This window comes from Panicum virgatum, chromosome 8K (assembly GCF_016808335.1).
Source record: "Panicum virgatum strain AP13 chromosome 8K, P.virgatum_v5, whole genome shotgun sequence".
NCBI lineage: Eukaryota > Viridiplantae > Streptophyta > Magnoliopsida > Poales > Poaceae > Panicum > Panicum virgatum.
Window position 1 is genome coordinate 3,614,260 of NC_053143.1, and position 60,948 is coordinate 3,675,207.

The 60,948-nt window shown below is 43.4% G+C and overlaps 3 protein-coding genes, 1 long non-coding RNA gene and 3 pseudogenes across 12 annotated transcripts; 4 read left to right on the forward strand and 3 right to left on the reverse strand.

The window, feature by feature from the left end:
* LOC120646514 overlaps window positions 1-26 on the forward strand; it is a 1,026-nt pseudogene extending 1,000 nt beyond the window's left edge.
* Window positions 27-23,085: 23,059 nt separating this feature from the next.
* LOC120646515 lies at window positions 23,086-26,411 on the forward strand (annotated as a pseudogene).
* A 6,762-nt stretch (window positions 26,412-33,173) lies between these two features.
* On the forward strand, window positions 33,174-35,071 carry LOC120643573 (annotated as a pseudogene).
* Window positions 33,877-41,171, forward strand: LOC120643574 (protein Rf1, mitochondrial-like). 8 transcript variants are annotated; one of them, XM_039919972.1, is made up of 6 exons: window positions 33,877-35,872; window positions 37,341-38,484; window positions 38,741-38,852; window positions 39,735-39,804; window positions 39,930-40,033; window positions 40,219-41,171. In XM_039919972.1, the coding sequence occupies exons 1-2, from the start codon at window positions 35,054-35,056 to the stop codon at window positions 37,446-37,448; spliced, it is 927 nt and encodes a 308-aa protein (XP_039775906.1). In that variant the 5' UTR covers window positions 33,877-35,053; the 3' UTR covers window positions 37,449-38,484; window positions 38,741-38,852; window positions 39,735-39,804; window positions 39,930-40,033; window positions 40,219-41,171. The 8 variants fall into 8 exon arrangements, with proteins under 8 accessions (XP_039775906.1, XP_039775901.1, XP_039775902.1 ...); XM_039919967.1 differs by having other exon boundaries at window positions 37,341-37,821; window positions 38,185-38,484; window positions 39,930-40,976; XM_039919968.1 differs by having other exon boundaries at window positions 37,341-37,821; window positions 38,248-38,484; window positions 39,930-40,976.
* LOC120643577 lies at window positions 40,170-43,267 on the reverse strand. The gene is made up of 2 exons (XR_005663055.1): window positions 40,573-43,267; window positions 40,170-40,481 (listed from the first exon to the last, which is right to left on the reverse strand). It is a non-coding gene; the product is annotated as an uncharacterized LOC120643577 (long non-coding RNA).
* A 2,310-nt stretch (window positions 43,268-45,577) lies between these two features.
* On the reverse strand, window positions 45,578-51,108 carry LOC120643572 (tetracycline resistance protein, class H-like). 2 transcript variants are annotated; one of them, XM_039919965.1, is made up of 14 exons: window positions 50,781-51,108; window positions 50,493-50,604; window positions 50,261-50,373; window positions 49,577-49,699; window positions 49,300-49,475; window positions 47,358-47,433; window positions 47,192-47,278; window positions 47,005-47,085; window positions 46,866-46,898; window positions 46,674-46,727; window positions 46,449-46,490; window positions 46,266-46,344; window positions 46,081-46,151; window positions 45,578-45,971 (listed from the first exon to the last, which is right to left on the reverse strand). In XM_039919965.1, exons 1-14 carry the CDS (start codon window positions 50,973-50,975, stop codon window positions 45,843-45,845), a joined length of 1,371 nt encoding a protein of 456 aa, XP_039775899.1. In that variant the 5' UTR covers window positions 50,976-51,108; the 3' UTR covers window positions 45,578-45,842. The 2 variants fall into 2 exon arrangements, with proteins under 2 accessions (XP_039775899.1, XP_039775898.1); XM_039919964.1 differs by having other exon boundaries at window positions 46,674-46,898.
* A 3,471-nt stretch (window positions 51,109-54,579) lies between these two features.
* LOC120643576 (hippocampus abundant transcript-like protein 1) lies at window positions 54,580-60,094 on the reverse strand. Its single transcript, XM_039919974.1, has 14 exons — window positions 59,759-60,094; window positions 58,752-58,863; window positions 58,458-58,571; window positions 58,058-58,179; window positions 57,109-57,284; window positions 56,557-56,632; window positions 56,361-56,447; window positions 56,176-56,256; window positions 56,042-56,074; window positions 55,852-55,905; window positions 55,623-55,664; window positions 55,440-55,518; window positions 55,264-55,334; window positions 54,580-55,140 (listed from the first exon to the last, which is right to left on the reverse strand). Exons 1-14 carry the CDS (start codon window positions 59,957-59,959, stop codon window positions 55,024-55,026), a joined length of 1,365 nt encoding a protein of 454 aa, XP_039775908.1. The 5' UTR covers window positions 59,960-60,094; the 3' UTR covers window positions 54,580-55,023.
* Window positions 60,095-60,948: the final 854 nt, after the last annotated feature.

Here is a 60,948-nt window from a genome sequence, read left to right on the forward strand (position 1 = left end):
AAGCTCTAATTTACTTGCCATATTAATTATGCGGTCTCCGTTATTTATAGAAATGCCATCATGATAGTGGTCTGTAGTATCAGGCTCCGTTATTTTGCTGTGCTCATAACAAAAATCCATTTAGTCCCTTTAGTCCCTTTACATATAATCTTTCCCTCATTAATGACATATTCATAGTGCTCACGCTCTTGCCGCAAGACATTGGATAAATGTTAGAGCTTGGAACCAAGTGGGAGGTTTTATATCAAGAAAATAATAAGTTTGCTAAAAAGAAATTCCTTTTGCTGTGCTTGAATATGTGAAGTATTTTAAAGTCAACATACTTCCATTAATGACCATGGTTCATGGTTTAAGTTAATAATAGTATGGACAGTAGCAGAACAATTAATGCTCGAACTTATTCATGTTTAGAATAATTATAATTTAGTCCTGAGGCTGCACCACATGCAGTTCATATATCATATATGAACTAATTTTATAGTAATAGCAATAATATTCAATACATGTTTTGATTTGAAGAACATATTTCTTACAAGTCAAACTTGAGGAAAAAGATGATGTTGCAGTACAGAGATAGTTGAGCAATCATTAGTTTCTGACAGATACTTTGAGGAAGGGTATGTGGCATGAGTTCTAAATAAACATAGGAAGCAATTGTGCAACATTTCTTACCAGACCAAGATACTTAATGCATTGCTTCCTCGATCAGCTTTGCTCTTGGAAACTCTGGAGGGTCTATATCGTTCCCCTCTCCAGCGTAAAGCATATACATGACAATCACTCACTTAAATTATCATGCACTGAAACTGAACTGAATTCCTGGTATAAACAGAGATTCTGCCCTTAACTAAAATATCGGGTATGAGCAGAAATTCAGATATGCACATCCAACTCCCATCTTTCATGCAAATGGCACTGCTTTAGTCAAGAACAGAATCTGCCAATGTAACAAAATCTGGCTTTCACACCAGACATCGTAGTAGAAGTGCAGGTTGTGTCCAGATTTATGCCGTGGCTCGATCTATACAAGAACAAATGAATATTGCTACAAAGCGCTGCATCTGAGTGTATGAAACAATAGTATTATCACTCTATGAGGAGATGGACATGACTTGTCTGACGTCAATGGTGGACACTTCTATGATCACTGTTCACACATGACTGGAACTTTTGGGTTAACTGACACTGAAAGTAGCATCTTTACACACACACACACACACACACTAGTCGATGCCATTCCATTAAAAATCTTGAGAAGCGGAAACATTCAATAAATTACACTGGGTTTGGGTTGTAATAGGAGAGCTCTCGACGCACCCCAAGCCTGACATAGCAAAGACATTGAAATGGACCTGATAACTGATAATCTCTCCTTCAATCAAGATGAAATGTTTTACCTCTCATGGGGAAAAAATGGAAAACATGATTTATCCCCCTCAGCTTGCAGCACTGGTGTTGACGTGTTGTGCTCCATCTGCACTTCTATGGACCAGAAGAGAGAACATAACACAAGAATGTACTGGTTATTCATTTAAATATGTGCCTATCCTTTCCTAAAAAAAATTCCACACAAAAATGGACCAACCACTGCTTCATGAAGCTTGCCTTCTTTGATACACACGCATAAACTCTGATCTCTTTATTGCAGCAGTGCTATTGGCGAGAGAACAATGCCAAATAATCACATCTGCTGAATTGGCCATGCATGTTTCACCCATTCAGAGTATTCACCTTTCCATCAGGTCATGAATTGTGAGCACGGGATGCGTGGGTCGAGGCCTCGTGATCCTCGCTGGAAGTGATGGCATTCATTTTTCTTCTTCGTTCGCGTTTCAAATGAAGAAGACTAAACCTTAGTCTTTTAGTTTTTTTTTCTTTGTTTTAAAGTTTGGTTTCTTGTATTTTTATCCCCTCATTTGAGGTTTGTAGTCTAAGAACTCTTGCGTTCATTTTGAATGTATATATCCACCATGTGGATATTAATTGTAGACCGATTTTATCCTTTGCCTAAAAAAATGTGGGAGGAAGGGCCCATGGGGGAAGAGATACAGAGCCACCTTCGCCTGTGGCCATGCCGCACCGGAATATTGCCGCGAAGGGTGATGAATTGGAATTTTTATTTTTTTAATATGATTTTTATGGTAATTTTGGATTAATACTCCTATGAGGAACTCCAGAATTAGATCTGTATCGTCTGCCCAGCGGACGAAATTTAAATTTCGTCCGCCCAGCCGACGAAATTTGCCGATTTCGTCTTCCAAACGGACAGAATACAAAAATTTCATCCTCTAGATGGACGAAAATATATTTCATCCAACCATTAGACGAAATATATATTTTCGTCCATGCATTAGTTCGTTGTGCATGACGAAATTGTAATTGTGCATGACAAAATTGTAATTTCATCTAATTTTTAGGCGAAAATAGATTTCGTCTACCCGGTGGACGAACTCTCAATTTTCATCCACCGGGTAGACAAAATCTATAATTTTCGTCTACCCAGCACGCAAAATTTAGTTTGCTTTATTTTTTTCAATTTAGACCTTTTTGTTGTTGTTTTGAACATTTGTCGCCGTAGAGTTATTGTTTTTGCATACAACTTTTCGACTTATAGGTAGGTTGATCATGCGGACGATAAACATTTTGGATAGTTTTTTTTTATTTTGTACTCTTTATTTTGTAGGGTTTTTACTTTCTGCATCCTGAAGTTCATATTTTTTCAGTTGGAACTTGAATAGGTTGGTTATGTTTTCTCAAAAAAAACAAATGTATCCTTTGTAGTGCTCCACAAAACTGGTGGACGAAATCTCAATTTTCATCCGCCGCACCCTGCTGCTGCACCCACCCGCCGAGAGGAATGGATGAGAGAGAGGGAGCGGTGAGAGAGGGACGTGTAAGAGAAGACAGGATAACGGGTGTAGTGGGTGCACGAAATCAACAAAATTTGGACGGGATAACGGGTGTAGTGGGTGGACGAAATCAACAAAATTTGGACGGAATAACGGGTGTAGTAATGGGTGGACAAAATCAACAAAATTTGCACTGATTTCGTCCAACCGTAAGACAAAATTAGATTTCGTCAACGCATTGGATGAAATATTGTGGCCCACGTTCAAATCGATCGATTGGTCAGAAGACAAATTTAAATTTAGTCTACAGTAGATGAAATTACCTAATTTCGTTTGCTAGATGGATGAAATTTAAATTTCGTCTACAGGGTAGACGAAATTACCTAATTCAGGTCTGGTTCTGGAATTCCTCTTATCCAGGGTATTAATCCATATTTATCATAAAAATAATATTTTAAAAAATAAAAATTCAATGAATTGTGGGCGCCGCGGTCCGTCCTCCGGTACTCGCTGCACGAATCAAAGGAGTGTGGAGCTTATTGGTGCTAGGGCTTGAGCTAGGGTTGGACGGATGATGGCCGTTCGGTGCTAGGGAGGACGACGGACAGGCGGGCGGGGAGGAGCGAAGGTGGAGGAGAATAAGAATAATCACGAACTGATAAAGGTAAAATATTGAGGGGGTAATATGAAAATATTTGGATCAAGATTAATAATCACGGTCAAATTTGGGGCTCGATGAAAATATTTAGAGGGTAATATGCAAATATTCAAGAAATGGGTGTCAAGGCTAAAAAAATATCAAACTCAGCTCAATCAGGTGACGTGGACTAATAATTAAAATATATTAGCCTATCAACCCGTGCCCCACACAAGCTAATTAGAATTCATATAAAAAATAAAGATTATAGCTAATAACTATAATTATATCTCACGCTCTCTTCCTTTTATTAAATATTCTAAAATATACTCTAAAAAATACATATTATCATTATCTTGTTGCAATAGATTTCATTTTGCATAACGCCTCTGTATGCGTTTGATATATATTTAATTGAACCATTTGTTGGTGAATTAGTATTCTTATCTCTTTTATCGTACATGAATACATGGTGACACATGGTATATTTATAATTTTATAGTGGTGAATTTAAATATTTTGTAATACAGTAATATAATTTAGATTCAGATTTAGCGGTTACTTTAAATTTTAATAATGATATAACTGGATAATTTATATGCAAATTTAGAGGATTATTTGCATTATTTTTATAATGACATTTGGGGGTAATTTACATGATGATTAGGGGGGTTACTTTAGATTTCTTTTATTGTGGTAGAGGTGGGTAATTTAGATATATATTTAAAGGGTTACTTTAGTCTATTTTTATAATGATAGAGGTGGGTAATTTATTAAGAAAGATAAGAAATCCAACGACTATTATGATTATAGTTGTTGGATTGATGGTTGGATGTTTCTTATTTTTTGAGAATTTTTAAATTTTCTCTTTTTTTAATTGTCCACCTAGGATCTAGGTGGCTTTACATGGATACTTAAAAGAAGTCTCTATAATTAGTAATAGTAAGATGACCAACGAAAGAAAATCAAGTAACAATGTTTTAGGATCTGTGTATTTGGATTGCAGTAGAATGGAATCGGCCATAACCAGAGCCCCAATCTGTTGACACAGAATCGCGCCAACACACTCGAATGCGCTAGAACGCACAATGACAGTCAAAACGATCAACACAGCCAAAACCCTGGGCGGACCGGTTTGAACGGTTTCGCCGACCGGTCTGACCGGTGCAAGCAGGGAGCTCGCGAATACCTAGAACAGCGAGCTCGGGAGGGACCCCGTCGAAGCTCGTCAACGTAGGGTTGCTCTGAGGTCAGCAGACCACTCAGAATGTCTTGAAACGCCGTCGAGACGAAGGAAGAAAGCAATCTAGGGTTGGAAAAGGCTAGGGTTTGAGAGATAAAAAGTAATGCGGTTTTTGTATTGATTCGATTGGGAATACCCTCAATCGGTCGTGGCCCTTCACATATATATATCTTATAACAAATTCATCAAAGGAAGAAATAACATTGAGGCACTTGTCAAGATATGCATTTAAATATCCATTGTATCATTAGCATACCTTGAATACTTGTTGCACCACCAAAAGTGAATCACCAAAGGCTTTAACATGTTTCACGCCCATAAATTGCAGAAATTCCAAGCCAAATAAGACCGCTTCATACTCAACTTGTTTATTTGTGCAATCCTCTTTTGATCGGTTTGAGAACTCAAAAATACCACCACTTGGAGAAATCAAGACAGCACCAATTCCTTGATCATCATCACAAACCGATCTATCGAAATATAATTTCCATGGTGTGCAAGTAACATAGCCGACTTACAAATCATGCTTATCATTAATCCGATGCTCAACAATGAAATCTGGTACAATTTGGCCTCTCATAGATTTCAAGGATTCACAAGCCAAATCATATTCAATTAAAGCATAAGCCCACTCGTCGATTCTATCATTTAAAATCATCTTTTGTAACATGCGCTTGAGCACATCTGTTTGACATACTACTATGCAAGTACTAGATAGTAGATAATGCCTCAATTTGGTACAAGCATAATAGAGAGACAAGCATAACTTCTCAGTAAAAGTATACCTTGTCTCCGCATCAATAAGTCGTCGGCTTATATAAGTGATGACATACTCCTTGTCTTCGGTTCTTGAGTCAAAACAGCCCCAACGACATTATCTTCAACAGCCACATAAAGCCTGAAAGGAACCCCTCTCCTAGGTGCCTTGAGCACAGGTGTTGAAGACAAATAAACCTTGAACTTTTCAAAAGCCTCTTGCTGTTCTGCCCCCCAAGTAAATTCGGTTTCATTCTTTAACCGAAGGATAGGAGTAAAAGCATCGATCTTACCAGACAAGTTAGATATAAATCTTCTCAAGAAATTCACCTTGCCCAAGAACTTCTTCAAGTCTTTCTCACAGGTAGGAGCCTCAACATGCTTCATTACTAACAGTTTGCCAATTTTCTAGCTCGAATTGAAAAAATTATAATTCGGCTTTTATCTACTGATGTTACAATTTTCAACCAGCTCAAGACAAATACATAATCAAAGTCTTGAGAGCCCCTTGCAAACTGATCTGTTGCATAGAAACTTCATGAGGTAAATTATCATTTGCCAATATTTTACCCCCCGAGCACTTAAATGTCGTTGAGCCCCATATCGTTGTGTTTTTGGTGTAGTCTCATGTTCCACTAGCTCCTCATTGCCTTGTACCGAGAATGCTAGCGGTGTTTCTCCATCGCAAAGAGCCAAAACAGGCAATTCCAATTCGGCTTTCTGTTCTGCTGCAACCTCAACCGATCTGACCGGTTGCTCCGGGCGGTCAGACCGGTCGCTTGTACCGGTCAGACCGGTCGCCTGAGGCGGTTCGACCAATCATGCTGGCTGGTCAACTCCTTTGACTCTCCATACCTTTCCCTGAGGGACCATAGGTCTGTAGTTGTTGAATTGTTTATCCCTCAGCCTCTTGAACTCTTGGTCCTTCTTCTCCTGAGCACGTAGGCGCTGCAACTTTCGTCTTTGAGTACGAGTCAACCCTGGAGGACACCACCTTGGTTGAAAGTACTTTGATATTGAATTACTGCTGCTGTCCTCATGATCATTATCCATGATCGGCCTCTGGATAGGAGGATTGACCGATTTACCAAAAACCATCGGTCTTGTACCCGCATCATTGACAACCACTTTGATATTGCCGATATGCAGAACATCATTGGCTTTAGTTTTCTCTGGATCAATAGTGGGTTGTACCTCTTCTTTCTTCTCCTTGACACGTTAAACCTGTCTCGGAGAATGAGCTTTGCCCGGCCTCTAATGAGGCCGCTCTGACCGGTCAGTGGCGACCGGTCTGACCGGTGCTGGCTGCCGCCTCTGACCTGATTGGTTGGATCTCAATCAGTCATGCACTGGTCATGCAACCTTGCCGAACATAGGCCTTCTGTGATCCTCCTCCTTGTGGTGAGATGGTGGGTATAGCATCGGATAACAATATATCCAAATTCCTTCATGCCCCCATGTAGGATAAGAAAAACCCGATGCCGGTGACACCGACAGTGTAGTAGCGTACACCTTCTAAGGAGGGAATAATGTAGTGCTATCATCCCTACGCTTGCTGGATTCTCCCCTAGGAGAAGAACGCTTGCCTTGGCGTGAAGGTGAACTTGGTTCTTTTTTTAGTGGCCGATCTTTTGGAACGGCCTTTGTGTACTTGTGCAGTAGCTGAGCGAAGGTGAGCTTCTGCTTTGTAGAACTCCCATGCACCTTCGACATATTAACCTTCCGAGTACCTCCTTCCGGGCGCTTAGGCTTGAAAGTTCTGGGCCGACCTTTTGTCTGACCGGTCGTGCCTGAGTTGCAGGCCGACTCGTCTTTTGAGAGCAACTTTCTTGCCCCCCGGGTCTTGAAGCTTTTATAGTGATCTTCAGTGACTCCTTTCCATCAGGAGTCTTCTCCATCGTCACTTCCCTAGCCTGAATCTTGTCATTGATATTTTTCGGCCTTGGCTCACCAATGATAATATTTTTACATTTTTCTCCTTCGGCTTGTTCCGGCCGAATGAGTACCTTGACATTATCCAAATCAACCGTATGGACAGGGAATGATGCATTGTCATCTTTTACCTCATGCATTACCAATCGTCCTTCATTAACGGCCGATTTGATTTTTCGACGAAAGATATTGCAATCATTAGTTGCATGAGAAAAAGTATTATGCCACTTTCAATATGCATGCCGCTTCAGCTCCTCAAGCAGCGGTATGACATGAGACAACTTGATGTTTCCGCTTCTAAATAATTCATCAAATATACGATCACACTTAGAAATATCAAAAGTGAAACGGGCTTGTTCTTGCTGATTCTTTGGAATCGGCTTAAGCGATGAACGAGAACATTGTGACACCCTAGGTGTCTGCACAGTAGAACTGTATTTATTTTATGCATCATGTGCTTAAATTGTGTGAGCAAGGGTCTTATTTTAAAAATATAAGGTTAATTGTGTAAATATGATTTGATGCAAGGTCCTTTCTATAATTTAATTTGAATAGGGTGTGCAAATGTTGCTTTTGTGGAGGGTTTATTTGTAAAATTCAGTGCAATCATTACATGGCAGAAAATTTTACATTTCAGTCTAAATTTAAGGTGGATTTGCTTTGGAAAAGACAAAAGTCCATTAAATTCAAAATCCTTGCCATGTTTTCAAAATAACTCTTTAACCTTTGATCAAATCAATTTTTGCACAACACCAAAGTTGTAGATCTAGAAAAGTTGAACAACTTTCATGTTGGTCACGTTTTCATTTGAGCCCTAGTTTAGGAGTTATTTTTGTTTTACAGTAGGATCCCTGAATTTTTCAGAAATTACAGACAAGTCCAGCAGTCATCTCCCACCTCTCTCCCTCTCAGCTTCGCTTGCTGCCGGCACAGTGTAGCGCCGCCAGCCACCGAGGATGGCTGCAGGCCACCTCGTACTGCTCCACCGCCACACACGGCACCCCCGAGACCTCCTGGCCCCACTCCACCCAGCGCTGGATCCCTCCTCCCCTTGCCACGCCGCCCAGTCGAGCTCCGTGGCCGCCACCTCGCCACCGCCGTGGCGAGCTCGAGAAAGAGCCCGGCTTCCCCATCTCTCGCACGCCTCAGCACTAGGAGAATCCCCACAACCTATTCCCCTCACTACCTCGCCAGTTCCCTGCCCCAAACCCCAGAACGCCGCCGTCGTCCACCGAAACGCCGGCGAGCTCGAGCTCATTGTCGACCCGCCATTCCAGACCTCCTCCGCCCACGCAGACCCCGCCATCAGCTCCACCTCACTCTCGCGCAGCTCCCCGACCTCTCCTCGTCGCCTATCCTTCACCAGAACCCCCTCGCCGCCGATCCCGTACGCCGACCGCTGCTGCTCGCCGTCGACGAACCTCCTCCGGCCGCCTCCTCCTCGGCCCAAACCCATCAGCAGGTAGCGCTTGGCGCCCTATGGCTCCCCAGCCCCTCCACCCTCGCCGCCGATGACCAGAGCCGCCGGAATCAGCCGGTCAAACTCCTCTCTCTGCTCTGACTCCGGCCAAGGGCCTATTTGCAAGCATCTTTTTCTTTCTCGGGGCCTGTCTGCAAGATTTCAATTCCTTCTCTTTTGTTTCTAGGCTGAATTTTGAAAATACCTAGAAATTCGTAGAAAAATTAGAAAAATACAAATCTAAATGTTTTGAAATCCTTGTTACAAGGCCTACAAGTTTTGTTACACACATATCTTCAGTTTTGGCATGCATATTAATCCAAGAAAAAGAATATAATAATTAGGCTTTAATTATTCTAGGAGTTGTACTCAATAACTTCATGTGATTTTTGGCTAGAATGTATTTTGCAGTGTTACTAGTGCCTGGTAAAAATATGAAACCTTTTTGACATCATTAACTAGGTCAAAGTTTCAAGATTCCTAGATCTACTAGTTTTACTAATGTATTTGTGCTGGTAGAAATATTGAAGTTCTTAGGGTGAAACTTTTTCCATGCATGTATGCCACTAAAATATTGCTGTTTCACAATTTTGAGAAATTTTAGATCTGTTTAACTATATCTTTGATTTAATGCTTGTCAAGTAGGCTTTAATTATAGTAAATAGTTTCCTTGATTAGAAAAATCTGAGAATTTTTGTAGAACTCTATTTTGGACATATGTTCATGTCTATAAATATATAGGAACCACAAATGTTATACAACTTTTTGTACTAATTAGTTTTTTCATATGTGGTTTAAAATTGTCAAAATTATTACTTCTGTTTTATGCCTAGATAAATTCTGAAAAATTTATAGGACGTTCATAAACATATGAAGCCTGTTCTAAGAAATTTTGAGCTTCATAAGTTTTATAGTTTGTTCTTTAGAATTTAATCTTGTTCTAAGTGATGTTTGAGTAAATATTTTATTCTGAATAATTGGCTACATGAAATGGTATGACATTTACAGGATAGATTGCACTCTGTACTTCCTATTTGAAGTAATTTTTTTGAATTTAAATGCTATTTGTGTGCTGAGTTATTTATTTCTTAGCAAACCATGGTTTATTTGCTATATGAGCTAACTAAAACTTACTTTGTGAAGATAATCAAGTTGTCTTGTGAGGTTAATCATGTTATTTTGTGTAGTAAGACATGTTAAATAACTACTCTATAAACGATTGCCCATATACTAAGTTTTGATTGCTATTTGTTAGACTGCAACTTTATCGCAAAGTGTGTATGTTTGTAATGCCGTTTCTTGCATCACATATAGATACAACTGTTCTAGCGGGCGGAACGTACGAGCTGATCCAGGAGTCCGAAGGAGCTGATCAAGAAGCCCAGCTGACCGCCATTACACTGACTAAAGACCCGGACCAAAGTCCGGAAGAGCCCAAGGCTGATCTAGCTAGTGACTACCGCGAAGGCAAGCCCCGGACATAAACCCAGTATTTCAAAATTATGTACTATATATACTACTTACTTGTGCATTTATAGTTCTTAGGATTTGAATTGAAAACCCTAGGTGCATGATCCTAGGAACCTATGTACTGAACACTAGATTTGAGTTCGAGTAATTGCTAAGCTTATAGGACCGGTAAAAGTCGAGCGATTGCCTGTCACTCGCGAGCTTAATAGGAGTTGCTTGTTTACTTTCTGCAATCACTATAAGGACGTCGGACGGGGTCATGTTCGATATCATGACCTTGGGTGAGACCCCATCTATGTTGATGAATTCTGCTAAGGTTGCGGTGTGTGGTAGCGGTGGTTAAGTGTTTGAACGTACTAGCCACATGCCGTAAATATGGTACGTGGTAAGCCTAGTAGCTGATCGGACCGGTGAGTGGATATACCTTTCACTCTCTCTTAGAGATAGGTTTTTATTTATGTTTATGTTGCGCAACACCACGGGTGCAGGGAGGAAATTGTTGCCCTGTAGTCCGGGAGAGTGACCCTATCCACAAGCCGGAATGAAAGGTCAACGGTTGTTTGGGAACGACCCGACGGTGTTCCAAACGTGTGAGTTAGGTTTACCTTGCAAGGTTGGAAATCCGATTCGAATCATCCGTCTCTCGCGGATATTGAGACTACTTGATCCCTTTGCCACACAGAGTAATAAGAGTAATATTATTATGATCAATCTTGATGTTTGACTAAAGTTCTACCATGGTTGATTAGAACTTGTTGTAATAACTGCTATGCCTGTGTTGTAAAATATATGGTTGTGATATCTTTGGACTCGCCTTCGTGCGGGGTATCCTTGTTCGATCCGAGATCCGGTGGTTGTATCGGGACGTTACCTGACAGACCAAGAATTGTTCCGTTTAAAGTGTATTTGAGTCGGTGTTGCCTTTATGGTGATGGCCAGCGCACTTGAGCCGGGATAATTCAGGTGGTTCTGCCACAGCTGGTATCAGAGCTGCAAGTGTACACCAGAGGTGTTGGAACCTTAAAATTTGATTTCAGTATAAAATTGGACCAACAAAGTTTTTATAAAACTACGTTGGTTTCGTTAAGCATTGTGCTTAGAATGTAAAGCCCTAGGGAAATTTATGGGAGTTACTAGGTGGCTATCTACTTATGGTTTATTTATATTTGACTCCCAGCACTTTACATTCTGTCAAACCTTACTTTTGTGCACAATCAACCTTTTAAATTCTGTAATGACGCACCTACGCTAAGATAAGAAGGTAAGGATCCTCAGTCAGCTGAGGGAGTCTGACCTTCCCGTCGGTGATGCGAGCCGAACGCTGCCCTCAAGCAGTGGCTTACTTGAGGTGCTACCAATATACCAACTATTAGTTGACTATATTGGGAGTAAAGTATACTCAGTCAGCTGAGGGAGTCTGACCTTCCCATCGGCGATGCGAACCGAACGCTGCGCTCAAGCAGTGGCTTACTTGAGCTACTGCCAATATACTGACCATCGGTCGATTATATTGGGAGTAAAAGTACCCTGTGAATATGTTGCCTCGGTAGCGTATGAGCACTATCCATGCAGTGTTGGACGCATGGATGCCGCTTCTATAGTGAGCAGTAATGTATGGGAACGCTTTCATGAGTGCTGGCATGAAAGGTTCAATGCATATATATGTTCTGTCAATCTTCTGGAGGTACGCTAACCGCGATTCAATAAGTTAAGAACGGTTAGAATTTATCGATTAGATATTATAGGCAGAGACGTATCTATGTTATGCCATCGTACTAACCGCGTAAGCCCAACAATAGTTGGCAATTGTTTATCTTGTGAGGGCGAATAGATCGAGCATGCATAGTTTGATGATGTTTGATTTGATTCCTAAGATTTGAATTTGTTACATGAGTCTTTTTAAGGAATTTCTAGCATGGATCATCATGTATTTGTCTTAGTATGGTTAAATAGTAAGTTGAGTTGAAACTTCATATTAGGAGCATGTTTGTTGAAACACTTAGACTTTCTTGGATGTAAAAGATGGATTTGAGTCATACTTTCATCTTTAGCCCCATCTTGATGACATAATGATCTTTTCATTCCATAGAATCTCAAATGATGAACCAGTACCAATTGTGGTTTGTTCACTTCCTAAGTCTTGTGAAATCATATAATCTTTTGAATCAGAATCACATTTTTCCGCAGTCTTCTTAAAAGCTTTATTTGAGAAGCCTTGAGATAATTATATAACTCACATTTGAATCTTTTTGGATTCAGATGGCGGACCTTCCGAGTATCTTCTGGGATGATGATGGATATGCTCATACTAATTGCCTGTACTGGGAGGGCTTTCCGAGGATTTTGTGGGATACGCTTCGTATTTTCCACTACCCAGAACCACCCCGGTACAAGGGTCGACAGTTTTCTGAGGATGGAGTTCAGAAGTGCAGTGCCACTATGACCATTCCTCAGCATCCTACTTTGACTTGGCCGCCTATTGAGATTGAGGTGGTTGGATATCGCCTTGTGGATGCTTTTAAGACAGCAGCTCTCAAAGCTATTGCCACCTTCTGTGAGCACCATCCGAATGAAGTGGCCGCTTATCCTATTGGCTTATTTCGGTAGTCAATGCTGGCAACGCAGAGTGGCTTTTCAAGACCACCCACTTTGGTCATTTAGTTGGAGATGTGGCTGATGAGACTATCCATGCGGTGATTAGGTATATGAATGCACAGTACCACTATCAGGCTCTTCAGCAGAGGCATATGGATCAGGTGATGGACTTGGCCTAGATTTTTCAGCGAGGTCTTAGCCTGAGAGACACTCAGATTCAGGGGCTTAATGAGGCTATTGCTGGGAGAGATAACGCCATTGCCCAGTACGAGCTTCAGGTTCTAGAGCATGGTGCTGAAATAGTGCAGCGCAACACGGTGATCGCTTTTCTTCAGGAGCAGGTTCACGAGCTCCAAATGGAGCTGGGTGATGCTATGGACCATATTGGTATGCTCCATGAGCAGCCAATACCCCCAGTTGTTCCATCCGAGCCTGCAGCAGAAGAAGACCCAGAGGAGATTGAGGGAGTCTCAGAGATAGATTTCGAACACGCGCCTATCGTGGTGTTCATCGACGATATTTTGATTTACTCCAAGAATGAAGAAGATCATGCTCAGCATTTACGTATCGTTCTTCAGCGATTACGAGATCATCACCTTTATGCAAAATTCTCCAAGTGTGAATTTTGGCTGGATAGTGTGAAATTTTTAGTCCATACTATCTCCAGTGAAGATATATCGGTTGATCCAACTAAAGTACAAGAAGTAATGGATTGGGAATCTCCTACTTCAGTCCATCAGATTCGCAGTTTTCTCGGTTTAGCTGGATACTATCGTCGATTCATTCCTAATTTCTTCAGAATAGCCAAACCTATGACGGAGTTATTAAAGAAACGAGTGAAATTTATTTGGGATGATAAATGTGAAGAAGCCATTCAAACTCTCAAAGTGCGACTGACTACTGCTCCAGTGCTAGCTACACCGGACAGTACCAAACCTTTTGATGTCTATTGTGATGCTTCTGGTACGGGACTTGGTTGTGTACTTATGCAAGACAACCGAGTGATCGCTTATGCATCAAGAGCTCTCCGGAATCATGAGAAGAACTATCAAACACATGATCTGGAGTTAGCAGCTGTCATTCATGCTCTTAAGCTTTGGAGACATCATCTTATGGGAATTCATTGTAATATTTACACTGACCATAAGAGCCTCAAATATATTTTCACCCAAGCTGATCTTAACATGAGACAGAGACGCTGACTAGAATTGATAAAGGACAATGATCTAGAAGTGCACTATCATCCAGGGAAGGCTAATGTGGTTGCGGATGCACTCAGCCACAAATCACAATGCCATTGTCTATCTGGAGAGCCATTCAACAAAACTCTATGCCAGGAAATGATGAAATTAAACCTAGAAATGGTATCTCAAGGAAGTCTGAACCATATAGCTGTTGAGCCTACACTTCATGATAGCATCATCATGGCACAATTACATGATGAAGGTATCAAAATCATCAAGGAAAAGCTATCCCAGGGAAAATCAAAGTACAAATATTTCTGTGTGGATCATAAAGGAGTTTTGTGGTTTGAATTTCGTCTTGTGGTACCCAAGAATCACCAGCTTAGAAAACAAATCCTTGATGAGGCACATCTATTGAAGTTTTCTATTCATCCCGGTAGTACCAAGATGTACTAGGATCTTAAACAGAATTTCTGGTGGACTCGAATGAAAAGAGAGATCGCCAAATATGTTTCTGAGTGTGATGTCTATCAAAGAGTTAAGGCTAGTCACTTGAAAGTAGCTGGTACTCTCCAACCTTTACATTAACTAGACTTTGTATACTACATTCATATGTGGCAGTCCTACTATTTTTTGGATTTCGCTTTCACTTCGTAAACTCACAAAATATAATTAAACTATTCATTCATTGCTAATCTTACTTACTTCCCTAGAAAAATCAATAATTAATGTAACCCAATCCATCAAATATACCTATTAATGCAAAAAAAAATCAATTTCTAAGGAAAAATTATCTGTACCTCTATACTAAAATGCTTGGGATTTGCGCGCTCTCGGACTCTGAACTACTATGCCGCTTTACTGTAACTTTTAGATTTGATTTAATATATCGATGCAATGTTGCTTCGAATATAGTAGCGGATAATATATTTCCATTACTACTTTAGATCAATATTTTTGGTATAGGCGCGCATAGCGCGCCAACCTGACTAGTGATTTCTCATATTCACAACAAACCCCTCAAGCTAACATACAGCAGCCATCCACTAGTGCAGATGTTTCACATTTCACAGGAACTTTTTTTTTCTTTGGAATTGAATTTCACAGGTACTTGGCCCTGCAGTTCTGTGCAGAACAGAGACGCCAAACCAAAGCAGCTGCTATTTGCAAGGCCCTAGCTGGGTAGATCTGTCCACCTGCTTCCTTAGTGTTTGGCTGTTATTTTCAGGCATGGGGTCCACTTCAGACAATGGCATGTTATTAGCCCCATCCACTGATGGGGCAGATGCCACCTGATTCTCCTGGTCGGGCTCATGTCTAGGAGCCTCCGATGCCCTGGATGAATGTCCTATGCTGACAAACAGGCAGCGACACGGATCCGATCTTGATGATTCAGGAGAGCTTGGAGGGCTTATCGCCGCTACGCTGGGTAGTGGAGGAGGCGCGGTGTGTTCGCTATCAGGGTTATCAACCAATGAGATTCTACAGGCCGGGCAGGTTGAGTTCTGCTCCAGCCACAAATCTATACAGGCCATGTGGAAATCATGGCCCCGTGCTCTCGGTTTCCGCGCTTACCGACCGGCGCGGGTCGATAGCCGGGTCGGTACCGACCGGCGGGGGTCGGTACCGACCCCCGTTGGAACCAGCCTTAATGCTATGCATCTTTCCTGGGGAATAGTTAATCCAGTCATGTTTCCCTTTCAACAGGCACCACCGATGAGGTTGGTCTACTTGATAACAGATGCCTTATCATCCCTATCAATCATGTTATTCAGGAACAGTTAAACAGATAGACCCAAATTTGATGTGATCGATCAAGTACTGTCCAGTCCAGTAACAATGCAAGCTAAGGGACCTAATGTTTCATTTGTCAATGTCCAGCATAGCACAGTAATGGAGGCACTGGTACTAAATAAGAGAACTGTTCTCTATTTAGGCACCGAAATCCTCAAGGACAACTTCATTTGTACTGAAAATGTAATCAACGTCCTCAATGACAATCTTTTTGGTGCCAAAGGCAAAAGGCTACATTATGATTGTTCATTAACATTAAGAAAGCAGAGACATAGCAAAGGGCATTATGGAAAATGTAAGAAAACACCTAATTTAGTAAAAATTCAGGCAATATTTTGACTTAAATAATGGCAAGCAACGTGAATCATGATTTCTCCTTAAAGCCCTGTTTAGATGCGTAAACTTTTGGGTGTAATGTACTGTAGCACTTTCGTTTGTATTTGGTAATTATTATTCCATCATGGGTTAATTAGGCTTAAAAGATTCATCTCGCAAATTATAAACAAACTGTGAAATTAGTTATTTTATTTAGGTACATTTAATACTTCATGCATGTGTTGAAACATTCGATGTGATGGAGAATCTTGTAAAGTTTTGGAATTTTGAAGGCAACTAAACAAGGCCTAAGTTTGTTTCAGTTATGAAAACACTGAAGACATCGCATCCCTATGATAAGGAAGGAACTAGTAGAATTTGTGCTATCTTATATACCGGCTACAGTCAACTTTCATGTTCAACCACCAAGAACAGAGAACCTTTTCACATACCCAGCCACCCCCAACTCCAAAAAAAAAAAGAGTTGAATTATGGTCGACAGACATAAGGCATGCAGCCAAACACCTACAAGCCCCGTGACTGCGGCATCCCGATCCCCAATCTGCAATCTAATTAAAGCTCCCGGCTGCAGCATCCTGACCCCAACCACCGAGAAATCCCACCAGCAGAAACGTGCGCGATCCGGCATGACAGTTTCATAGGAAATCAAATGCTTTCTGAAACCTCGTGCTCCAAGCATGACCTTGGAATTGTACTGCTATATATGTTCCGACACTTGTATTATCTTGGGTTCTTGGTGACTTGCTAGTACTAGTAAGTAGATACAAGGCGTTGCTCCAACTCGTTCTTCGTCGTCACAAATGTATTCAGTCTGTTGACATGAACTGAACTCTGAAACCTCTCTTTAAAGTACATGGTTCATGAACTCTGAAACCTCCTTAGTTAGAACCTCCATCCAGGGCCGTCCCGGAAATTTTTGAGGCCCTGTGCCAAATCCTAGTTATGGTCTAAACTTATTTTTTTTTCAAACATGCAGGAGAGCTGCGTATCTTTTTGAATTAAGAAGAAGAGATAGAACAAGAACTATACCATTGCTCGAATATGTTGATAATTTTTACTTTAAAAAGAATCATATGCATGCATAATCTTCACTTAAAAAAGCAACATTACTTTAGTGTCCCTTGAAATTTGAACACTACATTAACAAAGTAATTGATGCACTAATCAATATTCAGTAACCAAACAAAAAGCATGAAAGAAAAGAAAATGCATGAGATGGCTTGACGCTTGAAAGTTAAACCTGCGAGACAGCAAGAGCCAACATGGCCGAACAGGGTTGCAGGGCACATGACTGGGCGTTGGTGATTGGCGCAGCCGTCCTCTACTTGCTTTCCAGCACGCTACGTCAGACTTTGGACTTGGGAGCAGATGGAGCTGAACAGCACAGGGACGCATGGCCGCAACGGAAGGTGCGCCGCCGGCGCCACAGCTTACGCGACGCGAGAGCCGATCGGCAGATTGGGAAACGAAACATCGAGCAACGAATGGCCGGCCTGATGCAGTTTAGGGATGATATAACCTGGGCCTGAGACCCTGAGTATTCTGTAATACTAGATAGGTTAATTTGGGGGCCCCTAGCAAGTGGGGGCCCTGTACATCCGCACTGCCCGCACGTGCCTCGGGACGGGCCTGCTCCATCACGTACGTAACATGCGCGTTCATGATTGCTGATCGTCGCAACTGTAGTAGCTCAGCACTTCAGCAGCAACCACTCATGCGTTGCTGACATGAAGCTCCAAACAACCTATTGCACACTCCATCGTCAAATCAAGCATCTATATTTGAACCTTGCGTCAGATTCAGAAAGCGGTCCTCCTGAAAGCAGATATGATCACTGCAGGCTACAACTTTCAACTGAAAGCAGCATCAGCACCGCCGCAAAGCGCTCGTATCAGCGAGCAAGGCTACGACTGTCATCATCTATCCCAGGCTTGCCGCCTGTGGGTGTTGGCCGGCGGCGTCCTCCTCCTCCACCTGGCAGAAGCTGCGGACGGAGAGCCAGTCCACGATGCATCCTCGTGGAACGTGTGCGCGCACGGCACCGTCCTCAGCGCGTCGCCGGCCGCGCAGCCCTCCAGGCACACCGCGCAGCAGGTCTCCTCGCCAGCGCCGCCCGCGGTCACAGTAGTCTCCGGCACTGGCAGTCTTGCCACGGCTCTGGCCGCGGCCGGCATGCCGCCAAACCGGCCGCTCGCGAACCCCGCCGCCCGGACACGGCAAGGCCGGCCCGACGCAGCTATGGCAGTGAGCAGGCGCTGGCATGGAGAGGACGAGCATCGCATTCTGTGGATGCGCTCCGTCTCGAAGCTGGCACCGGCGGCGGCGGCGCACCGGGCTCGCCGGCGCCACGCGCGGCCGTCTCGTTCTCGTCGAGGGGATGGCGAAGGAACGGGAAATAGGAGGCGATTTTCGAATTATCTGAACCGCACAATCCTCATCGAACGGACGGCAGGGACCAGGGGCGGACGGGATTTGAAATACCGTCCGCCCCCAGGGTGGACGGTATTCGAAGTAGTGTCCGCCGTCCGCCCCTGGGTCGCCTTCCTCAGCTTGCCGGAGCGCCGCCGCGTCTCGGTCGTCAACTTTGCCTCCTTGAGAGCTCCCCGCCGCTGCTAAAGCATGCATCCACCATGGTCTCCGTTCCCTTGGCTCAGCTGGTCTGACTGTCTGAGTGTCTGCACCGCCACACCCCTGGCCGCGGCGTCGTCGTTCTCCGCAGCGGAGGGCCGAGCCGGAGCGCCCATGGTCTCCGTCTAGGCGGCGGACGATGCATCCCCGCGATGGGTGGAACGTGTGCGCGCACGGCATCGTCCTCAGGGCGTCGCTGGCCGTGTAGCCCTCCAGGCACACCGCGCAGCTGGTCTCCTCGCCGTCGCCGCCCGCGGTCACCGTCGTCTCCGGCAGGCTCGCCACGGAGCTGGCCGCGGCCGGCACGCCGCGGAACCCGCCGCTCGTGACGAGGCACTTGGTGAAAGAAGCGGGGGGCCAGCGAGTCGTCGCCGTCCACGCTGCGATCTCTCCTCCACGAACATCCATGACAGAAGCAACCCCAAAGAGCATCACCATCAGCTTCAATAATGGCGAGGACTCGATGAATCGAACATGAGATTGAAACTGCACTACTAGAATCCTAGAACGGACAGTCCAGTGCCACAGGCAGGTCCCCCGATGGCGACCGCCGCCCGGATACGGCAAGGACGGCCCGACGTAGCTATAGCAGTGAGCAGGCGCTGCCGTGCAGAGGACTCGTGGCTGCTCCGTCGAGAAGCCCGTTCTGTGGATGCAGTCCATCGCGAGCCTCGCATCGGCGGCGCACCGGGCTCACCGGCGCCACGCCCTGGCCGTCCTGTCGCTGGGATGGCGAGCGAAGGGGAAAAGGATGTAAAATAGTAGGCGATTTCCGAATTATCTCAACCGCAAAATCCTGATCGAACGGACGGGAGGGACCCAGGGGTGGACGGTAATTGAAATACCGTCCACCCCCGGGGTCCCGTCCGCCCCCTGGGCTGCCTTCCGCAGCTTGCCGGAGCGCCGCCGCATCTCGGTCGCTCACTTTGCATCCTTGAGAGCTCCCCGCCGCCTCTGAGTGTCTGCGCCGCCACCCCTGCTGGCCGCGGCGCGCCTGCCGATGATGGGCATTGGCGCGGCGCGCTCAGTGCCCTCGTGGGTTCCGCGTCGTTCTCCGCCATCGGAGGGTTCCGTGTCGGGACTCGGGAGCTAGGGCTCATGGTCTCTTTCTACGCGACGGCTGAGGTGGTTAGTGCCGCGGGCTGGTCTGGCGATGGAGATGGCGGCGCCGGCGGCGTCCGATGCTGCTGTGGCAGAGAGCGGCGAGCAGTAGCCGGCCGGTCATTGTGGCGGTGCGCAGCCCGTGCAAGGAGCTCGTGTCTTTTGAGCAAGCATCTTGATTCTTCTCAGCAAGAAGAGATCCAGTCCAGAGCTCATGTTTCTCCTCAACGATTCACAGTAGCCGCCGTTCAGTCGGCGTCTGACAGCTAGCAAATTCTCAATTTTGCCATGCCAGGCATTCCGGCCAGTTCCTTCTTCTTCAGTCTCCACCGCTCACATCCATGCTTGGCTCTTGGCTGAATTTATCCTGAGGTACCGTACAACAAGCTAACCACACAAGCATTATTAGATGAAGGAACCACACAAGCATGGACTAAGCACTGCATGACAGTGTTATAAGCAAAGACAGGGAGGAGCACGTCGCAGCGCCGCAACGGCATGCCGTTGAACCAACCAAAAACTACTCTGAGAATGTTGTGAGCTCCGTCCTCCGTATAGTGCTTTGGATTGATCTGCTCATTGTTTTCCAATTCCTACCTGCTACTAGTTTACTGCTGCTCGTTGCATTGCAGGATGCAGATAGAGGTAGATGTTATATGCCAATGTTTGTCCTCTCCCCTTTTACCCCAGTGACAAACCAGAACTTAATCCTGCTGCCCGGACATGGATATTCCACCAGCCCACGCGGGCACAAGGCCTATCTGCACCGCTCGTACACTGCTCCGCGTGGAGATTGGTGAGAGGGAGTCGTACAGCAAGACTATTTGAAACGGTCGATTGTGTCCTGTGGTGTTGGAGACTAGAGAGTATATTGGGAAGAGATATCTTTCTACTGTTCTTCTTCCTCACGTCTGACCTCTCTCTTCTCCTCTGTCTCTCTGCTCATCCTCCTCCGCCGGTCGCCGGCCCCAGCCACCACCACGCACAGCTCCGACAAGGACGCCCCCGCCCCGACCTGGCCCGACCGCCTCCCCCGCTGCCAGAACCCTAAATCCGCCCTCTAGCCGTCCCCACCGCCTGGCCGGCTGGCCTCCCCGAACCCCTTCTCCTCTAATCCCGTCGGAGTTAGGGAAGAAGAGAGCTTCGGCGAGCTTAGACGTCGCGAGCTCCACCCACGGGCGGCGCGGCTCTGCCAGCGCGAGCAGCATTGACGCGGGGGGCGGCGCGAGCTCGTGCTGCATCTGGTCCAAGTGAGAGGAAGAAGACTCGGGCGTACGGCGAGCAAAACAGATACCAATAATTGAAGGGTGAAGGCTGCTACCTTTTTTACTTCCAAAACTACCCCCTAGCACACCTCATCGCTGGAACACACTAACGATGACTATTATACTGGCTGCCACAACAGTTTATGGGGTCCACAACTCGGATCGACGGCTAGGACAAGTTTGGTGACCGCAAGTGGATGTGGAATGAGGTTTTCGCCAACTGCCCTACCCATCCATGTTCTCCTTGATCACCACCAACTCCCTGCCAGCTCCAGGGGTAAGGATACTCATTCCAGTTGCTTGGTCGACAATACGGCAGTTTAGTCACGTTGCCAGAAGTGCAAGACAATATCTGAATATCTATCTCAAAAAAAAGACAATATCTGAACTTGGCTGGCCATCGAAGCCGGGATGATCAAAATAATAGGTACACAAACAGCACAAAGCCGGCCGCACACAGCATCTCATGATAAAACCACTTCATCCACTTTCACTCAACGAGAAAAATAGTACGCAACAAATGGGCGACAAAAGGAGGGATACAGCTTTGATACAATATGAAATCTGTAGTACCACTCAACAAGAAATTTGAAGCTGTTCTGCTTCCAAGATAGGCTACAACTTTCAACGGAAGCATCAGCACCGCCGTAAGCGCGGGGTCGAATGAACAAGCAAGGAATCAAATCAACGCACTTTTGCATCAACTAAGACATCGAGTAGTAGTCCTGCAAAAAATCACGCGTGCACGTGCACTTTTGTTTTTTTTTTAGAAGAATAAAGTCAATTGGCTGGGTTGTTTTGTGTGGTCATGCTCATGCATGGCCTTGACACTTCACTGTTGTTGCTTTTCAATTTCTGAGGGAACCATTTGTGTAAGGTACTCCCTCCATTTACTTTTGATAGCTATATTTTAAAAACTTAAATATTAAAAAATGATAGTTATATTTACTATTGGCATAGGTTGTGGCAATAAATAGCACTAGTTACAAAGAGTTCCCAGTTAAACTATTGGAGGACCAACAAAAAAGTCTGTTGTATTCATTAGATTGATAAGCACACTTATGGTGCCCTCGGTCATTGTGTCATATGAAAATATATCAATTAAAACTGAATAGAGGGAGTACTAAATTGGTATGTACTCCCTCCGTTTCAAATTGTAGGTCGTTTGACTTTTTTGACCCCAAGTTTAACCGCTTGTCTTATTCAAAAATTTTTGCAAAAACATAGTCAAATTTAATGTATTCTTGGAGACCTTTTATTAATAAAGTAAGCCATAACAAAAAATACGATATTTTGCACAATTTTTTGAATAAGACGAGTGGTCAAATTTAGGGTCGAATTTTTTGGAGACCTTTTTGAATACGTCACAGATACTAGTCATCAGATGCGAACTAGCGTTGCATTGTGCCACTGACACGACACGACCCGACCGTCATCATCTATCCCAGCTGGCTTGCCGGCTGTTGGTGTTGGGCGGCGGCGTCCTCCTCGCCTGGGTGGGCAGCTTGAAGCGGCAGAGCGGGCAGAAGCTGCTGACCGAGAGCCACTCCACGATGCACTCCCCGTGGAACGCGGGCGCGCACGGCATCGTCCTCAGCGCTTCGCCGGCCTCGTACCCCTCCCGGCACACCGCGCAGCAGGTCTCCTCGCCGTCGCCGCCCGTGGTCGCCATCGTCTCCGGCAGGCCCGCCACGGCGCTGGCCGCGGAACCCGCCGCTCGTGGAGAGCCGCGCGGTGAAATAAGTGGGGGCCGAGCCGCCATCGTCGACGTCGAGGTCCACGCTGGGCGTGGCCACCATCGCGCCGCCGTAGAACTCGTGGGGCGCGGTGCGCATGATGCGGGTGCGGCGGGATCAAGGTCCTCCTCCTGTCGCCGCCGCCGGCCGCCGGCCGCGGTACATGTGGTGCGGCATCAGGAAACCTTCCGGCGCACGCGCCACCTCCATCTGCGCCGGCAGCGCGTACGGACAAGCGATCAAGAAGGTGGATTCAGCTGAACTGTGTGCGGCAACGGCGACGGCGGTGCCCTCGGACCATCAAGAACGATCAAAACGCAAAGAACTGAATCAGCGGGTTGCCACGGCCATCAAGCCGCACCCGTTCTTGGGCGGCGTCAACTGGCGCGGCTCCGGTGGGCCCGCCATCATACACACCCATGGGCCCATGGCCTCTCGAACTCCCATCTCTTCGTGCACTCTGTTTCCGTTCGTCACATCGCGACGTAGCCCTGCTAATGGGTTGGAACCCGCACCATACCCAACCCCACCCAAAATTAACATATTTAGATACCCAACCTCACCCAACCCAATTAGTTAATTTCTCAACTCTAACCAACCCGCCCCATTATAAGCGGGTAACCCATAAAAACCCATGGGTTCTACTATGCAGAGGAATTTAGTGGTTCTACATTTAATGTGGGGACCACATATATGTCTAGCCACACTACTTTGCACAGAGTATGTGTCACTCATATTGACTCATCTCTAAAAATTTCAGTCAATTTCGATAAAATTTTATAGTGTGAACGCGAGATTTTAATTCTAGGCTCCGGCTCTTGATGTGGAGCCCACGTGTAGTTCTAGCCACGCTGCTTTGCACAGAGTAGCTGCCAGTCGTACTGAGTCATCTCCAACAAATTTCAGTCAATTTCGATAAAATTTTATAGTGTGAACGCGAGGTTTTAATTCTAGGGTCTGGCTCTTGATGTGGAGCCCACGTGTAGTTCTAGCCACGCTGCTTTGCACAGAGTAGCTGCCAGTCGTACTGAGTCATCTCCAACAAATTTCAGTCAATTTCGATAAAATTTTATAGTGTGAACGCGAGGTTTTAATTCCAGGGTCCGGCTCTTCATGTGGGGCCCATAGGTAGTTCTAGCCACACTGCTTTGCACAAAATAGCTGCCATTCGTACTGAGTCATCTCCAACAAAATTCAGTCAATTACGATAAAATTTTCTGATATAAACACGTGGTTTTAATTTCAGAGTCCAGCTCTCACGTGGGACTCACATTTATATATAGTTATACTATTTTGTAAAAAAGTATCCATTTCAACCACCCCAACCCGCCCCAACCCGCATTTATATAGAACCCGCCCCGACCCACCCCATTAACTAATACAATCCATTTTAAATCATCCAAACACACTCCATTTCAAAACCCACCCCATAAAACCCATTTCAACCCAACCCATTAGCAGGCCTATCGCGACGGACGGCCACCGCCCGGCGGCACCTGACGCCCGGCGCCCCGCCGCCTCAACCAGCATAAACCGCCGCCGCCGGTAGCAATCCAATTCCACTCGCCCACTCCATGCCGCAGCACGCGCTGCTCCGCCACCCACCGAACCGGAATCGGAGGCTGTTCGTCTCGCCTGGCCACGAGCCCGCATCGATCTCGCCTACAGCATCCTCATCGGTTGCTTCTGCCGCATGGGACGCCTGGAGCTTGGTTTCGCCTCCATCGGCCTCGTCCTCAAGGCGGGCTGGAGGGTGGGCGCAGTCATCAATCCGTTTCTCAAAGGTCTCTGCGATGCAAAGAGGGTGGGTGAGGCCATGGAGATATTGAGCTAACGAATGCCCGAGTTTGGCTGCGCGCCAGATGTAGTTTCATACAACACAGTTCTAAAGGGTTTGTGCGACGAAAAGGGAGCTGAGGAGGCACTTGAGCTGCTCCACATGATGGCAGATGATGGAGGTGGTAGCATAGTCACAAAATTCCTGGGTCGACCGGGTCAAGGAACGGGGTCGAGGGTCGTCACTTTATAAAATTGTGGTACAAATAGGATATACATCTATGGAACGATAAATTATTATATGGAACGCGACTCTGATTCATCCGGGTCGATATCTTCGGGTCGATGCGTCTTTAAAAAGACTATATATATATATATATATATATATATGCTACTAATGAAGAAACTAATCTGCACAAGTATATAAGAAACATACAAAATAGTACATCTAAATCATACTACACGTACTCAGCTTATTATCTAACAAAAACCACATCAATCCGCTATCAATAACCTTCTTATTCCAATTAAATCTGCTAGCAATGGGGCTACGACCCTTCTCAAACCGGGACGCGATCCAACCTTGCCCTCTTTGACCCCGACCCTCGAATCAGAACGGCGTTCCCGGGTTGTGGGACGAGGCATCGACCCCGAATTCTGTGACTATGGGTGGTAGCTGCCCACCAAATGTCGTGTCGTACAATACCGTCGTCAATGGCTTGTTTAGAGATGGCCATGTGCGCAAAGCTTACAGCCTATTTAGTGAAATGGATGACCGGGGGATTTTGCCAACTGTTGTGACCTACAGCATAGTCATTGATGGCTTGTGCAAAGCTCAAGCAGTTGACAGGGCTGAGGGTGTCCTTCAGCAGATGATTTATAAACGTGTCAAGCCAAATAATCGAACATACAATTGTCTGATCCATGGATATTGCTCTTCACGACAAGGGAAAGAGGTGGCTCGAATGCTCAAAGAAATGTCCGCACATGGTCATCAGCCAGATGTTGTCACATGTAATTTGTTGCTGGATTATCATTGCAAGAGTGGAAGATGCACAGAGGCTAGAAAGATGTTTGATTCTATGATTGAAAAGGACATAAAACCTAATGTAACTACATATAGCACTCTGCTTCATGGGTATGCCACCATAGGTGCTCTTTCTGATATGCATGGTCTCTTGGATTTAATGGCAGGAAATGGTATTTCACCTAATCATCATATATTCAATATAATTATCTATGCATATGGTAAAGGTGGCATGATAAATGAGGCAATGCATATCTTTGCCCAAATGAGGCAGCAAGGGTCGAGTCCTAATGCAGTCAGCTACGGAGCAATAATAGATGCACTTTGCAAGTTGGGAAGAGTGGATGAGGCTATGCTTAAATTCAATCAGATGATCAATGAAAGGGTGACTCCTAATATCGTTGTTTTTAGCTCACTAGTTATGGACTGTGCAGCGTTGACAAATGGGAGAAGGCCGAGGAATTATTTTCTGATGCTATCTCATATACTATATTAATGGATGGCCACTGTTTAGCTGGTAGGATGAAGGAAGCTATGAAGTTACTTGATGATATGGTCCGAGTGGGCTTGAAACCAAATGCCACTTCTTATAATACTTTGCTTCATGGCTATTGTAGAGCTAGACTATTCAGAGAAATGTTAAGCAATGAAGTTAGGCCTGGAATTGTCAGTTATACCACGGTACTTCAGGGTTTATTTCGGTCTGGGAAGTTTTCTGAAGCAAAAGGACTCTATCTCAATATGATCAAAAGTGGAATAAGTTGGACATTTCCACGTACAATATAATTCTGAATGGTCTTTGCAAAAATAATTGTGTTGATGAGGCATTTAAAATATTTCAGAGTCTATGTTCTAAGGATTTTCAACTTAACATCGTTACCTTCAACATTATGATTGATGCTTTGCTCAAAAGTGGCAGAAAGGAAGATGCTATGGATATGTTCACTGCTATCTCTGCCCATGGTTTAGGTCCAAATGTTGTGACCTATCACTTAATGATACAAAATCTCATAAAAGAAGGGTTGCTAGAAGAGTCTGACAATATGTTTTTAGCAACGGAAAATAGTGGATGCACCCCAGACTCATGTATGCTAAATTCTCTTGTTAGGAGGCTATTGTATAAAGGTGAGATAATGTGGGCTGGGACTTACCTCTCTAAAATTGATGAGATGAACTTCTCACTTGAGGCATCCACTACTTCCTTGCTAATATCAGTTTTCTGAGGGAGAAATATCAGCACCAAATGATGTCCCTGCCTAAAAAGTATCATTTTCTTGTGAATGTCAAGAAATGAGTATTATTTAGAGGAATTGGATTCTCAGTATGTTGAGACATCTCTATGTGACCTCTAAATTTGTTGGAGCGATTGTCTCTCCAATGCAGTTATTATGTCTGTCTCAAGCTCTAATTTACTTGCCATATTAATTATGCGGTCTCCGTTATTTATAGAAATGCCATCATGATAGTGATCTGTAGTATCAAGCTCCGTTATTTTGCTGTGCTCATAACAAAAATCCATTTAGTCCCTTTAGGACCTTGGCATGTTTCAAGTGGTTCTCCAGACTGTTTACATATAATCTTTCCCTCATTAATGACATATTCATAGTGCTCACGCTCTTGCCGCAAGACATTGGATAAATGTTAGAGCTTGGAACCAAGTGGGAGGTTTTATATCAAGAAAATAATAAGTTTGCTAAAAAGAAATTCCTTTTGCTGTGCTTGAATATGTGAAGTATTTTAAAGTCAACATACTTCCATTAATGACCATGGTTCATGGTTTAAGTTAATAATAGTATGGACAGTAGCAGAACAATTAATGCTCGAACTTATTCATGTTTAGAATAATTATAATTTAGGCCTGAGGCTGCACCACATGCAGTTCATATATCATATATGAACTAATTTTATAGTAATAGCAATAATATTCAATACATGTTTTGATTTGAAGAACATATTTCTTACAAGTCAAACTTGAGGAAAAAGATGATGTTGCAGTACAGAGATAGTCGAGCAATCATTAGTTTCTGACAGATACTTTGAGGAAGGGTATATGGCATGAGTTCTAAATAAACATAGGAAGCAATTGTGCAACATTTCTTACCAGACCAAGATACTTAATGCATTGCTTCCTCGATCAGCTTTGCTCTTGGAAACTCTGGAGGGTCTATATCGTTCCCCTCTCCAGCGTAAAGCATATACATGACAATCACTCACTTAAATTATCATGCACTGAAACTGAACTGAATTCCTGGTATAAACAGAGATTCTGCCCTTTACTAAAATATCGGGTATGAGCAGAAATTCAGATATGCACATCCAACTCCCATCTTTCATGCAAATGGCACTGCTTTAGTCAAGAACAGAATCTGCCAATGTAACAAAATCTGGCTTTCACACCAGACATCGTAGTAGAAGTGCAGGTTGTGTCCAGATTTATGCCGTGGCTCGATCTATACAAGAACAAATGAATATTGCTACAAAGCGCTGCATCTGAGTGTATGAAACAATAGTATTATCACTCTATGAGGAGATGGACATGACTTGTCTGACGTCAATGGTGGACACTTCTATGATCACTGTTCACACATGACTGGAACTTTTGGGTTAACTGACACTGAAAGTAGCATCTTTACACACACACACACACACACACACACACACACACACACACACTAGTCGATGCCATTCCATTAAAAATCTTGAGAAGCGGAAACATTCAATAAATTACACTGGGTTTGGGTTGTAATAGGAGAGCTCTCGACGCACCCCAAGCCTGACATAGCAAAGACATTGAAATGGACCTGATAACTGATAATCTCTCCTTCAATCAAGATGAAATGTTTTACCTCTCATGGGGAAAAAATGGAAAACATGATTTATCCCCCTCAGCTTGCAGCACTGGTGTTGACGTGTTGTGCTCCATCTGCACTTCTATGGACCAGAAGAGAGAACATAACACAAGAATGTACTGGTTATTCATTTAAATATGTGCCTATCCTTTCCTAAAAAAAATTCCACACAAAAATGGACCAACCACTGCTTCATGAAGCTTGCCTTCTTTGATACACACGCATAAACTCTGATCTCTTTATTGCAGCAGTGCTATTGGCGAGAGAACAATGCCAAATAATCACATCTGCTGAATTGGCCATGCATGTTTCACCCATTCAGAGTATTCACCTTTCCATCAGGTCATGAATTGTGAGCACGGGATGCGTGGGTCGAGGCCTCGTGATCCTCGCTGGAAGTGATGGCATTCATTTTTCTTCTTCGTTCGCGTTTCAAATGAAGAAGACTAAACCTTAGTCTTTTAGTTTTTTTTCTTTGTTTTAAAGTTTTGTTTCTTGTATTTTTATCCCCTCATTTGAGGTTTGTAGTCTAAGAACTCTTGCGTTCATTTTGAATGTATATATCCACCATGTGGATATTAATTGTAGACCGATTTTATCCTTTGCCTAAAAAAATGTGGGAGGAAGGGCCCATGGGGGAAGAGATACAGAGCCACCTTCGCCTGTGGCCATGCCGCGCCGGAATATTGCCGCGAAGGGTGATGAATTGGAATTTTTATTTTTTTAATATGATTTTTTACAGTAATTTTGGATTAATACTCCTAATATGAGGAATTCCAGAACTAGATTTGTATCGTCTGCCCAGCAGGCGAAATTTAAATTTCGTCCACCCAGCCGACGAAATTTGCCGATTTCGTCTTCCAAACGGACAGAATACAAAAATTTCATCCTCTAGATGGACGAAAATATATTTCGTCCAACCATTAGACGAAATATATATTTTCGTCCACGCATTAGTTCGCTGTGCATGACGAAATTGTAATTCTGCATGACAAAATTGTAATTTCGTCTAATTTTTAGGCGAAAATAGATTTCGTCTACCCGGTGGACGAACTCTCAATTTTCATCCACCGGATAGACAAAATCTATAATTTTCGTCTACCCAGCAAGCAAAATTTAGTTTGCTTTATTTTTTTCAATTTAGACCTTTTTGTTGTTGTTTTGAACATTTGTCGCCGTAGAGTTATTGTTTTTGCATACAACTTTTCGACTTATATGTAGGTTGATCATGCGGACGATAAACATTTTGGATAGTTTTTTTATTTTGTACTCTTTATTTTGTAGGCTTTTTACATTCTGCAGCCTGAAGTTCATGTTTTTTCAGTTGGAACTTGAATAGGTTGGTTATGTTTTCTCAAAAAAAACAAATGTATCTTTTGTAGTGCTCCACAAAACTGGTGAACGAAATCTCAATTTTCATCCGCCGCACCCTGCTGCTGCACCCACCCGCCGAGAGGAATGGATGAGAGAGAGGGAGCGGTGAGAGAGGGACGTGTGAGAGAAGACAGGATAACGGGTGTAGTGGGTGGAAGAAATCAACAAAATTTGGACGGGATAACGGGTGTAGTGGGTGGACGAAATCAACAAAATTTGGACAGAATAACGGGTGTAGTAATGGGTGGAGGAAATCAACAAAATTTGCACTGATTTCGTCCAACCGTAAGACAAAATTAGATTTCGTCAACCCATTGGATGAAATATTGTGGCCCACATTCAAATCGATCGATTGGTCAGAAGACAAAATTTAAATTTAGTATACAGTAGATGAAATTACCTAATTTCGTTTGCTAGATGGATGAAATTTAAATTTCGTCTACAGGGTAGACGAAATTACCTAATTCAGGTCTGGTTATGGAATTCCTCATATCCAGGGTATTAATCCATAATTATCATAAAAAATAATATTTTAAAAAAATAAAAATTCAATGAATTGTGGGCGCCGCCGTCCGTCCTCCGGTCCTCGCTGCACGAATCAAAGGAGTGTGGAGCTTATTGGTGCTAGGGCTTGAGCTAGGGATGGACGGATGATGGGCGTTCGGTGCTAGGGAGGACGACGGACAGGCGGGGAGGAGCGAAGGTGGAGGAGAATAAGAATAATCACGAACCGATAAAGGTAAAATATTGAGGGGGTAATATGAAAATATTTGGATCAAGATTAATAATCACAGTCCAAATTAGGGGGCTCGATGAAAATATTTAGAGGGTAATATGCAAATATTCAAGAAATGGGTGTCAAGGCTAAAAAATATCAAACTCAGCTCAATCAGGTGACGTGGACTAATAATTAAAATATATTAGCCTATCAACCCGTGCCCCACACAAGCTAATTAGAATTCATATAAAAAATAAAGCTTATAGCTAATAACTATAATTATATCTCACGCTCTCTTTCTTTTATTAAATATTCTAAAATATACTCTAAAAAATACATATTATCATTATCTTGTTGCAATAGATTTTATTTTGCATAACACCTCCGTATGCGTTTGATATATATTTAATTGAACCATTTGTTGGTGAATTGGTATTCTTATCTCTTTTATCGTACATGAATACATGGTGACACATGGTATATTTAGAATTTTATAGAGGTGAATTTAAATATTTTGTAATACGGTAATATAATTTAGATTCAGATTTAGCGGTTACTTTAAATTTTAATAATGATATAACTAGATAATTTATATGCAAATTTAGATGATTATTTGCATTATTTTTATAATGACATATGGGGGTAATTTACATGATGATTAGGGGGTTACTTTAGATTTCTTTTATCGTGGTAGAGGTGGGTAATTTAGATATATGTTTAGAGGGTTACTTTAGTCTATTTTTATAATGATAGAGGTGGGTAATTTACTAGGAAAGATAAGAAATCCAACGACTATTATGATTATAGTTGTTGGATTGATGGTCGGATGTTTCTTATTTTTGTGAGAATTTTTAAATTTTTCTCTTTTCTTAATTGTCCACCTAGGATCTAGGTGGCTTTACGTGGATACTTAAAAGGAGTCTATATAATTAGTAATAGTAAGATGACCAACGAAAGAAAATCAAGTAACAATGTTTTAGGATCTGTGTATTTGGATTGCAGTAGAATGGAATCGGCAATAACCAGAGCCCCAATATGTTGACACAGAATCGCGCCAACGCACTCGAATGCGCTAGAACGCACAACGATCGTCAAAACGATCAACACAGCGAAAGCCCTGGGCGGACCGGTCTGACCGGTTTCGCCGACCGATCTGACCGGTGCAAGCAGGGAGCTCGCGAAGACCTAGAACAGCGAGCTCGGGAGGGACCCCGTCGGAGCTCGTGAACGTAGGGTTGCTCTGAGGTCGGCAGGCCACTCAGAACGTCTTCAAACGCCATCGAGATGAAGGAAGAAAGCAATCTAGGGTTGGAAAAGGCTAGGATTTGAGAGATAAAAAGTAATGTGTTTTTTGTATTGATTCAATTGGGAATACCCTCAATCGGCCGTGGCCCTTCATATATATATAGGGTGGGGAGGTCTGTACCCGTTAGGAGTCGGAACCTTATCAAATCCCGTGTCAAAATACAACTCCTAACTCGGACTAGGCGTTTCGGACCGGTCTGACCGGTCAGACCGGGGTGCAGGTCTTCCGGGAGGCATAACTCCCTCATCTGGACTCCGAATTGGACGTTCTATATATGCATTTCGATCGTCTCGACGAGATCTACGCAATGGTGCAGTCCAATTTGCAATTTGACAAACTTGTCTAGACCGGTCTGACCGGTTCATATGAGAGGTCTGACCGGTCTGTCCAGATTGCCCAGAAAACCTTAGTCGTGCCAATTTTGGGTGTCAACACAATCCATAATAAGAATAGAAATATAGCACCGGTTATAATTGAGTGACCCGCTGAAGATAAAGAGCCATAGTTGCTGTGGTAAAAACTCACGAAGCCGTGCTTTTTAACCAAAAATGAAAAAGAAATTGAAAACCAAAAGTAGTATCGTTGGTTTCTGCCGTTGCAAACAAAAGTAGTGCATCTTAAAGTCCACTGCAGAGCTTCCTCCGACAAAAAACACACAGAATACGGTTTTTCACTGCCACGGATAAAGTTAGTTTGGAATCACGCACCAACTCGTCGAAGCATCAGTAATAGCACAAGCTTGTGTTGTATAGTACTTGTGCAAAGGGCACAGTCCTGACAGAGTTCCTACCCTAGATGCCATTCTTTTGTTCTATCCTCACATAATATAACTACTTCCTCCTCATAAATCCTCGAGGAAACGAACTGATGCTCTATGAAGTGTATGTGTATGAATGACAAAACAGAAACATGCCTGAAGGATCCACATAGTGTCGATGGCACAGTAACTAAGTAGGGGTGCGAATTAGTGCCTCTAAAGAGTCAATTACCAATACTTTACTAAATTTTCCAAAATAGCATGCCATTGTGCATTCCCATGGACATGTCTATTTTCAGTTCTGTCTTGTAGCACCGACCAAACGGCGTGGAGATATGACAGAGCGAAAGCAACCATCTCTCGTACTTGGGGAGGCTCGGTTTGTACCCAAGACCGGAGGCCGGTGAGGTAGACGACCTCTGAGAACGTACGGCGTTGGCCCACCGTCGCTGCGGCGGCGACCGCTGGCACGGTCATCTCCTCCGCCACCCCTTGCTAAGGGCGTCGCGTCGCCTCTGAAAACTCCCATCTCTTTCTGCACTCCCCTGTTTCCGTTCTTGGCTGCCTCTGAAAACAATCAAGAAAGAGGCAGAGCGGCCACCGGACCACCGGGACCTGACGCCCGGCGCCCCGCCGCCCCAACAAACCAGCGCCCCCACAAATTCCAGCCCTCACCACTCCACGCCGCGAGCGCGCGCTCCTCCGCCCCCACCGATCGAGCCGGAGCCGCCACACCCGACCCCGAGGCGGATGCAGGGCCGCCTGTCCGTCTCTCCGCCGGGCCGCTAGCCGTGTCCTGCCCGGTCGCCATGTCCCGCCGCGTGCGCGACCGATGCTTGGAGCTGGAGCGCGTCATCACCAGCCGCTTCCACTCGGGAAGCCTCGGCCTCGACGACGCCGTCAAGCTGTTCGACGAATTGCTCCCGGTCGCCAGGCCCGCCTCGATTCGCGCCATCAACCAGATCCTCACCGTCGTCTCTCGCGCCCAGGGAAGGGGCTCCTCAACCTCTGCGCTCGTCGTATCCCTCTTCAACCGGATGGTCCGTGCCTCCTCAAATAAGGTAGCTGTAGCTCCCGACCTGCGCACCTACAGCATCATCATCTGCAGTTTCTGTAGCATGGGCTGCCTTGAGCTCAGTTTCGCCGCCTTTGGTCTCATCATTAAGACGGGTTTTAGGGTGAATGCCAGAGTCATCAATCCGCTTCTCAAAGGTCTCTGTGATGCAAAGAGGGTGGGTGAGGCCATGGAGATATTGAGCTGACGAATGCCCGAGTTTGGCTGTATGCCAAATGTATTTTCGTACAGCATAATTCTAAAGGGTTTATGCGATGAAAAGAGATCTGATGAGGCACTTGAGCTGCTCCACATGATGGCTGATGATGGAGGTGGTAGCTACCCACCAAATGTTGTGTCTTACAATACCGTCGTCAATGGCTTGTTTAGAGATGGCCATGTGGACAGAGCTTACAGCCTATTTCGTGAAATGGATGACCGGGGGATTTTTCCGGATGTTGTGAATGCAGTCATTGATGGCTTGTGCAAAGCTCAAGCACTTGACAGGGCCAAGGGTGTCCTTCAGCAGATGATTTATAAAGATGTTAAGCCAGATAGTCAGACATATACTTGTCTGATCCATGGATATGCCTCTTCAGGACAATGGAAAGAGGTGGTTCGAATGCTCAAAGAAATGTCCGCACAAGGTCATCAGCCAGATGTTGTCACCTATCATTTACTGCTCGACTATCATTGCAAGAGTGGAAAATGCACAGAGGCTAAAACAATTTTTGAATATATGATTCAAAAGGGCCCAAAACCTAACACAACTGCATATAACACTCTGCTCAATTGGTATGCTACCAAAGGAGCTATTTCTGATATCCATGGTCTCTTGGATTTGATGGCAGGAAATGATATTTCACCAGATCATCACACCTTCAATATAATTCTCTGTGCGTATGCTAAAGGTGGTATGATAAATGAGGCAATGCATGTCTTTGACCGGATGAGGCAACATGGGTGGAGTCCTGATAAAGTCAACTATGGAGCATTGATAGATGCACTTTGCAAGTTGGGAAGAGTGGATGAGGCGATGCTTAAATTCAATCATATGATCAATGAAGGGGTCACTCCTGATATCGTTGTTTTTAGCTCACTAGTTTGTGGACTTTGCACTGTTGGCAAATGGGAGAAGGCTGAGGAATTATTTTCTGAAATGCTGAATCAAGGGATCCATCCCTAGGCCACGTTCTTCAACACTATAATGTGTAACCTTTGCAGAGAAGGACGAGTAACGGAAGCCCAGAGTCTCCTTGACTTAATGGTACGTGTAGGAGTGAAGCCTGACGCTATCTCATATACTATATTAATGGATGGCCACTGTTTAGCTGGTAGGATGAAGGAAGCTATGAAGTTACTTGATGATATGGTCCGAGTCGACTTGAAACCAAATGCCACTTCTTATAATACTTTGCTTCATGGCTATTGTAGAGCTGGCATGATAGATGATGCAGTTAGATTATTCAGAGAAATGTTAAGAAATGAAGTTAGGCCTGGAATTGTCAGTTATACCACGGTACTTCAGGGTTTATTTCGGTCTGGGAAATTTTCTGAAGCAAAAGAACTCTATCTCAATATGATCAAAAGTGGAATGCAGTTGGACATTTACACGTGCAATATAATTCTGAATGGTCTTTGCAAAAATAATTGTGTTGATGAGGCATTTAAAATATTTCAGAGTCTATGTTCTAAGGATTTTCAACTTAACATCATTACCTTCAGCATTATGATTGATGCTTTGCTCAAAAGTGGCAGAAAGAAAGATGCTATGGATATGTTCACTGCTATCTCTGCCCATGGTTTAGTTCCAGATGTTGGGACCTATCGCTTAATGATACAAAATCTCATTAAAGAAGGGTTGCTAGAAGAGTCTGACAATCTGTTTTTAGCAATGGAAAAGAGTGGATGCACTCCAGACTCATATATGCTAAATGCTCTAGTTAGGAGGTTGTTGCATAGAGGTGAGATAATGAGGGTTGGGGCGTACCTCTCCAAAATTGATGAGATGAACTTCTCATTTGAGGCATCTGTTAAGGGTATTATAGTCATAGCACCTAGTCTAGGGTTTGGGGTATCCTCTTATGTACTATATATTGCCCTTTGGGCCTCTCCAATACATCCAATATTTCAGCCTCTCTTCCATTCGTGACATGGTAACAGAGCTCTAGGTTTCGAATCAGCCCCCACCCTCATCGATCTCCGCTGCGCCGTCCCCGGGAGATCTTCTTCCCTCCCGGGGGCGGCATCCCCTCCAACCCCAAACCCATTTTTTCCCCCTAGTCGCCAAGTTGTAGCAGCAGCAGCAGCCTCCTTCGCGCCTTCGCCGTCCGCCCGTCGCGGATCCGCGGCCTCACCTTCTTCAGCAGTAGCAGCACATCGCCGTCCGTCCGCTCCCGCCCGTTCGCCGTCGCGCGGCCCATCCTTGCCGCCGTCGTGGCTCCTTCTGCGCCGCGCATCGGCGCGCCGCCCGTCCTCGCCGGTCTTCATCCGCGCCGCCCATCGACGTCCGCCTCCAGGCGCGCCGCTGCGGGTCCGTCCCTCGTCGCGGCGTCATCTCCGGCCGGCGTCGCGGCCCCCCTCCGCCGCCCCTCGCTGCTTCCGGTTGCCGCAGTCGTCTGCTCGTCCTCGCGGCCGCGCGTCGCCTTATCTTCATCGACCGCCGCCCATCGCAGGTGCCATATGGGCCTCATTTTGGGCCGCTGGAGGCCTTGCTTGCAGCCGCTAGTCCACTGCCTTTTGTGCTGCTCTGCTATCCATTCACATGCTGCTGCTATCACCTTTTTCTGCTGTCATTGAGGCCTATTTCCTAATCGCATTCCATCAGTGTCAAGTCTAGTGTCCAAGTCCAAGTCATACTTCACATCGTCCAAGCTATGCAGTCCACATTTTCAATGTCAATCAACCAGTCACTCTGTTTGGTTAGCCGAGTCCCGTCGATTCAGCTAATCCTGTCATGTCCTTGATGCGATATTGCCCTCTTGGTCCCTTCCGTAGCCGTTTTTGCTACACATCATGACCAATGGCCATCTTCGTCGTCATCAAGACCCATTGCTTGCCGTCTTGCAGCAGTGGTTTATCCATCATCCATTTGGTTTGATTTGACACATCTCACACATTGTCAAGTTGAAAGTCTCCAAAGCAAGCTTCCCGTCGAAGAGTCGATGTACTGGTTTGTGAAGACTTGGTTGTTCACCACTTGTGGAGGAGATCGTTCTATAAGACATGTTCAGGAGCTGCACGCTTCGACATCTTTGTTGTTTTAGGACTTTGGATGTATTAGTCATGTATTAGTGTTTCTTTCAACTCATGTACTTAGTACCACTCTTCAAATGCAACGCCATTGTATTCACGTTGCATTTGAGGGGGGGTGTTAAGGGTATTATAGTCATAGCACCTAGTCTAGGGTTTGGGGTATCCTCTTATGTACTATATATTGCCCTTTGGGCCTCTCCAATACATCCAATATTTCAGCCTCTCTTCCATTCGTGACAGCATCCACTACTTCCCTGCTAATGTCAGTTTTCTCGAGGGAGGAATATCGGCACCATGCAAAGTCCCTACCTGAAAAGTATCATTTTCTTGTGGATTTTAATAAATGAGGATTATTTCAGAGGAATTGGATTCTCAACTGTGTTTAGACATCTCTATGTGACCCCTAAATTTGTTGGAGTGATTGTCTCTCCAATGCAGTTATTATTTCTGTCTCAAGCTCTAGTTTACTTGCCATATTATGTGGTGGTCACCTTTACTCGGAGAAATGCTATCATGATAGTGCTCTTCAGTATCAAGTTTATCACCAAGTGAAAATTATCTTGTTTGCAGTTGCAGTTATGTTTAGAACAGATATCAATTTACAAGTTAATGGTACAACAAAGTTTAGATGCTTTTTGTTGCACAATTTGTTAAGGAATCATGCAGTTCCAAGGATGAAATCAATCAAAAGTGTTTACTGCTTGCAAATCAATGGATCTGGTAAGTTCAATACTATCATTCATGGATTAAGAGATTATTAACATGTGCCCATTTAAGTAAGATATAGTAACAGAACTGCGTGGATTTGTGTTTACATAAATAATTTGTGTTTATTCCTTTCAAATTTGTTTTGAGATTGTCACATAAGGAACTGCATGGATTTGTGTGCAGAAGGCAGTGCACATTAAAAACCCATGCAAATGTTTGGGGGGCTGCACAATAGAGAAGAGGGAGAAGAGAACATTTATATATTAGGTTCCTTCTCCACTGCCAAAGATGCATCTTAGTAACCTGTGTGCCAAATGCATTTTCATGAAATGACCAAGTGCCACTGCCACCCTCACTGTATATTTCTGCGTGCAGGATTCTTCACTCTAGAGCCAAAGCCTTTAATCTTTTTATCCTCCATATTCTCCTCTATGACAGCTTGCAGTGAGCAAGGTGTGAAAAATTGCAGATTCAAGGAATGTTTCAACATATATTCCCCTCTACAGGCTTTTACTATAAATATAGGCCAACTGGGGATGTGCACTTCACAGTTCCAAACCTTCATAGCTTACAAGGAGTACCAGAGCTCAGAAGCATCAGTATTCAGCACATAGCGCAACTATTGCAAAACGCACAAGAGAACACACAATGAGCTATTACGCAGCAGCTCTTCTGGTAAACTTCTAGTCGTTTCTCCATTGCCTAATGCTCTGATCTACCATTGATGCCAACACATGCTGCATGGATGATCAATCATTCAGGCTCTGTTCTCAAGGCGGTAAGGCGGACGCCTAGCAAGGTGGGGCGGCTGGACGCCTAGGCGAGCAAGGCGGGCGCCTAGGCGAGCAAGGCGGGCGCCTAGGCGAGCAAGGCGCAAATCGGTGGACGGCGCATGGACGCCTAGGCGACGCCTTGAGAACAGAGCATTCAGGTGGACGAAGCGGTACGAGAGTCGACTATGGGAGGACATATGTGGTGAGGCCAAAGGGAAGGCACCTAGCCACCATTGTGTGGCTCCATGGCCTAGGTGACAATGGAGCAAGGTACCAACTTATTGCTAGGCTCATACCGGCTTGTTCTTGTAAACTTCGCTTATTCAGATGATGGTCCTTCACACATGTTTTCTTGTGCAACTGACATTTGAATGCAAGAAACTACACTTGTCAATAAAGCAAACAGGAAAGAACTAGATTGTTGCAGTGTCGATGCGAAAACTTATTGCTTTGCATCCTTTTGCTAGAAATGATTCAAGTGTCCTTTTTGTCTGTCCATGCATGCAGATATTCCTAGTACTGCTTTGCTCAAAGTAAATAATTCACTCACACCTATTGCACACCTAACCACCTTCTGTGCTATGGACACTGATAATGCTTTCACTTTCCATTGAGAATGAATAGGAATGTCAAGTACTTATTGATTTGACATGATAACATATAAAGTGGGCTAATAGTACGCACATACTGCATGATTGAAATTTTGTGTTAGGCAAGAATCCGAATTTACAGTTCCAGTTTATGACAAAGGACTGAATTGCTGTATCTTGGTTGTGTCTCCACTATCAGAATTTCTAATGGGAGTTTTGGAGAAAAATCAGCTGATAGTAAAGCCTTTTGGTTTAGTACTACGCATTTTTAAGAGTTGTTTCCAAGTTTGTGTATTTGTCCAGCTCAGCTTTAGATGTTCTTTACCCACTTACTCTTAATTTTCTGATATCACAAGGAAATGCAAACATGAGCGTCTGGGTATGGATCAATTGATATGGATACAGATACAGCTTATCTTATTCCTCAGCCATCATGCAACAGTATCAGCATTTGCAATAGTAAAAAATCAGAATAGTGCAGCTTATTTTGCTCAGCAGTAGGGCATGCCATCTGTTCTCACTGCAATAAAGTTTGTTTACCTTGAAGTTTATGTTCATGCAGATCAAGTGAATATGTCCAACAGCAGCAACCCATCCTGTGGCTGCTTTTGGTGGATTCCCTTGCACTGCTTGTGAGTTTCTTTCATGGAACTTATCAAAGAAGTGCTCTAAATACTCTGAAATATGGTAGTATTGCAGTTTCTCTGAATTCTGAAGCCTGAAAAATGTCTGATCACTATTTTCGGGAATGAAACAGGGTTTGATGTTGAGGACACATCAATAGATGGTAGAGATGACATTGAGGACTGGATGCTTCAGCTGAATACATTGCAAACCTGCTGTCATCTGAGCCATCCGATGGTATTAATCCCAGGATCATATCATCTAATCATTGAATAAGAAGAAAATGCTAGGCCTCATAATATTTCTTTTCTGATTGCTAGACCATGAGCCCATAAGTAGTTAACATATTTATCCGTACGTTTACAGATTTACATAGTTGGATGAAACAATTGCTCTCTATTTTTCATTCCATTAATGTTCAGAACACGTGAGTGTAGTGAAGCTTGGGATCGGTGGTAGGTTGTATCTATGGTAGGTTGTACATAACTGTTTTCTTTTTTAATACAATGCTGTGGGGATCTTCCTCACAGTTTAAATTCAAAAAAAAATGTTCTTTGGTAGGTTGGCTTGGTTAGTTCTGCAGGAACATTCTCGCCTTCATCACCTTCTATCATGTTTGGAGGGGAATTCACTTCTGGAGGAACTGAACCCATGAATTCAGCAATAAGGTTCTGTGAAAGCGGACCTGAGAGGCCAAAAGCAAGAACATTAAATGAATTCATCTGCAATTTGGTGAGGCAAGAATATTTTAACTTGTGAATGGTTAAAATAGTTACATCAACTTCTTTGAGATCAACTCCATTCTCTTCAAGGAGGTTCATGAAATTGCTGAGGTTCTCTGCACATAGAAAGTAAAACACTTTGATCAAATTCTAACATTTAATAGGGTATGGTTGCTCCAAAATACCTTGACAACTCCAGTTTCTGCTGTAAATCTTCCAGTGGCTATGTAGTGCCTCCTGCTAAAAAAACTGGAATGTTGAAATACACATCTCTTTTTTGTAGATGGATAAATCAGGTTGTACAAATATATTTAGCAATGCTAAATATATTTCAGTTTCTGAAGAGATTATGTTCTTGGAACCATGTGGGAGGTTCTGTATCAAGTAAACAATAAGAGAGATTATGTTCTTGACATAATTCTGAAGAGAATGGGATGACGACCCAAGTTTTTTGATAATTTTTTATTTTTATTTTCAATGTTCTTGTATTTCAGTTTTCCAATAGCTTGAGGTAACACACGTAGGAAGAGAATATACAGCAAGTGACTTGCAGTTACTTTTTTTTTTACTTTGGGTTCAGGTGATATGAATTAGTCTAAGAGGCTGGTTCAAACATAGTTGAAAGCAAGAAAGGCTCGGGAAATTGGATGATTGATTAAAGGGAGTACATGATACATTATATAGGCAAGGGTCGTCTAGGGTTTATAGAATACACTCAACCAACGGAGATCCTTGCCTAATACATATCAATCAACCATAAAACCCATGGCAGCCCTGGCCAATGGCAGGCGCCTAAAGCCCAACGGGCCAGCCTAAATATGTCACGCTAACACCCCTCGCAGTCTGATCGTTAGCTGCTATGCACGTTCAGACTGGTCCTGAACTCCGTGAACACCGAAGAAGGGAGGCCTTTGGTGAAGATGTCCGCATATTGAGATGAAGTCGGAACAGGCAGAACCCTCAGATCACCAATAGCGACCCGCTCGCGTACAAAGTGAAGATCAATCTCGATGTGCTTGGTGCGCTGATGCTAGACTTGGTTGGAGGTCATGTAAACTGCACTTGCACTGATGTTGTTGCAGTATACCAATGTCACGTGACAGTGAGGTGCATGGAGCTCTTGAAGAAGTTGGCATAACCATGTGGCCTCGGCGACACCATTAGCCACCGCGCGATACTCGGCTTCAGCACTAGATCTGGAGACGGTGTTCTGACGCTTCGAGGACTAGGAGATGAGATTGTCCTCAAGAAACACAACATAGCCTGAGGTAGACTTGCGTGTATCCGGACAACATACCCAGTCGGCATCAGTGTAGACTCGAAGATCAGTCGAAGAAGACAGTCGCAGCAAAAGACCAAGGTGAAGAGTGCCTCAAACATAGCGGAGGGTCCGTTTGAGGGCTGCAAGGTGAGGCTCCCTGGGGTCATGCATGTGAAGACAAATTTACTGCACAGCATAAGAAATATCCCGCCGGGTGAATGTCAAGTATTGTACAGCACCAGCAAGACTCCGGAAATCTGTAGGATCCAAAACAGGAGCACCATCAGCAGTGGCCACCTTAGGATTAGTATCAACTGGAGTAGAACACGGCTTGCACTCTGCCGTCCCAGCACGGTCAAGAATGTCCAACATATACTGTCGTTGTGAGAGTTGAAGACCATCACCGCAGCACTAAACATGCACACCAAGGAAGTGATGCAGTTCACCAAGGTCCTTCATAGAAAACTCCTGCTGAAGAGCTGAGATAATCCGCCGAAGAAGATGTGGAGACGAGGCAGTGAAGACAATATCATCAACATATAGCAACAAATAAGCTATGTCCGATCCACGCTGGAAGACAAAGAGTGAAGAGTGAAGTATCTGACTTGGCTTCCAAAAGTCCAAGAGATAGCAAGTGCGTAGCAAACCGACTGTATCAAGCCCGAGGCGCCTGCTTCAACCCATATAAGGACTTGTTTAGACGGCAAACAACATCCGGATGGGTGGGATCCTCAAAACTAGAAGGCTGCATGCAATATACTGCCTCAGTCAGTGTGCCATGCAGAAAGACATTCTTGACATCAAGCTGGTGAATGGGCCATTGACATGAGAGAGCCAGAGAGAGTACTGTGCGAACAGTAGCTGGCTTCACCATAGGATTGAAGGTTTCTGAGAAATTCACACCAGGGCACTGAGAAAAACCGTGAAGAACCCAACGTGCCTTGTACTGCTCGAGAGACTCATCTGCCTGGAGCTTGTGCTTGAAGATCCACTTTCCAGTGACCATATTGGCCTCGACAGGACGAGGCACAAGATCCCAGGTGTGGTTCTGCGACAGAGCCTCATGTTCCTCCACCATTGCAGCTCGCCAATTAGGGTTAGCTAGAGCGCTACGGTAGGTGTTCGGGATGGGAGACAGAGTGGCGACGTGGAGGATGGGCCGGGCAGGCATCTGATAGCCTGTCTTGACGCGCGTCGCCATGCTGTGCTCGTTGCTCACTAGAGGGACAGCCACGATGCCCTTGGGCAAGGTCGGTGGTCCATCGGGTGCAGGAGCAGGAGCGCGCGGGCGGCGCGAGTACACCCTAGTGATCTCGCACGGCGGAGGGGCGAACGCAGGGGCCGCGGCCTGAGGTGGGAACCCAGGCGGCGGGCCACGGGGTGCAGTAGAGGCCGAGATGGTCGTGCCGGCGACGTCTGACGGGGCCGTGCGTTGCGCGGGGGACAGGGTACCTGGCGCGCGCCGCACAGGTGGGATGTAGAGCACGCGTGCCGCACAGGTGGGACGTAGAGCGCGCGCCGAGGACCCAGAGGAGGACGCCAGAGGCTCTGAGGCCCCAGGAGGGACCACGGAGGAGTCCGCAGCTGTCACATCGGGACAGGCGGGCAAGGCGTCGAGGGAGGAACCTGCAGGGAAAACTTTGTGCATCGATTCAATAGAAGCGGGCACAACGTCAGTAGCATCCAAAAACTCAAAATCCGAGGCCTGGCGAGAGCCATCACGCTCAGCAAAAGGAAAGGCAGTTTCATCAAAGATGACATGTCGCGAGATGATGACTCGATTTGTAGATAAATCAAGGCAGCGACATCCTTTATGATGAGCGGAATAGCCAAGGAAGACGCACATAGTGGAGCGGGGAGCGAGTTTGTGTGGGACAGTAGCGGAAAGGTTAGCGTAACACTTGCAGCCAAAGACTTGAAGGCGGCTTGGAGATCAGAGCGACGGCTAGCGCGGCGGCCGCCTGGGCTTCGGCGTCGCGGGTGCCGGCCATGGCCTCCTCCTCGGTGGCGTGGGAGAGCTCCAGGGCGGCGGCGTAGGCGGCCTGCTGCTCCTTGGCGAGCCGCTCAGCCTCCACAGCGGTGGCGTTGGCTTCGTCCGTGAGGGCAGGGGCGCTGGCGGAGGGGGCCTGAGGGGTGCTGGCGGCAGAGGCCTGAGGGGCGCCAGCGGCTGGTGTCTGGCCGCCGCTGGCCACAGCGTCGGTAGGTGAGGGGGGCTGGGTACCAGCCATGCGCGGCACAGCAGGAAGCTACCACGCTAGGGTAGCGGAAGAGGGGGAATCTGAGGGGAGACCTGGACTCATGATACCATGAAAGCAAGAAAGGCTCAAGAAATTGGATGATTGATTGAAGGGAGTACAGTGTACATTATATAGGCAAGGATCGTCTAGGGTTTATAGAATACACTCAATCAACGAAGATCCTTGCCAAATACATATCAATCTACCATAAAACCCACGGCGGCCCTGGCCAATGGCCGGAGCCTAAAGCCCAATGGGCCAGCCTAAATATGTCACACTAACAATAGTGATATTCAGAGTTTTCAGTAAACAGGAACATTAAGAACTGTACCAGAAATTGTTTGCTACAGAACTTCAAGTACCTGAAACAACTCAAATAAACAAGAAATAAAATAAAAAGGGACCACCAAAGATATTCAGAGTGCAAGTAGGAAGAAGTTAGAACCTCCAATGGTCTAAAATATTCAGAGTCTTCAGTTCAGACTACATGCTGTCGCTGTGTCGCATTTGTAGTCCAAGGAGAACTCTAACCAGCATTTGTGCTACAAGCGTACAACTCAACATGTAGTGTTTGTACCAATTCATTTTGTCCCGAATCCAGAACAAAACAACCAGTACCAGAAAATCTGAAAAAATGTTGTGTATTGGTAGCATAATTCACAGTCGCCTTGTTTGTTGAGCATATGTTTCTTGCCTGTTTTGTAAGGTCTAAAAACTGAAATCTGAGAACAATCAAAACGTAAAGAAATCAGTTCAACTGACCAGAACTCGTATCTGCGCTTGAACTTGGCGTCCTACTTGAGCGCCGCCTCCTTGACCTCCAGCGCTCCCACAATCCCTGACCCAGCAGAACCAGTTGCCTCTCGCGACGGCCTCGCGGCTCCTGCGCGCCAGAACAGCGGCGCCAAACAGCGGCCGGCCGGTTGGCCCGCCGCTCCGCCGCCGCCAGGGCCGGCGCCAAACACTGCATTTTGTTGATTGTTTGTGAAGATATCCTCCACTCATGGTGAAGATACCCTGCATATATGATCTGAACCTCTTGATCCTTGAGGTGATTCCTATAATTTGAGCTGTGAACTGATCTTTTTCTTTGTGGTTACAATATGAGGGGAAGAATGTTGGTGGTGATCTGAGTACGATTGAGCACAAAGGTTTATAGCTCTCTAATGCAAGTAATTTATGAATTGAGTGAAAAAAACATTTCCACATCTGATTGGCCAAAGAATGTTCGACGAGCACAGATCAATCAAGCTGGAAAAGGGGAAATGGAAATGCAAACTTCAGCAGAAATAGCACACTGCCAATACATTTTGAATTGGAAACCGTTTGTCCAGCACGAATTAAGATCTTTGCTTTGTGAATCCCTTGAAAAATACTTGCTGGATTATTCATATGCTATAAGACTATCACGCAACTTTGCTTGTCCATACCGGTGTGGAGCTAAATTTCTGAGCAGGAACTAGCATGACTTGATCAGTGAAAGAGATGGCATACTGATGGAATTACTTCACCAAATGCCAAAATTTAGCAATGTTTAAAATGCCAAGTATATGCATGCTTGTTGAGAGGAAAACCAAACGCGAGCAAATATATAACTTCCACCTCAGTTATCTATATATGTCACCATTACAACTGCTACAAACACGACTTTACATGCAGTTCGCTTGCCTGTACTAGTGTGGAGCTAAATTTCGGAGCAGGAACTCAAGATTACTTGACCAATGGCTCACTGCAAGTTCTCATTTGACTTCCGATGTATGTACACAGAAAGTGTTATACTAATACTATGTTAAAGTTGGTAGTATTTTTTTTTCAGTTTCATGGGCTCATGGTTTGGGATGATGATGAGCCAGTAGCGGTGCTTGTGCTGCTTCTTCATCAGAAACAACAAGTTTTCTGCATTTGTCGTCCTTGCTTTCAGGATTAAGTGTCCAAGCAAGGCAAAAGGAGATTGCCTGTAAAAATATTTAGCATTCGAGGAAATCTCTCGGTGTTAGTTTCTAGTCACAAAAGGTATTCATTATTGACATTTTCTATCACCCTCAGAGGAACAGAAGGACTAACCAAGAAAAAACCAGCCACAATAAAACTGAAACCTGGGCAATCGAAGGGAGCTTCCTCTGAAATGAAGTAAGCTGGGGGAAAAAAGAGGTGGAGAAAATGATGAGAGAAAAATACAAATTAAATGTGCTTGTTGCAAAAAGAAAATTTAGATTTTTCAATCTAATACACGAAAAGCAACTGCTTACAGGTTAGTGGACTCATGAATAGAGGTGCCAACAATATAGCTACAGATTGCACTGTTTCAATAAAACCTTGCGCTTTTCCCTATGAAATTAGAAACAATGAGACAATGAAATAGATGATTAGGATAAACTTTTCTGGTTTGAATTTGCAAATAAATCCAGGGGAAATCGGGTTTGTATATGTACCTGATCAGTCGAGAGTACTTCCCCAGAAATGATTGCATATATCTGCAGAATTGCACATTTTCATGTAAGCAAATTTATGATCATCACTAGAATTTGCTAAAAGATAAAAGATGAAATTGATTTCTAAAAATATTTCAGGCAGTTCCTTCCTTAGAATAAACTTTTAACCACAAAAACTTGAAGGCCGTAATGCATAGGTGAATAATATATGTAGGATGAACTTACTGCGGGTCTGGCAAGAACATGGACGACACCCAATGAAGAGCTGAAATATGGAACCTGCAGGATAAATGGAGAGTAAATGAAACAAACTTCTGTAACTGCACCTAGTAGTAAGCCCAACAATATGCAGTACTTTTCCTTTGAGTAGCAAATAAGTTGAGAACATAAGGTAAATTTATTTGATTGCACACATACCCATGAAGCCCATGCAACACCATAAAGAAAGGCCTGGAATTGTTTTGGCAGAAATCAGTAGAGAAAGATATTAAATTAGTGTATCAAATATATTAGTAAAAGCAGAGTAAAAATTCCAGTTAAATAACTTACTACTTACATAAGCAATGGAGGCGAGTATTGAAATACATAAGACGCCTTTTTCACCAACTATGTGGCTAAGAAAGGGGAGGACCAAAATCTGTAGTTTGAAAACATTACCACGAAGTCCAATTAATTAACCAGACTATGCCACGTGACATATTTATTCCACTTGAATTGATAAAAATAAAAGCTTGAAGGAACACCTGAGAAAAGATCGAACCAACGCCTACCACCATTAGAATTTCTGAGAACTGATTCTTGTCAAAGCCAAATACTGACTTTAGGTAATACTGAAAAAGAAAAGGTAATTTAGGTGCCATATATTTTTTAAAACTATATCATAAAATCCAATAAGTGAGGAAAAATTACCATTAGGACGTCGCTAATGGCAATCATGCCCAATTTATAGAAGAAAGCAACATATGAGATCCGCCTAAGTGTTTCACTATAAACACAAGAAGAACAGAAAGTAACAAAAAATGGCATTAGTAGTTCTCATGAAATCAGTGTTGAGTAGTCTATCCATTTATACATTCTTCCTTTTAGATCGGAAAAAAATCTACGTAATCCCTCCAACTATTCATGGTGGACTACTTCACCCCCCCCCCCACCCCCAAACTATAAAACCAGATATTCTACGTCCTGAACTTTCCAAAACCGGTCAAATAACCCCCTAGAGTGGTTTTGGATGGTGGTTTGCTACAGTGGCATGGTTTTGTCTTTTTATTTATTTATTTCCGCTGAATCTTTAAAAAATCATAGTAAATCGCAGAAAAATCATAAAATAGAAAATCTAATTTTGTTGGACTCCACATGAGTAGATATACGTAGTGAAGATATAATATGGTATGATTTAGTACAAAATTTTTGCTATAGCTTTAGATCTATACTTTTCTATAATTAATTAAAACAATCCATAGATGCATCTTCTATTGTCCAATTGTGGTGAAATTTTTAGGGTTGGCAAATTATTATATTCTTGAACTGTAGTAAAAATTTCATACTCATTGGATCATATATAACTTAGCAATAGATAAAGCATAGATTTAACAAGCATAAATATGAATAAATCAATAACTAAGTTATACGTTATCAAATGAGTACGAAATTTTTCTAGAGTTCAAGCATATGATGATTTGCCAACCATAAAAATTTCACCATAATTGGACCATGAAAGCTGCAACTATGAATTGTTTCAATCAATATAGAAAATTATAGATCTAAAGCTATAGCAAAAACTTCATACTAAAGCATACCATATTATATCTACTCATGTGGAGTCCAACAAAATTATATTTTATATTTTATGATTTTTTTGTGATTTACTATAATTTTACTAAAATTCAACAAAAATAAATAAAAAAAGAAAAAGACAAAACCGTGCCACTGTAGAAAAACTACCATCAAAAACCACCTAGGGCCTGGGGTTTATTTTGACAAAACTGTGCCACTGTAGAATATCCAGTTTTATATTTTCGGGGGTGAAGTAATCCACCATGAATAGTTGGGGGTTATGTAGACTTTTTCCTAAATTAACAATACCCCTCTTGTATGTTATAGTGACCATGAAACATGGAATAGGTTCCATGTTTTAAAGTGCATTCCCATTAATTCCTCCTTTTGCAGGTCTATTATTATATAGAAAAGTAAAAAAAAATGGAATGAACTTCAAGCTAGACTCATTTCTTCACTTTAATGATTAGTAAGATTATTCAATAATCTCCACATAAGAATGGTTTATTTTAAAGTCCAATCTATGCATGGCTGATTGCGTGACTCATATAGAGGCTGTAATAAAAACATTCTTTTAAAAAAGAGCGATACAGACTCTTACTGATTGACTAGTCAATTCTCATTGTATCATCAAGATGCCAAAAGGCAGTAATCTAACTCCCTTCTTAGGCAATCTATCTGTTGTCATGTTTTTTTCCTTTAATCCTTCGTGAACAAAATTTGAGTTCTGGTAAGAGAAGTGTTAACATTGATGCTTCATAAATCATTTGACACTTCGTGGATTATCATCTTTTTTGTCCTTACTATACTAATTTTCTTTAGGGAAAGAGCATTGATGGGTCACTGTCAAATCTTAGTAAATAAGGACGAAACAACAATGAATATATTTACTAAAGAACGACGCTATTCAGGTTTGGTATAAATACAAACACAAATATATCATTCACATTTCTTCCTCATGAACAAGGAAGAAAGAAACCCGAAATATATTTTACGTGAATTTCATGAATACATGAATCCCTTGCCTATTTAAAAATGAACCAATAACGTGTTTGTGTTCTGTATATTCAAGGGTTACCTGTTTTTGACAATGCTAATATTCTCCTTGATAGATTCCCACCGTTGTTTTGGTAGTTCGGCAAGCAAAGATGTAATCGAGGAATGCTGAGATGGTGTAGAGGGAAGTCTTTGAACTGTCTCAACCAAATATATTTTCATGTAGAGGACAGAACAGATCAACAAGACAATTGAGACCTAATAAACAAAATTAAAGCACTTGTAAGACTGAAACTTTGCAGGTGAAAGTAAATAATTAAAATGGTTATGCAGCTACAAGTAGCCATAATTGCCGATACCTGAAAAATCCACCTCTCAGGCAGAAACCTTGAAAACACACTGCCCAAAGTGTGTGAGGCAGTGAAAATTCCAGTCATGAAACCAAATGCAGCTGCCCTCCTTGATGGTTCTACTGCATCTGCCTAATTTAGCAGAATTTTATTAACTGTTGAGACACTATCTGCTATTCACAAACCAGAAAAAAAATGCTCCCATAACCCTCTATTTGATTACATAAATATTTTCAAAATACTTAAACTCTTAACGCACTTGAAGAATCCTATACATAATATTTCCAAACAAGAACATGGTAAGTTAGCGAAAGGGCCTCTTCTAGTGGTTAGATCACCTATAAGTAGCTCCAACAAGCCTAGTAGTTTCGACTCCTCACGAGGGCGAATTACAAACGGGCTTAGTTTAAATAAAAACTTATATAAAAAAACAGATAGGGGCCTTCCCTACTGACTTCGGTCAAAAGAGCATGGTACCTTCCCTACTTATATTACAACATATGCAAGCATTAAATTACTAGGCCCATGTTTGTGATGAAAGATACACTTACTGGCAACAGCAGGAAAGGTAAAAATTCGTTGCAAAACTTGATGGATAAAAGCATAGTACAACTCCAAATATTGCATTATAACTCAATGAATGCTATGCGTAGTTTATCTACAAATATAACGAACTGGAATCATTGTTCTCACCGTGTATGCAATAGAGAGGCAGAATATGGTTCCTTGGCCAATCATGAATGAGAGGGTACGCAGAACAAGGTAGACATACACAGCAGTCCTTGAATTATTCCATGCAAGCACAGCTGCAAGCATGAGCAACAATTAGTATCCAGTGCAAATTGTACTGCAGAATGTCCATTGACTTATTATAGTCTACTATTTTACTATTAGCTGATCATCAGAAGAGATGGGGCCGTGTTACCAAAAGGGATGATGGAAGTGGAGGCAGTTAGAAGGAGGAGAGGCTTCCGACCATATTCATCAGCTAGCTGCCCCGTCAGAGTGAGTCCTATCGTCCTGAAAATCCCTCCTGCCTGCAGTCAAGCACAGTTGATGGGAAAACATGCAAGCACCTGAATAATCCCTGCTGAACACTGTGGTTGTCCTAGCAGAACTTCAAACGGAGTGCAAAGACGCCATGAGGAGGGTATCTTCAAGCAGCTAGCTACTGCAGGAGATAGATGATGCATAGCTGAGAATGGCAGCATACCGAAGATTGGATGCCGGTGAGGTAGATGGCCTCCGGGCATGACCCTTCGTCGGCGTGGCAGAGCGCGGCGGTGACCTTGTCGACGAGCGCCGGCACAGTCATCTCCTCGGCGACCCCGTAGAGCACCAGCCCGACCATCAAGTGCAGCACCGGCCTCATCATGGCGCTCATCGCATTGACTTCTAAGACTCCCATTCCCGACTGGACTCAGCTCGGTTCTTGGTTCCTAGTTACAGGGCGTTTGGCAATTGACCAATTGCGAGAACTTCGTGTGTGTATATATATCAAGCAGCTAGCCCCTTCACTTGTTGAAAAGGACAAAAAGAAATAGCACCCAGGCTGGAGAAGGTGAGGTCAGCTATAAAAAAAATTAGCTATTATTTTTTTAGTGAAATGACACGCCAGAAAGAAAAAAGAGTGCTGCCGCACTGGCACTTTTTGTTGCCACGTTGTCACGTTTTGGTCAATATTTTGCGATACAAAGTTCCTGTCGTTACAAATGCATTCAATCAAATTTTCTTATACGAGTATTAGAGTATACTTTTTGTATTCTATAAGTAAAGTATCCATAGAGTACGTAATCTTTGGTCAAATTAAGACATATTCTAGGTATTTTTAGATACTTCCTATATCTTAACCACCATAAGATTCTGTCAAATGGACGCCTGAATTTGTTACTTCTAGTTTACAGCAGTAGCTACTGTTACACATGTTGGCGAAACTGATGTTACTACTACCATGGGTGGATGCCTGCTTGGACTCTGAATAATCTTGTTCAAGCAGCAGCCTAGCTAGCTCGATCCCCCGGCAAACAAAAACAATGGCAGGACATGATCGAGTTTGTGTCCTGATGATGATCCCCGAACCAAACAGAAACACTTTGGGACCTGCCGATCGATACGAGCTCGGCGTCGTCCAAAGCAACTTGCGATCAGCCGGCGTGTGCCGGGAACGGGGCGGCGCGCGCCCGCGCGCGGCGCGGTGGCCGCGCGCGCGTGGCCGGCGCGCGCCTCACCTGCCGCGGACGGGACGAGCGGCCTCCGCTGCCTGGGCTCTACACGACACGCGCGTGCGACGAGGAAGCTGTTGATCGATCTCTTCCTGTGGAAAAAGGCAATCCAGCCTGACCTGTTCATGCAGCAGCGTCGCCGCCTTCTATCATCACCCGGTTGAATAATTTGATCGGGTAGGTTAACCGTCGTCATTGCGTCTGGGCCCTTTGTTCCATCATCTTTGAGCTGACAGCGACCTTAATTTTTCCTAGCTGTACTAGTAGTAGCACTTAGCACGCCTGAATTGCTTGTGAGCAGCAAAGAAACCATCGGTTGTGTCTTGAAACAAAGAAACTCCCTCGTGAAAATATATATAATAATATTAGCACTTAATATAATCAAGTCCAATGAATGTTGTAAACCATTTTGTACATGGATATTCCCTCTATTTTTAATTATATATCGTATTAGGTTTGTTTCAAGTCAAATTTTGACTAAACTTATGAAAATAGTGGTCATTTCCAAAGGCGGGTGCTGGCATCACCCGTCCCTAAAAATGATTTTTAGGAGTAGGCGATGGTGTGATCCGCCCTTACAATTGGTCTCACCTAAAAAATTTATAACTTTTTCATATGATCTTGGATGAATACAAACTTTATATCCAGATTGTAAAGTTTGACGAGTTCTAAAATTTAAGGCATTTAATAGTGGTCATTTCCGGGGCGGGTGGTGGCGTCACCCGCCCCTAAAAATGGTGGTCATTTCCAAGAATGGGTGACGCCTTGTAGGAGCGGGTTACCTTTTAACTCGCCTCTGAAAAAGAAATGGGACGTTCCTACAATCATTGTTATCATTGTTGTAGTAGTGAAATAAACTCCCTTGTAAGAATATAATAATGGTGGCCATACAATCAAGTCCAATGAATGTTGTAACTGTACGAATATAGGTACTCCATCTATTTTTTACATGTTGTATTAGGTTTGGCCTAAGTCAAATTTGGCAAACGTTGACCAAACGTACAGAAAAAAATAATATTTATAATACCAAATATGTTTTATTGAGTCCACCATGAAGTATATGTTGCATAGTATAGTTGTTGCAATATTTTTTTATAGGTTTGATCAATTTGACTTAGGAAAAATATAATACGATATGTAAATAAAAATAGGGAGAGTATTCAATAAGCCGTTTGCCAATGGACCACTGCCGAGCAATTTAATTATAGCAATGAGAAAACAAGTAGCAACAGGAAATGGTGAGCCTAGGTGAGCTACGACAAGGATGTGTCAGCTTTTAATAGACAGAAAATCGGGTCCCTGCCACTTCTGTGGCTCTGCTGAGGATGTTACTCATCTCTTCTTGCAATCCCCAACCAACAAAAGCGCTCAACTACAGTCACCTGCTTCTGATAGAATTTGTGGAAATGAAAGGAACTCCAAAGTCTTCCACCAAGTGGATGAATCGGATGCGGACATAGGCGCTGCTCCTCTTATCTTTCCCTTTGGGCTAGCAGAGGAACTTCTGCTCCGGGTAAAATTTTTATTGAGAATCGGAGCTCTTTCCTTCTTCTTCTTATGTAACTCTTTTTGCACCCTGATCTTTGCTGTTTTTCGGGTTTCACCCCTCTTCCTACCCCCTATGGCTCTGTTGATATAGGGGATGTTTGGATTGTAGCCACACCGCCACTACAGTGGTTATACTAGTGTGGCGGTCACAATCCCCACAACTGTGGCGTGGTGGACTGCGGCCACAGTCCAAACACCCCCATAATCCTTCTGTAAATGTTTCCTCTTGCTTAATATGTTCAGGCTGGCCACAATGGATCCGCGTAATTCGCGTCAATAAAATAATACAAAGAAATGGCATGGCGTGGCATGGCATAAAAACAAGGTGCTGTCACTTTTCATGCAGCCATGTAAGCTGTTGCGTGCAAGCAACACTGGCCCGTTTGGTTTGCACTGTGCTAGTGAATAGTGACATTTTGACCACTAATTACAGTATCAAACAAAGTCAGTTTACAAAACTAATTTCAGAACCCCGCGCTAGGAACCCTGAAGAATCTAACGAGACCTTTGACCGTGCAATTAGAGAATAGTTAATGTAGCATCACTGTAGTCAATTATCTATTAATTACTGTCATTAGATTCGTCGCGAAAAGTTACACCCATCCCTGAAAAAATTTTGCAAATTGATTTCATTTACTGTTTCATGCATAGAAAATTCTCCCGTAGCATAGTGTAGTGAGCATAGTGTAGCGTGAACCAAACGGGGCCCTGCGGATGACCTTTTGCTTGTTTTGGCCCAGGCAGCAGGAATTAGCAATATCTAATCAAGGCTTGGCACTTTTGAATAATCCTACTGAAGATATCCTGCTCCTAATAACTCATGGTAACAATGCTATATGGTTCTCTCACTGTTAGGCCTACTCACTGTAAAGTACTGAAGAGAAAACCCACAGAGTATAGGATATTAGGATAACATCACATTTTTGGTACTACAGCAATCAAAACAAACAAAAGCTTTCAAAAAAAAACGAACACAATCACTACGTAAAAGAGCCAGAGGTGCAAGTAAATAAGACTTTCAGGCATACTTTTTGTGTGCAGTTTTGCTGTTAGCTGGTGTAGTTGCAAGGCTCAGAGAGATGATTATTTTGTTCTCGAGTATTTCTTAATTAGTACTCTCACTCAATCAGAGATAAGCCGTTACTTCCCTTTGACATGATCATTTTACCAACTGACGCTCAGATACTTATCGGCTCAGTGCGAATTGCAAATAGTTACCCCTTCTGTTAAGGGTCATAGTGGTCATGCTAACAGCAATACTCTGAACAATGTTAGCTATCACCTGTGTTGTATGAGTTTGCGTGCATACATCTCATGCAATTGTGCTGCATGGCTTTCATAATATGTTGGTTGTGATTTCAAACTTCAAGGCCTATAACATTTACCACTCCCTCTATTTTTAATATATGATGTTTAGGACAAGCTAATTATTTTTAGCTTGCCCTAAACAGCATAAGACTCATATATTTAAAAATGGAGGGAGTAATACTAAATATGTTATAATAATTGATGATCAACAAACTATGTGAATTGGAATATCCGATCATGTTCCTCTGCTTGTGAACAACCGGTGGTTGTTGATGCACTCCACTAAGCTTTTCAGCAAAACCTCGTTGCCAACTGTGGTAACAATTCATCTGCGACTTCGAGATCGCTCTCGTCTCATTGACGATTCTCAGCTGGCTTTTAAGCCAATAAAGGGGCTTGCAATGCTTCCTCACTAGGCTCATCTGAAACTGCAACTTCTGTGCATTTGTCCGTGCCTTTCCAATTCAGTGTACAAGCAAAGCATAAGGAGGCCACCTGCAAAAATATTCAGCATTGGAATAAATACCTAACTTTATGTTCTGTTTGTATATATATAGTGGTATCCTTTATTGGTAGATATGTATCATAGTGCGATAACAAAAGCCAAAAGGGACTAACCAAGATAACACTAGCCACGAGGAAACTGAAACCTTTGCAATTAAAGGGAGCATCCTCTGAAATGAAGTAAGCCGAAACAGAAGTGAAGGACAGAATGAGCTCAAAATAAAGAATACAGTGTACCGAGCCCAGTAGTCCACAGGCAATATAGAAAATCGGCAGAAGTAATTGCTCACAGGTTAGTGGGTTCATAAACAGAGGTGCCAGCATTATAGCAATAGATTGCACAGTCGCAATAAAACCTTGTGCCTTTCCCTGGAAAGTAAGAAAAAAATAAATTTATAATGCAGAAGACTATAAAGGTTTCAGGCTAGATACGCAGATATAACCAAGACAGTTGAGATTGAGAGTATGTATACCTGCTCAGTTGAGAGTACTTCCCTAGAAATGATTGCATGGATCTGCATATTTTTCATGCAATGCAAGTAAGACTACAATTAATCAAATATCGTTATAACACATGGAAACATAATGGCCGAGTTTATGTCTGGAAAAATCAAGTAACTGTGTTCCTTTATAGTAGTAGTAATTAGCATCTGTAAAAATTATGTCATGTTGCTTAGAGGATAATATACAGGGTTCACCTACAGCTGGTCTGGCCATCACAAAAATGATGCCAAATAAAGAGCTAAAATAAGGAACCTGCAATATAGGTGCAAGGAAAATGCAACAAAATATATCATTATAGTACCAACTAGACTCATTGTGATCTGTGCGCGTAATTATTTGCTAAAAATTGTAATTAATTAAAGCAAGTATGTGCTTAATAAATACGTACCCACCAAGCCCATGCAACACCATAAAGAAAAGCCTGAAAATACATTTCAGAAATCAATATGATAAATTTTGTAAGAATGTAGGTGAGATTAATGAAAACTTCTTGCAGAAAGATCTGAGTGAAAAAAAACTCACATAAGCAATGGATGCGAGGATGGAAACACATAAGATTCCTTTTTCACCAATAACGTGGCTAATAAGGGGAAGGACCAAAATCTAAGTTTTCAAAACAATGTCACAAACCACAATAATTAATTTCAAACTAACACATGCAGAATATGGATCTTAATTGGAGTGGTTGAAGATTTTGAAAGTGGCACCTGAGAAAAGATGGAACCAATGTCTACCACCATAAGAATTTCTGAGAATTGATTCTTGTCAAATCCAAATACTGACTTCAAGTAATACTAGGAAAATCGAGGTATAGAAATTATTACCAATCTTTGACTTGACTTTAATTCCAGCCAAGTAATTTTGAACACCATATCATATAATAGCAGCGATAGAAGCTATTACCAGTCGGACATCAATAATGCTAGTCATGCCCAATTTATAGAAGAAGTCAACATATGCTATTCGCCGAAGTGATCCACTATAACACAAGAATATAAGAAAATTCGTCAAAAATTGCATTAGCAGTCATAGGTGACTTTAAAACTTGTCAGTAGTCATAGTGTCAAAGTTTCTCTGTCAACTCTCTTCAATCAATAAGGCAATCATCCTAATTTTTTTCTTCAATCCCTTCAAGAATGAAGAAGTTTAACTTTAATCATTACAGCAACCTTTCTAAATGTGTCCAGGTACTCATATGAAACTGTATACATTCTCAGTTTAATGCTAAAAAAAGATATGTTAGTAAAATACTCATTTTATGTCAGTTCATACATTCCCATTTTGCTGTTTCAACTAAAGAACATTGCTATTATGTTGCTAGAAGTGCAAATGCAAGCATATCATCCACATTTTTTTCTGCAAAAGAATACTATTTCACATGAATTTTCAAGAATGTCTGTTCTCATTAACTTATTGATCTGGAGACTATGTACTCCATATATATATAAGCATTACCTATTTTTAAATATATTAATGTTCTCTTTGATAGATTCCCAACGTTGTTGTGGTACCCTGATAACCAAAGAGGATAATGATGAATGCTGACTAGGTGAAGATGGAGCTCTTTGAAGTGTATCAACCAGAAATATTTTCATGTATATGACCGAACAGATCAACAGAATAACAGACACCTGCGAAACCATGGTCTAGTACTTTTTACTGAAGCTTCAAATGAACAGAAAAATAAAATAACAAACAATCCACAGAAGGTGAAATTCTTTATGTGGTTGGCAGTCAGACAGCGCATCTGGACCTCGGACAGGAGACGCCATCATGGGCTGACGAGCGATGCAACGTGCCGGCTGTGCGACCAAGAAGAGGAGACGGCTAACCATCTGCTCTGCACCTGCAGCTTTACCCGGCAGGTTTGGCGTACCCTGCTCTCGGTTCTTGGGATCCAAAACTCGCCGTCTCCTGCCGGCCTCAACTTTTTGGAGTGGTGGCTCCTCCTGCGGCAAGGGCTGTCGAAAGAACATAAAAAGGGGCTAGACACTGCTGTAATGCTAGTGTCTTGGATGATTTGGAAAGAGCGCAATGCCAGGGTCTTCAATGGCACCCAGCAGAGCTTGAGTCAGCTTGTTCAAGGAATTCTCGAAGAGGGAAGCAATTGGATTCGAGCTGGTGCAAGCAAGCTTGCGGGGGTAGGTTGGCCTCACTAGTTGAGAACGAGTAGTTTTGTTCCTGGCTAGGCTGCTTTTTCATGAGCCTCTCGGTTGTATTGTAGTGCCGTATAGTCTTATTCTTGCTTGTTGAGGTGTGCGTGCGCCCCTTATGGCCCGTGTTGTAAAAAACTCATTTCTTTTCTTCTTAATGCAATGATACGCAGCTCTCCTGCGTATTCTCGAAAAAAAATAACAAACAATAATGCTTATTCAACTGCATACAGTTTTATCTAGTGAGATACCTGGAAAATCCAACTATTGGGTAAAAACCTTGTGAAAACATCCCCCAAAGCATGGGAGGCAGAGACAATTCCTGTTATGAAGCCAAATGCAGTCGCCCTCTTTGACGAATCAACCACATCTGCCTAAGATAGATTTGTGTTCTCATGCAAGTAGATGACATATTTAAAAAATATTTAATCTTAGGATAAAAAAGAAAATAGATATTGGACCACGGGATAACTCAGGTTCCACCTAGTGACACACACAGGTATGTCAACAATAATTTCGAAACACAAAATCGTTGTTTCCCTTGGGAAAATCATACATATGCAGATTCTGATTCAGACTACCATGGGATGATCGGTTGAACAAATTATATGCAACATTTTCCTACAACAGAAGAAATTGCAATAATTCTACCCGTGTATGCAAGTGAAATGATGAACAATGTTCCTTGGCCAATCAAGAATGAAAAGGTGCGCAGAACAAGGTAGACATACACAGCGGTCCTCGAATCATTCCATGCAAACACAGCTGCATGAATAAACAGACAATCAGTATCCAGTGCAAACGGGTTAAATAAACAAATAGACAGAGAGCTAAGAGAAGCCTTACTGGTAAACATATATTCTAATTCTAGAATGAATGATATGGAGTATACACAAAACACGCTACTGCATTATTAGTATCAGAGCACAGACAGCAGAAAATTACCAAAAGGGATTATGGAGGTAGAGGCAGTTAGGAGGAGGATAGGCTTCCGACCATATTCATCAGCTAGCTGGCCCATTAGAGGAAATCCAATTATCTTGAAAATCGCTCCTACCTGCACTCATGCAAATGACATGATTAACAACATGTTTTCACTCCCTCTCCCTGCGAGACATTGTTTCCATTGGAAAAAAAAAAACAGAGAGAATAACTAACATGACAAAAATAATTACCACTGTTTTTCAGAAGTTAGACAAGAAACTATTGTGGCATTCCGACAAACATAAAAGGAAGTATGCACCTACAGCTACTAAAGCAATGCCCGGTTCCTATATCTATCGTACTTTCAGACTTTCAGTACTCACTTGTGAACTGAATTTATTTTGTGGAATCCCAGAAAAATAACCTATATCCTTTGTTGGGGCTCAAAGAACGTTTGGCCCCAACAAACGATACAGAGTGCTCCGTAAGACAGAAAGGTCAGAGTAGAAGCAAATGCTTTCCGTTTTGCTCGGGACTTGGGGCCCCTTGCCGGATTAATTTCCCCAACCTTGCATGAACTAATTATCAAAAAAAAAATTGCAGGAACCGGATCCTGAAATCGCAGTCGCAGAGTTTTACCAAAACTGCTCTTGGCACGTACTAGTAATATGCGAATTGCGAAGGTCGTCGTTTCGCTAGTCAACAACAACAAAGAGGGAAATGCCGCAAAGTTAGGTGCGGTGAGGTGTTACGAGCAAGGCCGTGTGCTGGAGCTCAGTGGGGTAGTGGATTCCAGGGAGGCACCAAGCGAGTCTTTGTGTGCTCGTCCTTCAGTTTCAGAGAGCCTGAATGCTTGATAGCTAGGGAGGGAGAGGATTGAGGAAGAAGAATGGGAGAAACAATCAAAATCGCCGTCTCGCTCCGATTGGAGCCGCCGTTCTGTCTTGTACCTCCCGTGTCCGCAGAGTAGCATCAAAGAGAGAGCAGAGAGGAGCAAAGAAAACAGAAGGATTGGTTCGGGCACATACGGAAGCCTGAAGGCCGGTGAGGTAGATGGCCTCAGGGCACCTCCTGCCGGGGGCGGGGCAGAGCGCGGCGGTGACCTTGTCGACGAGCGCCGGCACGGCCATCTCCTCCGCCACCTCGTACAGCACCAACCCCACCAGCAGGTGCAGCAGCGGCCTCGCCGCGGCGGCGCCCATCCCTCGGCCTCCAGAAGATCCTCCCATCTCCTCTCCTGCGCGGCTGCGCTCCCCCTCTCAGTCCTCCCTCGCGGCGATTTGTCAACTCGGCGGGGCAACAATCCAAGCTACAGTACCAGCTCTTCTTGCTGCTGCTGCAGCAGCAGCCGCAGCCATAAAAATGACGGGCTGCTCGTAGATTTTTTTTTAATATATATTGCGAGGAACTGGCGTGCTCGGTCACGGACTCACGGTCTCATGGAACGCGAATAATGCGCCCTCGCCCGGACAGGAATTTTTTTTATTTTTAATATATTTTTCAATTTTATTTTAAAAATAACCCACCGGATATATATTTACGGATCTAACTTTTTTGTCGCGCCGGTCTGCGTGGCGTGATAAAAACACACTGTCGCACCACATGCATTGGCGTGATAAGATGTGCCACGTTGGCACGCTTCGGAGCGCTCAGAAGGGGTCTGCCAGCTCATATTCCACGTGTCAACCTTGTCACGCCACTCCCACCGACGTGACAGTACAGATTTGTCACGCCACCCTCGCTGGCGTGACAAGGTCTGACTTTAGAAAAATTATATATTTTTCATATGAACTCGGATAGAGATAATTTTTATATAAAAATTGTATCTCTCAACGAGATCTACAACTTTATAGTTTTGAATTTTTTCATTTGAAGTCATTAAGATGGTAAAATAATTGATTTAAACTTTTGACAGCATATTAAGCACTTTACCTTTATCTGATCATCTCTAATTTAACATATTTATCATAATTTTACAAATTAAATTCTATATAATGTTTTATATATGAAATAATATGGACTAAATAATAATAGTTCGATAAGAGATACAATGAGAAATCAAACTATATCATCCTTGTGTATGAAATCTAGGGTGTTGCATTATATTTCAAACTATGCCATCTACTGTAATCAAACTCTCATGTACCACCCTATCTTTACGGATACCACGACCAGTTCTATCCTTGCATAGAACCTCAAATCTCTGCTCCATTGTACC

What these genes read in the sequence shown, in the direction of transcription:
- LOC120643572 (XM_039919964.1), bottom strand. Translation starts at nt 50,975, where the DNA reads ATGGGAGTCTTAGAAGTCAATGCGATGAGCGCCATGATGAGGCCGGTG. An exon ending in ATTAGCATTGTCAAAAACAG is followed by an intron (nt 47,434 to 49,299) that starts GTAACCCTTGAA and finishes TTGTGTTTATAG; the next exon opens with TGAAACACTTAGGCGGATCT. An exon ending in TTGTGGCTGGTTTTTTCTTG is followed by an intron (nt 45,972 to 46,080) that starts GTTAGTCCTTCT and finishes ATATTTTTACAG; the next exon opens with GCAATCTCCTTTTGCCTTGC.
- LOC120643576 (XM_039919974.1), bottom strand. Translation starts at nt 59,959, where the DNA reads ATGGGAGGATCTTCTGGAGGCCGAGGGATGGGCGCCGCCGCGGCGAGG. An exon ending in TCCTCGCATCCATTGCTTAT is followed by an intron (nt 56,075 to 56,175) that starts GTGAGTTTTTTT and finishes ATGTATTTTCAG; the next exon opens with GCTTTTCTTTATGGTGTTGC. An exon ending in AAGTACTCTCAACTGAGCAG is followed by an intron (nt 55,519 to 55,622) that starts GTATACATACTC and finishes CTTACTTTCCAG; the next exon opens with GGAAAGGCACAAGGTTTTAT.
- LOC120643574 (XM_039919972.1), top strand. Translation starts at nt 35,054, where the DNA reads ATGTGTAACCTTTGCAGAGAAGGACGAGTAACGGAAGCCCAGAGTCTC. An exon ending in AGATGAACTTCTCATTTGAG is followed by an intron (nt 35,873 to 37,340) that starts GCATCTGTTAAG and finishes CCATTCGTGACA; the next exon opens with GCATCCACTACTTCCCTGCT.